The sequence below is a fragment of the Onychomys torridus genome, chromosome 15, assembly GCF_903995425.1.
Source record: "Onychomys torridus chromosome 15, mOncTor1.1, whole genome shotgun sequence".
Taxonomy (NCBI): domain Eukaryota; kingdom Metazoa; phylum Chordata; class Mammalia; order Rodentia; family Cricetidae; genus Onychomys; species Onychomys torridus.
The window spans coordinates 22,313,378-22,385,466 of record NC_050457.1 but is presented as its reverse complement, the minus strand read 5'-3'; the positions used below and the strand labels follow the sequence as shown (position 1 = coordinate 22,385,466).

At 45.5% G+C, this 72,089-nt stretch overlaps 1 protein-coding gene across 1 annotated transcript; it reads left to right on the top strand.

The window, feature by feature from the left end:
• The first annotated feature begins 32,143 nt into the window (after positions 1 to 32,143).
• On the top strand, positions 32,144 to 33,039 carry Tmem174 (transmembrane protein 174). The gene is made up of 2 exons (XM_036206862.1): positions 32,144 to 32,775; positions 32,934 to 33,039. Exons 1-2 carry the CDS (start codon positions 32,144 to 32,146, stop codon positions 33,037 to 33,039), a joined length of 738 nt encoding a protein of 245 aa, XP_036062755.1.
• Positions 33,040 to 72,089: the final 39,050 nt, after the last annotated feature.

Here is a 72,089-nt window from a genome sequence, read left to right as displayed (position 1 = left end):
GCATAGTGGTGCATGCCTTTGATCCCAGCAGTCGGGAGGCAGAGCCTGGCAGATCTCTGTGAGTTTGAGGCCAGCTTGTTCTACTTAGTGAGTTCTAGGACAGCTAAGGCTAGAGAGAGAGATCCAGTCTCAAAAAAACTGGAAAAAAAGAAGTTTGTTGTCCTTGTTGTAGGTAAAAGAACTTCAAGAGTCCCTTGCTTCCTTCTATGATATACTGAGTAATATCGGCTACATTATGCTGTACATAACTAGAACGCTAATATGTATTAGATAACTATTTTCAGACATGAGCTACTCAGCAGCACAGGGCCAAGGCTACAACTAAGGTGAGCCTTTCAATCATCTACATTTTCTACCAGAGGCACGAGCCTATCCCACCACAAGGAGGAGACACAATTGCCAGCTCTTGGAACCTTCTCCTCCTACTGGGTTGCCTCATCCAGCCTTTATATGAATGTTTGTGCCTAGTCTTATTGCATCTTGTTATACCATGTTTGGTTGATGTCTCTGGGAGGGCTGCTCTTTTCTCAAGGGAAATGCAGGAGGAGTGCATCTCTGTGTGTAGGAGGAAGTGGGGGGGACTTGGAGGAGTGGATGGAGGGAAGGCTGCAGTTGGGATGTATAGTATAAGAGAGAAATAAATATATAAAAACAAAAATATGTAAATGGGGGGAGAGAGAATGGGAGAAAGAGAGAGAGAGAGAGAGACTCTCATCTGTACCAGCTGTCATGATTCCCTGCCAAGATAGACTCTTATCCCTCTGGAACCATAAGCCCAAATAAATTCCCTCTTCTATAAGTTGCCTTGGGTCATGATGTTTTAGCACAGCAACAGACAAGTACTTAATACAGTCACATGCTCTTATCATCGGCCCATGCTTATTACTCCCACCACCAATCTCTACCAATCCCTTCCCATGATTCACAGCTCTTGGTTTTGTTTTGTGACCTGTTTAATCAGGGCTGTCTGTGTGACCACATGATTGGAACTATCCATTGGATCCAGGTGGAGTCACCAGTGGGCACATACCTGAAGGCACCCTTTACCCAGCATTTGTCAGCAGGAAATAGTTCACAGTGAGAGATGGGACCCCCCAAACCTTTAGCATTACACTCTTGAATGAGAGATTGAATGTTTCTGCCCCAGGTCAAGGCAGGGAAAGGACATCTTCTTTCATCCACCCAGTTCAATATTGTGCTAGGGTCTTAAGGGCCAATAAAAAGGAAGCAAAAATACTCACATTAGAAAGCTGTAGAACATGGATTCCAACATATAAAAATCCCAGGAATTCCATTAAAATCCTATTAAATCCAGGATATGAATGATTCAGTTTGGTCCTGTTACTCACTTAGTCTCCAGCTAATTAGCACTGTTTTGGAAGGCTGAGGAAACAGGGGAGTCGAGTCTTGCTTAAGGAAGTGAGATTCTGCACATAGCACAGGGTTTGTGGGTTGGCTTGGACTCCTACCCAGGTCACTAACTGCTTCTGGGTTGGCCCTCCAAGACGTGAGCAGACTGTTCTGTAAGCTCTTACCAACAGAACCACAGGCCACTTCCTAATGCCAGGGCACTCTTCCCTTCCCCTCACAGACTGTATCTCAACAAACTGTGAGCCACAATAGATCCTTCCCACCTGACATTGCTACTCAGGACAAGCATTTGGTCACAGCAAGAAACAAAGTGACAATGCTCCCCAAGGACTCTTGTGCTGGGGGCTTGGTCTTCAGTGTAACAGTAGTGGGTGAGTGGTAGGTGATTAGGTTATTGAGCTATCACTATTGGAAGAGATTAGGGACTATTTGCTGGAGTGGGTTCAGGAGCCTTTGGAACTGAACTGGTCACTGTCAGAGCAGACTGTTCTCAGGTTGCTTTTCATTATCATGTGACCTCCCGGTCTTTCTCATGTGCTCACACCGTGTGACTTCATCTACCACAAAACCCTAATCAGAAACCAGAGAAGTCCCTCCAGGATTAGGAGCTTTAAGGTGTATTTAACAGGCTGGAGAGATGGCTCAGAGGTTAAGAGCACTGGCTGCTCTTCCAGAGGTCCTGAATTCAATTCCCAGCAACCACACGGTGGCTCACAACCATCTGTAATGAGATCCGGTGTCCTCTTCTGGCCTGCAGGCATACTGTATACATAATAAATAAATCTTTTAAAAAAATTAAAAAAAAAAAAGAAAGTATTTAACTCAGGTGTTTTATTACAGTATTAGGGAAAAAAAGGTATAAGTGAACTTGAAGGAGATAAAGCTGACATACATATATCAAGTATCTATTGTCTATCTATGAGTATAGATGATTGTAAAATGAAATAAATAAAAATATTGTTTGTAATAATTAGGAGTGAGTACAGGTACTTAAGAGGCCAAGGCATCTTATGTTCCTGGAGCTGGAGTTACACACAGTTGTGAGCCACCCCACATGGGTGCTATGAACCAAATTTGGGTCATCTGCAAGAGCAGTACATGCTTTTAACTGCTGAGCCATCTCTCCAGCCCTCCCCTTTGAAAAATTAATTTTCAAATAGTGTATATAGTAATGGATTTCACTGTGACATTTATATACATGTATATCCTTATAGATAAATACATATTTCTTGAGCACAGGCTAGAACTTGCTACACAGATCAGGCTGATGTTGAACCCAGAGAGCTCCATCTGTTCCTGTCGGTCCTGAGATTAAAGACATGTACCACATCATGTTTTATCTTTCACACCTCTACCTTGCTCCTACTTTTGCTGGTCCCCTTTCCCAAATAGACTTTCCTCTTGCTTTCATGTGTGTGTGTGTGTGTGTGTGTGTGTGCACGCGCACGCGTGCATTTTAACAAACATACACTTATATATAATCCAGAAATCTTGCAAATTTTTACTCAAGAGAAATGGAAAGATAAGTTTACAGGAAGGATTGTAAAGAGTTTTCCTAGCAGCTTTAGTCATAGTAGCCTAAAGTAGAAAACAATCCCAATCTCCATTGCAGTGACAGAGAAGCAAATCATGGTATCTATGTACCACGGAATACTAAACTAACGCACACAGTAACATTGATGAGTCACCCAAGGATGCCGAGGGACAAAAGCAAGGCCCCAAAGAGAATAAATGTGGCCAGGGGTACAGCTTAGTTGGTAGAGCACTTGCCCAACATCTAGTAAACCACGGTAATCCCAGCGTCTGAAGGTGGAGGCAGGAGGACCAGAAATTCAAGGTCATCCTTGATGACTAGCAAATTGGAGACCAGCCTGGGTTACAATAGATCCTTTTCTTCTTATTTAGTAACACCTGTACTCTGGTACCAATGACAATTCGGAGCTGCAAAGCTACCTAAGGTGGGCAAAATCAGTCAGTGCTTGCCGAAGCTAGGAGTTGGGGAAAGAGAGGAGTGGTAGCTCATAAAAGGGAAATGAATGGCTCTTCCTATATTTTGGTGAAGGCGGTAGTAATAAAAGTGATTAAAAAGTTAATTACTACATGGCAATGAACATTGATTTTACTTAATTAGGAAAAAAGAAACACTAATAGACCAAGGGAAAATAACCAAATAACCCAATTACACGTTGATTTGGTACAAACAAATCTCTAATAGATATTTTTTAAGATTCATTTTATTATTTTTTTTAACTATGCATCTGAGAGTATTTGAACTCAGTACCATGCTTTCAGAGGGCAGAGGAGAGAGATGTTTTGAATCTGGAATCTGGAGTTATAGGTAGTTGTGAGCTGCCCAAAATGGGTGCTGAGAATGAGACTCAGGTCTCTCTGTAAGAGCAGTATGTGCTCTGTCTTAGTTACCTGTGAAGAGACACCATGACCAAGGAAACTTATAAAATAAAGCATTTAATATGGGGCTCAGGGTTCCCGAGGGTGAGTCCATGAGCATCATGTCAGGAACACAGCAAAAGACAGGCACGCAGGCAGGCAGGCATGGTGCCTGAGTAGTAGCTAAGAGCTTACATTCTATCCACAGGCCTGAGGTAAAGAGGGAGAGATACTAGCTTGCCATGGCATGAGCTTTTGAAACCTCAAACCCCACCTCCAGTGACACACCTCCTCCAACAAGGCCATACCTCCTAATCCTTCCCAAACAGTTCCAACAACTTCTGAACAAGCATTCAAACATATGAACCTAATGGGATCATTCTCATCCAAAGCACACATGCTTTCATCACATGCTCTTAACTACTGGGAATGTTTTAATATGACATAGTTACTAAATACTATTAGAGAATGATTATTAACCTTTGTGAATATGATAATGGTCCTGGGTCTGAAACACAAGTGCTGAGGCAGGGGTGGGCAGTGGATAGAGCTTCTTATTTCTGTCCTTCACGGAGGGAGGTTAACTAGTTACCCACCCCTTCAGCCCTCATCAACTCGTCTCTGCTCCCCTTGGCTGAATTCGGCCAGCCAACCTGAAAGGTTCACAGCAAAGACATGGGACCAGCAAGGCCCCGTGACTCCATTAGACAATGCAAACTAGGTTCAGGTAGGTGCTTTATAAAAGGCTGCATGAAGAAAAACGTGTTTCCTCAAACACTTCAGATGCACTGCTACTCAGATTCTGCCCAGGTCTGATCAGAGGATCAGAAGATCAGAGCCATTGATGGGAGCAAAGAGGCTAAAAATCGCTTCCTTAAGCAATTCACTTTCAGCAGAGGAGGGGAAAAGGATGTGGAAGCTCACACAGTAAGGGGAACAAATTTCCCTTTACAGACATTTATGGACCTCCTGTGTGCCGGGCAGAGCATTGTGGGTACCAAGATGGAGGAGTGTCTGCTCTTGGCAAAAGGGCACCCTGGAACACGGGCTGTGAAGGTTTCAGTGGTGGCTCCGCTTAAGGTACTGCGTCTAACGGGCTCAAACGCATCCTATGGTTTCGATTTAAACATCATCCAAAGGCCATGTGTTGAAGACATGGATGTAAGCCTGTGGCATGTAGCAGGAATCTTAAAGGGTCTTATTAATAAAAACAAACCTGAAGCCAGGTATTGGGGTGAATGCTGGAAGATCAGAGAAGCAGAACAAGCCACAGCCACCTCACCTCACTAATTCCTCAGCTGATTCTGTTTCCTCAGACTGGAAGCCTCTGAGTCCTCATCCGAATGGATCTCAGCTGAACTGCTGCTCAAAAGCCTAAAAGCTTAGCCAGACTCTAGTTCCTTGTCTTCACACCTTAAATACCTTTCTGCTTTCCGCCATCACTTCCTGGGATTAAAGGCTCACTTTCTGGGATTAAAGTCATGAGTCACCATGCCTGGCTGTTTCCAATGTGGCCTTGAAGTCACAGAGATCCAGATGGATCTCTGCCTCTGGAATCCTAGGATTAAAGGCGTGAGTGCCACCATTTTCTGGCCTCTATATCTAGTGGCTGTTCTGTTCTCTGACTCCAGATAAGTTTATTAGGGTGCACAATATTTTGGGGAACACAACATCACCACAGTGGCACTTTTGCGTGTGTGTGTGTGTGTGGGGTGTTGATGGAAACTTTAGAAGGTGAGAGTCGGTGGAAGGAAGCTATTGGGGGGTTTCTTGGAAGCTGTGGTTAGGTACCTGGTTCCTCTCTTTTTCTTTCCTTCTCGTCTACCTATGTGAGCACGTCAGTTCCTCCACGCTCTACAGTCACAAACTTCTGCCTCGCTGTCTCAGGACCAAAAGCAATACAAGCAAGCCACTGTGGGCTAAAACAGCACACAGCAACTCAATCTTTCACCGGAAGTGCCTTCTCTCATGTATGTTGTCATGGCGATGGGAAGCTGACAGCACCATCATACCCCTCCCTGGTGGCTGTGCTCTAGCCCTTATGACAGGATGCTCTAATACCCTGGACCCCGGCTTTTCTGTCAGGAGACAGTGCGGACTGAAGGCTGAAGGGACCCATTGTAACACAAATATTAAAATTGTCTTTTAATAATAATAAAAAAAAACCTGGAGCCAGATATTGGGGTAGAAGCTGAACGATCAGAGAGACAAAGGAACAAGCCGCTGCCACATCTTACCTTTAGGACTCCTGTAGATGTAATTCTGCACAAATAAAATATTAACCATAGACTCCTCAGCCTGAAAAACCTTCAGTTCCTGTCTCCTCACGCCTTATATATCTTTCTCTGCCCAGCCATCACTTCCACCCTAGTGCTGGGGTTAATGGTATGTGTGTTTCTCAAATACTGGGATTAAAGTCATGTGACTCCCAAGTACTGGGATTAAAGGTCTGTGCCACTACTACTTGGCTCTGTTTCTCTCCTAGACTAAGTCAATCTCATGTATTCCAGGGTGGCTTTGAACTCATGGAGATCCAGATGGATCTCTGCTTTTCGAGTGCTAGAATTAAAGGTGTATGCCACCACTGCCTGGCCTCTACGTTTAATCTAGTGGCTTGTTCTGTCCTCTGATCTTCAGTCAAATTTTATTAGGATACACAATATATCACCACAACCCATTATAACTTCAGCCATGAGCCAGTAGCATATTGGTGGCTGCTGTAATTGACACTTAATGGTTTTGTTAACAATATCTGGAGCTGTCACAATACTCTCTTCAAGAGCAAAACCTTGAAAAGATGCACACACATAATGGATGGACTAGAGTTGACCGTTTTACTATGATGTAACGGGGTCGTCACCAGGTGTGCCAGAGATATGTGCTTCTCTGTGGTACCCCCATGAGGGACAGACGGTCTTCCTCACAGCATGGCTTCCAGAAGGCAGTTACTTCACATGACCATCAAAGACTTACAGAGCGATACTCTGAGGTCACGTTCGGAGCTTCCAGTTTAAAATCCCCAAGGAAGCTGGACTTTGTTCCTTGCCTTTTAGCTTGGAAAATAAGAAGCATCAGAGAGCTCACTTGATTCCAGAAGAGAAGCGCCTTCTGCTGTGACCTTTCCCTTGGCAACGACAGCCAGATGGTGGCAATGAATGGGCGCATCTGGAAAGTGTCTGCGAGGATCCGAAATTGGCCACGGTGGTTTGAAAGGAAGAAGCTACCGAAAGTCAGCTTTCCTAAAATATAATCACACTGCTCAGCCTTGTTTGGGCCAAAAGAATAAAAAAAAATCAACGACAGCATCTCTGGGGATGCGCACGTTGTGAGAGGTGATGTGCAGGCCACAGAGGAGAGCCGCGGCCACAGGGTAGGGACAAAGACTGGAGAGACATAGCTGGAGAGGCGTAGCCTGTCAGCTGCATGCACATTCATGGAGGAACACTGATCATCGCTGAACGAAGATATGCTTGTGGTCATCAGTGTCCTCTCATTAAAGTGCCTGCCCTTGGATTTAAAAAAAATTTATTAGCACATATTAATTATATATATATATATATAATATATATATAATGGTTTTCGTTATGATACTTCACACATGTATATAATGTTTTAATCATATTACTTCTCATTACTCTTTCTTATCCCCTCCCATCAACTGACCCTTCCCTCTTCCCAAGTAGCGCTTGCGTTGTGTGTGTGTATGTGTGTGTGTGTGTGTGTGTGTGTGTGTGTGTGTGTGTGTGTGTGTGTGTGTGTGTGTGTGTGTGTGTGTGTGTGTGTGTGTGTTACCCAATGGGTTCAATTAGGGTTGTTTGCAGAAGCATGGGTGACCAGTTGTTTACAGAAGCGAGGGCCCATTACCCACGGCTACACCAGCTTCTGCTTTTGTAGATCTAGTGCAGCTACTCCCCAGCAGCCCTGGCTTCTTTTCACACCCTGGCACTTCAGCTGCAGCCAACAGCTTCCGTCTGCTGCTCTTGTTTCTGAACACGGAGCTGACTCCCAGTTCTGTAGTTTGGAGCCTGGGCACACAGGCTCTCAGCCTTCTTCACTAGGGTGCCTGACTCGTGTCTGCTGGGCCAGCATCCTGGCATCCCCTCTAGTCCTCAGGACCCCTGCCGATGGAAGGATAGCCCTTGTACTGGACACACACCTCAGGCCAGGCACCTGGGAGCACTGGAGGAGAAACTAGGACAAGGCCTTGCTGTCCATTCTTGTTTCCATCCTAGAACTTGGGGTCCAGAGAGCAGGATGCCTAATTTCTCCAAGCCATGTCTTCTATGAACATCATTGGCTTCTCCCTCTCTCCTTCTTTTCCTCCCTGACTCCCATCCTTCCTTCTCTACTCCTAACATCCCTTTTTCCCAATTATCACCACACACACACACACACACACACACACACACACACACACACACACACAGTGTTTTATAAAATATGAGCACTATTTTGTGTATTCATTTTAATTTACACACCTTATGTTACACTTTTGCCCTCTTGTCTGCTGTCTGTACATTCTCCCTCATCCTGACTACGTATTATATATACACAGTGCTGGCTGTTGGTCTTCAAGACTTCTTCTGCAGTGGCATTTGGAGAACGCTGTTTAGTATTGCAGAGCTCTTGGACATTCAGGGTTCTTGTTGATCTGAATCTAATTATTAGTGGGCTTTCTGGAACTCCCAAAGGGACAGAAGGGCACTACCCTTATAGTTGTCCAACTCTTGTCTGCTTAAAAGGAACCAACTGGATTTATATGTCAGGCACTACCGGGAACAGAGTATTGGGTTGCAGATCGCAGGGGCACATGTGAGTGCATCCTTGGGCCTTTGCCTCTGGACTAGGAAGGTTTCCAAAACTCCGAGCGTCACAGTCTTGTGTGCTCCATCCTTTCCAGGGGGACTTCACTTGCTTGACACTGGTAATATTCTCCGTGGAAGAAGAATTCCTTGGCTTGCCCTCATATTTCATCAGGCACAGAAATGTCTGGCAGCTGTTTAAGACCCAGCCGGAGACTGACCTCAAATCATGCACATGTCTGCAAGGCCTTGCTTGCTCTCCCCAGGGCGGCCAGGATATGTGCCTCAGAGCAGCCAAGAAGAGCAGCCGGCATCCGCCCCAAGAGTTCCTGCGGTTGTTAGCTGAGCAGCATTGTGGCGGCATGGAGGCTTACAGAACCATGTGGAGCCTGGGAACTGGTGCGGGTGGAGAGCAGCTGTGGGGCTCAGGCCCTCCGTCAATGCCAACAGCCAGGAGAGTGGATTCCATTTCAGGCAGCAGCAGCTCACACTGGGTGGCCTGAGTCTTGCCTCCCACATCAGTACCACAGGCCCAGCCTGGGAGGAGAGTCCAGCTCCCTTTGGGAGAGATGGCCCTTCTCAGGAAGGCCTTTCTCCTCTCCTCCAGGCTTCTGGATCCATCCAGGCCTAACAGAAGTTGTTGGCCACGTCTCTTCCAATTTGAGGTCAGGGTAGGAAGGGGACAGTTGGTGCCCCTCAAGTGGTGTGCTTCCTCATTCATACACCACAGAAGCACACCTTTGCTCTGTTCTAGGCCATAAGTAATTCTATTTTTTATTTTTAAAGATACAATCAGTCAAAGCAACAATCACAGGGCTGAAAGATGGCTCCGTGGTTAAGAGCACTTGCTGCTCTTGCAGGACCCTGAGCTGGTTTCTCAGCACCAATCTTGTCTGTCACTCATTTTCTCTGCTAAGTGTTCTCTCTGCCCTGTCACTTGAGCCTCATTTCCTTACGATGTAGGTACTGTTCTCTCTAAATGAGGGAACTGAGGTTCAGACACCCTAAGCGGCTGACACAGTCCCATATCTAGAAGATGATGGAGCTGGGGTTTCACTGTAGACGTTCTAGAGTCTGCACTCTTAACCATCCCACGTGTGGCATGTGTGTAAATTCACACACACACACACACACACACACACACACACACACATGCATACACATGCACACATACACACTGTTGTGTGTGTGTTCCCTCACTTAAACAGTACAATCTCTTGTGACACTCACAGAGTCTAAAGTTATTTTCCAGGTTGTTTATCTGGCTCCACCCCTACTTTAGACTTTCACACATAAGGGATGAAAGCCAGGATCTACTTTAGACATCATTCTCAACTTGGGAGAGCACCACCACCATCTCAGTCCTGGCTGAAGCACAGCTCTCCAAGCCCTGCTTGTTAATTCAGTGTGTCTCAGAGAGGCCTGAAAATGTGCATTTCTGCTTCTTTCCCTGATGAGGCTGGCACTACTGGTTCTGGGTCCCTACCTCAGAAATTGTCTTAGCCCATCTTTAGAAGCTATAACCATATACCCAAGGCTAGGTTCTTTTAGTAATAAAATGTTTATTTGGCTCAGAGGATTGGATCCTGGAAGTCCAAGATGAGGCAACCAGAACCTTCTTGGCTTCTGTGAGGGCAGAGAGCCCTACAGTGGTCAAACATACTCAGCAGAGAATCTGGTAGAGAGATAGGAAGCCAAAGGGGCTTGCTTTTGTGAGAATTAATTTACTCTAAGAAATCATTATTCATCTCTTCTGTAGGGATGCTGTCGATGACTTAAACACTTCCCATGGGCCCCACCTCTTCAGCATTCCACCACCTTTCAATGTTGCCTCCTGAGGGACAAGCCTGGCACATACATTTGGGGGGGTGCACATTGAAACTGTACCTAAGCCATAGCAGAGACCCACTGCAGGAGAGTCAGTTGGACAGGGCAGGACCCAGGAGACTTATTGCAGTGTTTTTCTTTAAATGGCCTAGTAGCATCGATGAAGCCTTGGCAGGCTTGCCTAGAGGCATCACCTTTAACAGAATCATTATTTTTTTTTGCAGTAACTCATTGGAACTCAGCAACAGAGCCAAAATGTGGTGGCTAGAATTTTTTTTTAAATGCCCTCCTCTAGGTGGGGGGGGGGATCATTCTTATGGCAGTGGTTTGAAAGAAAATGGCCTCCAAAGGAAGTGGCACTATTAGGAGGTGTGGCTTTCTTGGAGTAGGTGTGGTCTTGTTGAGGGAAGTGTGTCACTGTGGGGGCGGGCTTTGAGGTCTCATATATGCTTAAGCCACACCTAGTGAGACAGAACACTTCCTGTTGCCTGTGAGTCAAGATGTGAGAACTCTTAACTCCTTCTCTAGCACCATGTCTGCCTGCATGTGGCCTTGCTTCCTGCAATGATGATAACTCTGAACTGAAATCCAGCCCCAAGTAAATGTTTTCCTATTGCCATGGTCATGGTGTCTCTTCATAGCAATAGAAACCCTAACTAAGGTTACCCCATAACCCCCGTGTGTGTGTGTGTGTGTGTGTGTGTGTGTGTGTGTGTGTGTGTGTGAGAGAGAGAGAGAGAGAGAGAGAGAGAGAGAGAGAGAGAGAGAGAGAGATTTAATCACATAGAAGCCAGAGAACTTTCTATGGGCTTGAGGCAGAAGGATAGGCCGAAAGGGAAGGTAGGGAAGTGTGTACTGGTCACCAGCTGCGGAGGGTTGTGTGAGGAAGGCTGGGTGCTGCTAGAATTATAAAGGGGTCCCAGTCCAACATCTGTTGGGGAGTGAAGTCTGCCAACAGTCTGAAGATGCTCAGACAGATTCTTCCCTGACCCTCCAGAAAATTCAGCCAGGTCTGACTCAAGAGCTGAGAGCTAATGGCATAGCTGTGAGTCCTTCCATGTGTTATTGTCCTGCTGTGGACAGCTGCTGTACACGGAATCCTTGAGGACCAAAGAGAGCTGCTGCTCACTGCAGACCCATCCCTTCCAGAAGGTCCTCAGATCGAAAGCTGTGCCCATCCAGGTGTCTAGGGTCTATATTCCAGTTCTATAAAGCTATCTTGGAGGTCAATAAGGGGAAAAGACTAACGATTGTCAGAACATGCTGGAAATCACCTGACCATGCCCTGTGGACAAGCACATCCCCTTCATGGAAGAGTGGTTCAAAAACACGTGGTGGGGACAGATCACTGTCCTGTATCTGCTCTTCGGTCAAATGTTTCCCTTCCTGCTTTTGAGATTAATCACCTAGAACGTGGAGGTCCCCTCCCCTTGTCAGGATCCTGGAAAGCTTGAGTCAGAGGAAAGTCTAAATAGTCAGGATTCACCCAGAGGTGTCCCCACCTGGATGATTCACACCATTCTTGAAACAAGACAGTGTCTAAATGCGGTGGGAAGTTTTCATTTTCAATAACACTGGGATAGCCATGAGCCAACTGGCCTGTCTTTTTATCATGAGGCTAATATTAATCATCTTCTGCCATAGTCAGAGATACTAAATAAAACAGGTTACTTCATAATTCCTGCTATTGTGACTCCCCTCAAGTGCCCCCCAAATGCCTTGTACCAGGCATTCACAGAAGCAGAGACTCTTCTTAGGGTTCAGGCACCAGTGCAGTATTCCGAAGCACTTTTTAATGCGCTATTCCTTTTGTTGAAAGTCCTTGCGAAGATGTTGGTTAGTAGTGCACGTTGCTTCATCTCTTCTTAGGCTCTTTGAAGCCTTCATCCTGGGCCCCCTGAAAGCACAGGGCTAAGCATGCAGGGTTTTCAGACTCCACTCATGTCTCTCCTTGGCATCTGCTTGCTTCTGCCCTAGCCCTACCGACCAGGCATGTCATGATGCCTGGCTTGGGTGGGATATCAGCCTGTCTAGTCCCTGAATATCTGAGCTCTGAACTTGGACTCTATGTAGCTCTCTAATTTGAGGGCATAGCTGAGCCCACAGGTCAATTTGCTTGAGACCCTAGACAGGCCATCTACATCTTTTTGTTGTTTCCCACTTCTAGGGATGACGGCCATGGATTCGGTTCTGCCACACAGAGAAGTGGCCATAGATGCTGTTCTACCATACAGAGCAGTGGCCATGGATGTGGTTCTACCACACAGAGCAGTGGCCATGGATGTGGTTCTACCACACAGAGCAGTGGCCATGGATGTGGTTCTACCACACAGAGCAGTGGCCATGGATGTGGTTCTACCACACAGAGCAGTGGCCACAGATCTGGTTCTACCACAAAGAACAGGGGGCACAGATCTGGTTCTACCACACAGAGCAATGGCCATGGATGTGGTTCTACCACACAGAGCAGTGGCCACAGATCTGGCTCCACCACACAGAGCAGTGTCTACCTCTGCTGCTTTTCTGTCTCCCCTCTCCATATCACATGCTTCAGAGAAAGGAAGCCACTATTTTATGTTGGGGAAAGGTTCTTTGCAAGTTTGGGCATTTCTGTTTTTCCATGTCCTCAAAGCTCATGATTTTATTTTATTTTAATGAGCAATAAGTGATTTAAATATTGGACATTTAAAAATATTTTTTTTAGGGTTCAGGAAACTATTGCAGGAGAGGAAGCAGAAGGATTGTAAGAGTCAGTGGGGATGGAAGATACCAAAGAAACAGTGCCTTCCATCACCAACATGACTGCATATATATGAACCCACAGAGACCATGGCAACATTCACAGGTCCAAGCCATATGGGGTTCCAATACTGAGATGGGACATGGACATGAGCTCCCATCTTTGACCCAGAAGTGATCTCCAATTGACAACTGCTCACAAAGGAAAAAAAAAAATCAGTTTTCTCCAACGGAGTCTTACTGGTTCTATAAATTTCACTTAAGGGCAGGCTCCAAGCCCAACAGTAGATGGCCAATATAAAAGGAATTGAATAGATTTTTGGAGATGTTTTGTCTCATAATGTTTTGTTTGGGCATCTTTTTAACTTCCTTGTCTTTTGCTTGTATATTGTGGTTTTCAATTTTGTGTTTTTGTGGGTTGTGTGTATGTATGTGTATCTTTGTGTGAATGTGTTTCTTGTGGTTTTCCTTTTTTATTTGTCATGTTTTCTTTTCTCTTGTCTGTTTTGTTTTATTCTGGTTTACTTTTTTATTGGCTTGTTTGTTTTCTAAATAGAGAGAAAAAGAAGTCATGGGGTTGGATGGATGGGGAGTTGGGAAAGATCTGGGAGGAGACGGGGTGTGATCAGAATATACTGTATGGAAAAAAAATATTTTCACTAAATAAAAATGATCAGAAAGCTTGGTAGTTCTTCACTGGTAGTCAGACCAGAGTGAATATGACCCATGTTGCTGAGAAAACCCCACAAATCAAGCCCTAAGCATCTAAATTTTGAAACACAAATTTGTCACATTACTAAACTCTTTGTTGTTGTTGTTGTTGTTATTGTACTGCTATGTAACCTTGGCTAGCCTCTAATCCACTGTGTAGACCAGGCTAGCTTCGAACACATAGATTTCCACTTGCATCTGCCTCTGGAGTTCTGAGACTAAAGGTGTTTGCCAACACACCCCGCTAACCTCATTTTAAAAGCATTCAATAACACATATGCACACACACGCACACGCACACTCGCTTTCACCCCCACATGTCTCTGATAGCCTCTGAAAATCCTCTTTTTTATTCTAATGCCATGCCTCATTTATCTCATTGACCCAGCATCTCAGTGTTGCACTTTTTAGCCAGGTGCTGATGAACAGGAAATCTGATGTGTAAGTCTGCAAAGCAGTGAACATAAACGGAAATCTCCAGAGTGTGGCACTGTTGATGAGTGGGCCGCTTGCTCCTAGGGACACATTGGGAACTTGAGCCAGCGAAGGAAGAGGAGATTAGTAACAACCAGTGTACAACAGCCAGTCTGAATCTTGGTGTGTTCTCTGGTGTTTATGTGGCCAGAAGTCCGAGAAGAAATCCTCAGTGGAAGGCATTTTGCAAAAAGGACAGCCATATTAATCCCTTGTCCAACAGGTTTGTCGGCAATGTGACCTTCACATTCTTCTCATAGCCAAGAAGAATCACCTTCCATTCCCTTCAGTCAGAGTTGGCTTAGTCACTGAGCAATGGAATGACATGGAAATGTTTTTCCTGGGATTTGAAAAGCTAGGCAGCCTGCTCTAAGACACTGTACAAGGGGAACGTCTTCCTGGGTCTCTTTCCCAGTTGTGTATCCCAGTGTCCCCCTTGCAAACAACAGCACAGTAGGTTCACTTCAATTCTGCTCCCTCTGGAGATTATGCAGACCTGTTTACACAGAACTGATTTATTTTTCAATGCAGATCCCTGTGATGGCTAGTTTGGGCTGTAAACTTTGCTGGGTTGAGGTACGATTAAGTATGGATAAAGCATCCTCTGGGGACTGTCTGTGAGTGCTTCCAGAGCGGATTGTTGTGTGGGTCCCTGAACCGAGTGGGAAGGTGGGTGGCACCACCCAGTCGATGGGGGGGGGGATGACAGGGCAAGAAAGATAAAGAAAGGGAAGTCTGTACACCCACTTCCCATCTTGAATAGGTACATTTTTACTGCTGCTGTTGCCCACGGACATGATTGCAGGCACTTCAGCCTTTGAGAATGGACTTAGAGCGGGTTTCTCCTGGGGACCTTCAGGCCTTCAGCCTTGAATTGTCATTGGTCACCCTTGAGCTTCCAGCTTCCTGAAATGAGTCAATTTCTTTGGCTCTCCCATCTACAGATTACTGTTGTGAGACCACTCAGCATTTGACTGTGTAAGCCAATCTAATATTAATAAATATACTCTTACAAGTTATATATATATATATATAATAGGATACACACACACACACCCCACATAGTCTATTGAAGAATCCTAATATAGTACCCTATTATCACTATAACTCGACCAGTCCACTGTTGATGGGCATTTTTAGATTATTAAAAGACAGCTGTAGAGACAGAAGGCTTGGTTTGACCTTAGGCCAGGCCCTCTTTATTCACAGCGAGAGGTCACTTTTGTCACCCACATCTGTGGATGGCCAAAATGCCTACAAAGGATGGGATGGGCCCCTTATAGGGGAAGAAAGGATTTCGGAATTGCGCAAGGGAAGCTGGGAAGTGTAGTCTTTTAGCAGGAGACTATCATTCCTAATTCTGAGAGGATATAAAATAATAAATATGCAGGGCAGGGGTATTATACCTGTTTTCTGCTGAGGAAGGTCTTTGTTGGAGGGGATAGTTCTGAGTCCATTGAAGAGGAGGTCCTCTGGTCTTGTGGGGAGAGGGGTGGGGTGGAGTCCTAACTTGATCTGCTGTCCTGCATCAGGCGATTGCTGTCCGTTATTCCTGAGGATACCTGAGAAATAATTACTAGAGGGCCGTAAGCGGGTGATTTGGTTACAGCACAGAACTGACAGATTTCCTGGGAAGGCTGAGGGAGGGGAAGGAGCAGAGGCGGGAGACACAGAGTGGGCAGGTGAGGGGCAGTGAGCAGAGAGTTGATTCAGGGCGCCACTGACCGGTCCCATTGCACCTAATCAAGCTAGCCGAAGTAGCAGGGAGCCACGGAGCATCTACGAAAGGGAAGAGAAGAAAATAGAGGCAAATGTAGAGAGCTGTGTCTGCCTGGGGTGAGAGAGAGATGAAGGTTCCTTTGAGCTGGTTTCTTCACAATGTCTAAAAGGTCTGTGTGACTATGTATCAGGAACAAGCTGTTGTAGGGTGGGAGCTATTGGGAGACCTCTCATGGAAGATTTTGTTTGGGTATCGAGTAATGTTCAGTAAGGCAAAATATTTAAAAGACAGGGTGAAAACTATCGAGGACTATGGGGATCCAGCCCCTCGATAGTCCCCTTCCAGGGTCCGGGAAGAATCTTCAGCCAGCTGATAATTAATCTTTGATGAAAGGAAATGAATCTCTGTACACGGAACTCCTTAGTACAAACACTTTATTATTCTGTGTCAGTTACAAGCTTCTATTCTGCTCTCATGCCTAGCTCCTTTCTTGCCTGATTTCTCTCTACATTTATCTGCTGTCCCCTCTAGGTTCTATCTTCATTCCTTCATCTAGTTCTGCCCCTTCGAGGTTCTCATCCATCTAGTTCTTTCCCGTGTCAGCTCCTCTCCCATCTCCTTCTCTCTCATCTTGTTCTTCCCCATCTGGCTCTTCCTCATCTTCCATCTCGTTCCTCTAGTACTCTCTTCTAGCCCTTCAATCTAGTTCTTCCCCATCTTAGTTTGTTCCTCTCAAGTTCTTACCCATCTAGTTCTTCCATTCTCTTTTCTCTTCTCCGTCCCCTCATGCCCCAGGAGTCCTGGTATGTATACACTTACAGGCAGCAATCCATTGGCAATGCAAAACCATGCTTCCAAGGTCAAACGGAGGGGTGATAAGAATCACATAGAGGGGCAATAACCGTTAATTATCATTTGCAGCCGCAAAAGGAAGTGACCAATGGGGAAATGAATTAACTAAAGGCTAAATTTGGGTGATATCTAAGAAGAGGGGTCTTATGTGCTCAACTATAGTCTTAAACGTGATTGGGAAAAATGTTAAGAATCTATAAGTTGCTAGGTCAATGGGAGAAAATAAAACTGCCTTCTTTTTTCCCGTGGCTCCTGTCTGCCCAGGTTTATCTGCAGGGTGGGAGAAAGTGTGCTCGGTCGCTAGGCAACCTGTGTACGGTTAAATGCCTCTGGTGATAGATAGTTAAAGGGAGATCTGGAACTAGAGGTAAGGTTTGGGAAAGGAAGAAGTAAAGCTTAGTTGGTACATCTGCCAGGCCTTCTCAAACAGGTAGCCTGGATGGTTAAGTCTGTTCTTAGAGTACAGAAGTATCTCTGATAAGGTACTTTCCTCCATCTGGGGATGGACCTGGCCGGATGCTGCCAATGACGAATTACAGGGAGGCTTAAACTGGGGTTCTGGCTGAGCATAGCTGTCAGTGTAGAAGGTTATCTAAATATTCCTAGAAGTGGTTAGGTAAGGAGTTAGAGGTCTACAAAGTTAGTAAGGCTGTAAGAAAGGAGGGCCCGAGCTAAATTGTGTAAAGCTATTACTTAACGTCCACCTGACCTAGGCGGTATCTCCTTTCGGAATTTACCTTAAATCAGGAGACTTTCATGTGGACTGTTATTACTGCTAGTCCTTGAAAGTGGCCAAGGGAGATATCTGATTCCAGAGAAAGCCTTTCCTGAGGCTGTTCTCCGAATACCTTGAATGTGTATGTCCAGAGAGTGATCAGTCCACACTCTTAGCCCTTCCTAGGGAAAAGTCAATTGGGAAAACTATGAAGGCACACAGGATTTTCATAACAGAATATAGCTGATATATAACAAGCCAAGTAACACCAAAAGCTCCTTGGAATTTGGCTTCTTCTGAAGGAATTCCTTGATCCCTCCAGGTAGTGGCTTTGCCATAACCAGCTGAGTTCTTATGATGTATTCCTGTGGCCCGCAGCAGAAAACATAGGTATAACAGGGAGGAAAGAGTCATCAGGGGAGGAGCCAGAGTGGAAGGAACCGGAAGGAGTTTTTGTCTTGTCCTTGAGTCTTTAGGCCCCATCTGAAACCAGTTAGGATTTGCTGCCACAGAAGTGGTATCATTTTCAGAGCAGGGCACAGATCCTGTCCTCAGCAGCAGTCAGAGCTAATCCTTTTGAACTGTGGAGTACTGCAGCAGTCAAGAAATCGAGCTGGTCCTGCAGGGTAAGCTGATCAGAGCTGGTGAGGCAGATAGGTTCATATAAGCAAATAAGGCTTCAGTCCAGCTGTTTTGGTTCTGAGTGCCAGGATCAATGTCCAGAGTGGCAAGAAGAGAGATGAGGTGGATGGTCCCTGAACCAATAGCCTCCTTTCAGAGGTTTTGGGGTGTTGATCTCTCTAAGCACTTTAAAGGTTGACAGAGGGTGATGAGGTGAGCAGCAACAGAGTGCCTCAGATGAGGATTTATGGTAAAACTTAACAGTCAGCTAAGATCCAGAACATAAGTCAGGAGGTAATAACTTTGTGGGGAACTGGAATGGCTACCCACTACATCGCCAGGCAGGAAGTATTAGGTGGGACAAACAGAGAGGAGAAGTCTGGGAAGTGGAAGGCAGAGGTGGAGAGAGCTGCCAGCCGCCGCCATGACAAGCGAGATGTAAGATACAGGTAAGCCACGAGCCACGTGGCAAGTTATAGATTAATAGAAATGGGTTAATTTAAGTTAGAAGAAGTAGATAACAAGAAGCCTGCCATGGCCATACAGTTTATAAGTAATATAAGCATCTCAGTGATTATTTTATATGTGGGTTGTGGGACCGAGGGGGCTTGGTGGCACCTGGAGAGATCTCCAACTACAGGGAACATTAAGACAAAGTTACAGCTGGACACGACTTTAGTCCCATCACTTGGGAGGCAAAGGTAGGTGGATCTCTATAAGTTTGAGGCAAGCTGTACAACAGGCTGGACCATGACTAGAGTTCTGTAGAAGGCTGAGGTCATTTACATCAGACTCCTGTATAAGGAACAAGCACCTGCAAGCTTTGTAAAAGAAGTCAGTTAAAGTCAGCATCCAAGGAATGAATCTGAAGAGCAAGCGTCTAAGTGATAGTCCTTGTTTCCAAGTAGGATGGACTTTGTATATTGGTACTATTACCTTAAACGACCATGTCTAGTGTTTGAAAACATGACAATACATATTTTTGTTAACACCAAATTGTTACAGTAAGTATATTTTATATTGTCAGGCTATGTAAAGAGACAATTTCATTCTAAGTTGTATTCCCCCCGAAGAAATACTTTTCAATTTCCAATTTAAAAAATATATTCCCAATTTATAATATATGTAAGTAAGGAGTTAGAGGTCTATAAAGTTAGTAAGGCTGTAAGAAAGGAGGTTCTGAGCTAAATTGTGTCTTGTCAAAAAGTAAATGATTGATTTTGCAAAGCTTTTAAAAATTAACCCTATTAACAGAACCTTTAAAAATTTCTCAATAACATTTTCATTCTCTACACTCAGTCAACAGATTAAAGATGACAGACAGCATCCAGTTATGTCATATCTGTAAAAAAATAATTTGCAAGTAACAGATGGAATTAACAAAGGCTAAAGCCAACTCTTTACTCCTGTCAATGAATGGACAGATCTCTAGGTCACCACATACTGACAGCAGTTAGCGTATTTCTTAACATCATGAAATTTAAAAATAGACTGGTTGTCTAGAGGCATAATTTGTAAAAAAAATAAAAAAAAAGAAACAAGCCAGTTAAATGAGCTTTAATAAATACTGGCCTTTGGAATTTCTTGGAAAACATACATCAGTATCACCCAGCTCCTGGCGAACAACGATGTGTCTATGCCACTCAGGCACTTTACTCACTGCCAAAGCCCTTATACTCCTTGTAGGCTTCAAGGTGAGAGTGGACCAGTTGGCCCTGAAGATTTCTGTCTGGATAGAGACTGGATTATATTCCCAAAGCACCACAGGTGAGAGCAGGTTGGAGAGAATCTCTTTTATCTGTATCGTCTCCTCCCGACGAAGAATCTGAGGGCTTAGGACGTCACTCCATAGACTCAGACTCATTTGATGACTTTACAGATACAAAGCAAAGTGCCAAAGAGACTACATGGATATTCCCAGGTCTCCGGCAACATACGCTAGATGATGAAGAGGCGGCTGTGGAAAGACAGAAGCGTGGGGGAGAGAGAGATGTGGTTTGACCTTAGGCCTGACAGTGCTTATTCACATTGAGGGGCCACTTTTGTCTTCCACATCCATGTGTGAGGATGGTCAAAATGCCTACAGAAGATGGGATGTGGCCTCTCATAGGGGTGGGAATGACTTCCACAGTTCACAGGGAAGCTGGGAAGTGTAGTCTTTTAGCACGAAGATAACAGGCTTTTAGGATTCCTCTCTCCAACTCATACTTAGTGACTACAACGATTTGTTCTTTATTATGATAAAATATTTCTATGAAGCTGTCTAAAGAATACATGTTATAAGGGCTGGAGAGACAGCTCGTTGTGAAAAGCATCCCTGCTTTTCCAGAAGATGTAGGTTTGGCTGCCAACACCCAAACTGCAGGTCACAACTATCTGTAACTCCAGTTCCAAGGGGTTCCATGCCCTCTTCTGGCTTCCTCAGTCACCAAGCATGTAAGTGGTGCACACACATACATGCATGCAAAGTACCCATGCACATAAAAATAAAGTTTAAAAAAGAGTACATGTTATATACATAGTATATTTATATATACATTAAATTATGCTTTTAAAAAATCCAACAACAAAAACTCCAAATTGTGTGATGGCCACTGTGTGAAGGTCAAACTGTTATGGCCACTAAATGAAGGCTACAGTGTGATGATGTCTGTGTGATGGCCACAGTGTAATGGCCATGGTTTGGTGGTCACAGTTTGATGGTTAATATATGATGGCCGCCCTGAGATATTCATTCTGTGATTACCACGGTGTGATGATTACTGGGTGACATCCACTGTATGATGACCACCATGTGATGATCACTATGTGATGGTACTGTGTGAGGACCACCATACAATTACCACAGAATGAGGTCATTGTGTGATGGCCACTGTTGGTAACTGTTTGATGGCCATATTATGGTGGTCAAAGTGAGATGGTCACTGTGTGATAGCCAATGAATGATGCACACTGTATGGTGGTCACCATGTGATGGTCAGTGTGTGATGATCATAGTGTGAAATGGCCACTGTTGGTGGTCTCTGTGTGATGGTCCCTGTATGATGGTGTCTTAGTTAAGATTTGTGTTGCTGTGAAGAGACATCATGGCCACGGCAACTCTTATAAAGGAAAACATTTAATTGGGATGGTTTACAGTTCACAGGTTTTTCATTATCATCATGGCAGTACATGGTGGCATGCAGGCAGACACAGTGCTGGAGAAGGAGCTAAGAGTCCTACATCTTGATCCATAGGCAACAGGAAGTTAAGTGAGATAATGGGCATAGCTTGAGCATATATGAGACCTCAAAGCCTCCCACACCACCCCCACAGTGACACACTTCTTCCAACAAGGCCACACCTCCTCCAACAAAGCTACCCCTCCTAACAGTGCCATTCCCTATGAGCTTATGGGGGTCAATTATACTCAAACTACCAGATGGCAACCATGTGACAGTCACTGTGTGATGGTCACAGTGTAATGGCTACTCTTTGGTCATCACTGTATGATGGCCAGCATGTGGTGGTCACAGTGAGATGGCCACTGGGCGATGGTCACTGTGTGTTCTCCCCTGTGTGACCACTGAGTGATGTCCACTGTGTATGGTCACAGTGTGATGGCCACTGTTTTTTGGCCACCAAATGATGGTCATTGTGACATAGCTACTGTGTGATGGCCACAATATACTGGCCACTGAGTGGTGGTCAGTGTGATAGCAGTTGTGTGATGACAATGGCCAATATGTGATGACTACTGAGTGATGGCCACTGAGTAATGGCCACTATTTGAGGTCACTGTGTAATAGCCACATTGTGGTGGCCACTGCATGATGGCCACTGAGTGATGGCCACTTTTGTTTTTTTTAATGTGGAGCTGAGGATCGAACCCAGGGCCTTGCACTTGCTAGGCAAGCGCTCTACCACTGAGCTAAATCCCCAGCCCCGATGGTCACTTTTTGATAGTCCCAGTGTGATGACTACTGAGTGATGGCCACCATGTAATCGTCACTGTGTGATGGCCATTGTGTGATCATCACTCTGTGATGGCCACTATGTAATGGCCACAGTGTGGTGGCCACTGTTTTATGGCCATGGTGTAATGGCCACTGTTTGGTGATGCCTGTGTGATGGTCATTGTAAGATGCCCACCACGTGACAGGGCTTGGGATAATGTTCTGTGTCAGAGCACTTGTCTAGTACACAAGAAGCCTTAGGTTCAATCCCCAGCTCTGTTATATTCTCCCAGCCATATTAAAGGGTATCTGTTTTCCCTCTCTTGCCAAAATAGTCCATTACCACACTATAAATAACTGATTGCCCTGAATTCTCATTCAAATTATATGTTTTATTACTGTGAAATGAAGGTACTAAGTCTTCGGTAGCCTGTTGCTATCTTCTTAGCTTTTATCTGAGAAACTCCCAGATGTAATTGCATCATTTATTCTTATCAAAATATTGAGTTAAATTGTATGAATTTGAGAAGGATGACATGAAGAAAAAAGAAAGTTGGAGAACAATAAGTTAATGTGATCTATTAATGTGAAAAAGCAGAAGGTAGGTCCATCCTAATGGTAAACCATAGTCAACCCAACAAATAGAACACCATCTGGCAGGTGCCACCATGCCTGCCTTGAATCCCAGCCCTTGGGAGGCAGAGGCAGGTGGATCTTTGTGAGTTTGAGGCCAACCTGCTCTACAGAGTAAGTTCCAAGACTGCCAGGGCTGTTATACAGAGAAACCCTGTCTCTTAAAACCAACCAACCAAACAAACAAACAAACAAATAAGCAAAACAAAGCCGCCATCTGGAACTACTTCTGTGGGAAGAGCCTCTGTTCTCTACATGTGTCTGAAGAAAGATTTAGGTTAAAGGCAGACAAAATAAAAAGGTAGTTCTCATCAACATGTGCGTTTTTGTTTGTTTGAGACAGGGTCTTCTTTAGTCCAGGCTGGCCTCAAAATCTTCATGTAGCCAAGGATGACTTTGAACTACTAACCTTTCTGCCTCTACCTCATCAGTGCTGAGATTAAGGGCATGTGCCAACCTTGCTCATTGTCTCAAAAGGTGCATTTTAATGTGCGTGATCAGTCATTTTTGAAAATTTGCAAAAGACTATGGAAACTTTTTATGTTTCCAGAAATGCACAGACGTCAATAATGTAGCCATTCTACAGGTTTCCTTTTTAAGTTTATGTGAAACAGATCCAGGTCATCTTGCCAAAGGATTAACTTGCTAAGTAGCCTCCATCAACCTCTTAAGTATTCCTTTTTAGTTCACTGGTTTTCATTTGTCATTGCAACTGAAGACGGAGGGGGACCACGTCCCCTTAAGAGGGCAGTTTCCACACATGTTTTCTCTGTAGATGGGGGGGAGGGATACATGCTTGGTCAGACAATCATGGGCGTAGACATTTTCACTATGATAGGGTTCTTAAATATCTTTAGTAGCTACCGTATTCATGGAGAACAGCACCCCAAAGTTTGCCTCTGTGTTTTACTTTTTCCTCTTCTCCTCATCTCTCATTCCTTTCTCCTCCCTTACTTCCTTTTTGGTCTTCCTGGGTCCTTTTGAAATAGATCTCACTGTGCAGCCCGGTCTGGCCTCAAACTTGCCATCTTCTCCTTCCTCCCCCACATGCACAGCACCGTACAGACGTGGCTTTTCCTATTTAAGGGAGTTCAAGAGTAGTGAATTTTATTTGAAAGGAAATAGTGTATCAGATGTAGATGCTTTCCACCTATATGAAATAGAAAACGAGTGACTTGGGAAACATAGGCAGCCTTTGTACACCCATGATGAATTACTGTCTCTGTGTTGACGCTCTATCCCTCCAGACACAGGGTCAAGTTGTAGATAAAGTGAGTAGAATTACTCTTCTTAATTACAATGGATGCTCATGAAACAGGGTTAGCTAAAAAATGATTTTCAGGTTTTAACACTTAATAGTCTCAAATAATAACTGTAAGGGAAAGTTCTATTAAAATTATATGTGATTTATATGTAATTATGTATCATATTATCTATACAATAGAAATGAGGTTTGGAAATTGAAACAGGAGACTGACTTGGCCACCACTGTCAGTCACTTGAGACAGTGACATAAAAATCCCAGCATTAGTGGTATGTTGGTGTTCCTATGCTCAAAATACAGGAGAGAGAGTTCTGGAGCAGCAGACTTCTTTTGGCTCCTGGTTTCAGAGGGTCCAGTCCATGATTGCTTGGTGTCCTGCACTTGGCCAGGACATCATGATGGTGGCAGTGGGTGGCAGGTTGGAGCTGCTCTCTGCTTGGCTAAACAAGAAACCGGGAGAGACAGGAAGAGGCCAGAATGCCACACTCCAAGGACCTGCTCCCAGTGTCCTACCTTCTTTAGTGAAGCTCCAATTTCCAGAGTTTCTAGACCCTTCAAAAGAGCTCTACCTGGGGATTAGACAAGGAGGTGGGGGGGAGAGATGTGTTTGTACATGTTTATATATTTCTGATGTGTGTTACGTGTTTGGGTGTGTGAATGTGGGCACACATGTGGTACTGAACATGTGTGGAGATCAGAGGACAACCTTAATGTTGGTCTTTGCCCTCTGCTTTTTTCCAGACAGGGTCTCTTGTTTGCTTCTTTGTATGCCAGGCTCCCTGGGCCTACAGGCTCCTAGTGACTCTGTCTTCAGTTTTCCTGTATGTTACAGACATACACTATCATGGCTGGTCTTACCCACTTAGCCATCTCCCTATTCCTTTAAACAAACAAACAACAACAACAACAACAACACAAACTTTTTATGAGCAGTCAGTCTTTCACAACACAATTTAAGTTGTGGGCTGTGACTGTGTCTGAGGCCACGTAACTGCATGTGGGGCTGTGAAAAACCTGGCCAAGTTTTCTGAATGCACATTGCCCAAACATCAATTCAAAATTAAATGCAAAATGGATCTGATGTGTGTCCTACAGCACTCACCCAAGTTGGTTTTATCACTCAACTTCACTGAAGCTTGGGTTCTGAGAGTCACAGAATAGTCACCTCCCAAGGTCACCTGTGCCATGGCCTCCTGCACTGCAGGCTCTAGACTGTCATGTGGTATCAACTGCCATAGTTGGACTGTGCATGCACAAAGTTGTCTGCTGTTGTAGAAACATCACAGTTTGGTTGTGGAACATAACGACTTTCAGTGCTTTGCTTCCATTACTTCTGAGTGTATCTTTAGATTGGACTGTGTTAGAATCACTGACTTGAGCTTGTTTAAAAAAAAAATTTGGATCAGTTTTGGCTTGGAATTAGGACAGAATTTTCAAAAAATTTTGAAATTGTCCTAAACATACTTATTGGCATTTTGTCCTACATATTTAAGTGAATCATTGTAAATGTAAGAGATGATTGTAAAATCATTGTTCTCAGCATTAATGCTTCTAAAATCAAAGTGTCAATCAATGTAGACAAACACCGAACATACTGTCATACTGCAGAATCAAATATTCAGTCAAAATTTAATTCTTTATATAAAAATAAACACATCCATTTCACGTGTATGCGAAATTGCTTTTACCTTTAGCAAATGGTAAAATTATACAAAAGAATTGTTTTAAAATAAGGTTATTTATGATTTATTATCAGTAACTGTCTGACACCTAACCAAAAGTCAAAGCTGGGAATGTCTATGAGAGTGTTTTCAGAGAAGTTTAACTGAGGCAGCAAGGTGGACATGATTCCCTGCCCTAAGGTCTTGGATTGGATCAAGAGGTGGGGTTGGGGAGTGAGGGAGCACTCCATCTGAGGACCTGCATCTCTGCTTTCTGCTTCGTCCAGATGTGAGGTGCTGAGGAATCATAGAGGAAAGTGCTACTTGTCCCATAATGGACTGTATCTTCAAACAGTGAGGCAAAGAACTCCCCCCCCTTCTGGTTTATGATTGCTGGGGATTTGGGCATCACTGGGATGAGTAACTCATGACAGCACTCTGTAAATCTACAATGTCTATGATCACTGAAGACAAGGGGCAAACATAAATGCTTTGGAAGAACAGTTTCAGAGCCTGGTTGTTTCTCAGTGTCAGAGACTGTGTCAACTCAAGACTTAAGAGCCTGGAAAGCATGTCAGGCTAGCCAAGCAGAGACGTTTTGACCAAAGAGAGAAGGTAGTTGGTGTTAGGAACCTTCATCTGTCCATGTTTGTGGATGCTGGGAAGGACGTTCTCTCCTACAGCATGATGGCCCAACCTTAGCTGTTTGGAGGCCCCTTGAGAGACTCTGAGGTCACCATACTGCTTTTCCATGAGCTTGACAGTGACACAAGAGGTTCTAGGTCATGTATTTTAGCAAAGAGAGGCATTTGGATGGGGAGAAATAAGTCTGTAGGCCTTGAGAAGCATTTGGCTTCCATTTTTTTAAGATTCCCAATTGTGATGCCCATGAGACACTGTATTGGTTATTTTTCTCATTGCTATAACAAACACCTGATGAAAACAACCAAAAGGAAGGAAGGGTTTTGTTTTGGTTTTTTTGGCTTACAGTTTGAGGGTACAGTCATCAAAGCAGGGACAGATGTTGTGAGGGGACCCTGAGCCATCCAGTCATATTGCATTCACAGTCAGAGAGCAGAGAAATGAATACTGGTGTTCGGTTCACTTTCTTCTATTAAAAAAAAAAAAAAGCCAAAACTGTACAATGGAAAAAAGAAAGCATCTTCAACAAATGGTGCTGGCATAACTTGATGTCAACACGTAGAAGATTGCAAATAGATCCGTATCTGTCACCATGCACAAAACTTAAGTCCAAGTGGATCAAAGACCTCAACATAAGTCCAGTTACTCTGAACCTGATAGAAAAGAAAGTAGGAAGTACTTGAATGCATTGACACAGGAGACCACTTCCTAAATATAACACCAGTAGTACAGACATTGAGAGCAACAATTAATAAATGGGACCTCTTAAAACTGAGAAGCTTTTGTAGGGCAAAGAACATGGTCAATAAGACAAATGACAGCCTACAGAATGGGAAAAAATCTTCACCAATCCCACATCTGACAGAGGACTGATCTCCAAAGTAGATAAAGAACTTAAGAAACTAGACATCAAAATACTAAATAATCCAATTTAAAAAATGGGCTAGGAGCTAAACAGAGAATTCTCAACAGAAGAAGCTCAAATGGCTGAAAGACATTTAAGGAATTGCTCAACATCCTTAGTCATCAGGGAAATGCAAATCAAAATGACTCTGAGATACCATCTTACACCTGTCAGAATGGCTAAGATAAAAAACACTGAAGACAGCTTATGTTGTAGAGAATGTAGAGCAAGGGGAATACTTCTACACTGTTGGTGGGAATGCAAACTTGTACAGCCACTTTGGAAATCAGTATGGCAGTTTCTCTTGGGCATATACCCAAGGAATACTCAATCATACCACAAGGACACATGCTCAACTATGTTTATAGCAGCATTATTTGTAATAGCCAGAACCTGGAAACAACCTAGATGCCCTTCAACTGAAGAATGGATTAAGAAAATGTGGTACATATACACAATGGAGTACTAATCAGCAGAGAAAAACAGTGACATCATGATGCTTGCAAGCAAATGGATGGAACTAGAAAAAATCATCCTGAGTGAGGTAACCCAGACTCAGAAAGACAAACATGGTATGTACTCACTCATAAGTGGATACTAGATGTAAAGCAAAGGATAACCAGACTGCAACTCACAGCTCCAGGGAGGCTAGCTAGTAAAGAGGACCCTAGGAAAGACACAGGAATTGCCCAGCAATGGAGAAATGGATGATATCTACATGAGCAACCTGGGAGTGGGTGGGGGGTAATGGAGGGCAAGGGTCAGGGGAAAGAGAGCTTAGGGGAGCAGGAGGTCCTAGCTGGATCAGGAACAGAGTGGGAGTACAAGGAAAGAGATACCATGATAAATGAAGGCACCATGGGAATAGGAAGAAGCAGAGTGCTAGAGAGGTCTCCAGGAATCCACAAAGATGACTCCACTGTAGACTACTGGCAATGGTCGAGAGATGCCTGAGCTGACCTATTCTGGTGATCGGATGGCCGAACACCCTAACTGTCATGATAGAACCCTCATCCAGTGACTGATTGAAGCAGATGCAGAGATCTACAGCCAAGTCTTGGGTGGACCTCCAGGAGTCCAACGAGGAGAGAGTGAGGAGGGATTGTATGAGCAAGAGATATCAAGACCATGATTGGAAAAAGTACAGAGACAACTAGTCAAACTAGTAGAAACACATGAACTGTGAGCCAATAGCTGAGGAGTCCCCATGGTACTGGACCAGGCCCTCTGGATAAGTGAGACAGTTGTTTAGCTTGAACTGTCTAGGGGGCCCCCAGGCAGTGAGACTGGGACCTGTCTTTAGTGCATGAGCTGGCTTTTTGGAACCTAGAGCCTATGCTGAGACACTTTGCTCCGCCTTGGTGCAGGGAGGAGGGGACTGAACCTGCCTCAACTGAATCTACCAGGCTCTGCTGACTCCTCAGGGGAGACCTTGCCTTGGAAGAGGTGGGAATAGGGGGTGGGTTGGGGCAGGAAGGCTGGGGGTGGGAGGAGGGAGGACAGGGGAATCCGTGGTTGACATGTAAAATGAATAGAAAATCTCTTAACTAAAAAAAAAAGATCTATTTTATTGTTATTTTTTTAAGCATGTGAGTGTTTTGCTTTCATAATGTATGTATACAACATGTATGCCTGGTGCCCCTAAAAAAGGAAGTTACAGATAGTTGTGAATCACCTTGTAGGTACAGGGAACCAAACTTCCATCCTCTGCAAGAGCAACACTTGCCCTTAACTGCTGAGACATTCCTCCAGCCCTTTTTCTTTCTTTTCTGTTAAGCTCTTGAGACTATGCCACCCACATTCTGGGTGGATTTCCCCTCCTTAGTTAAATCTTTCTGGACACACCCAGAGGTGTGTCTCCATGGTGACTTCTAAGTCTGGTTAAGTTGAGGGTGAAGATTAACTATTGTAGGCACTTCGTGACCTCCTCCTTTGGATATTTTGGGTGTGTTGGTTTAAGAGCTGGGGACATCGCTCAGCAGCGAAGCCCTTACCTAACCATGTGGCAGCCTGGCCTCCATGCCCAGAACCTGTGGAAAAGAAAATAGTGGTCTGCGTGACTTTTATCATCAGAGGAAGTTTAGGAAGGCTGCCTTGAACAAAAGAGCAGCTCTCTCACTTCTGTGAAAGGAAGCTGATGTAATATTTAACCATTGGAAAGAGGCAGCTGCTTGGACAAAGTCTGTCTAGGAAAAAAGAACAAGACCAGAGTTACCGTTCAGTGGAGGAAGATGTCCATGGGTCTCTTTGGAAACTCTATAGTCAGTCAAAAAAGACAGATAATGTCACTGAAGATCAGGCTGTCTTCTTTACATCAGCTTGGGTTTTGGTTGCAAAACAAGGGCAGGTTCAAAAAGGCAGCTGTGGGTCTCACCTTGGAGACCTGGAACTGTGCAGTCACCAGAACACAGGGCCTGAAGCCTGGGTCCAGGCAACATCTCACCATGTTTGATGCTCACACAAAACCTCTGCCAGCCATGCGGCACACAGAAAGGGCTCCTGAGTTGTCTTTCCTCTCCCACCGCTAGAGTGATCCCCAAATGCCAAGAGTTAGAAAAGCGTGAACCCAGGACACAAGGGTCTCAGAGCCTTGTTGAGAGCTGGCATTGAGGACCAAGTATTGTTGTGGTTTGACTGTGATTCCAAGGCTTATATGTAACTCATCTCTTGAACTCATGTATTGATGGTATTTGGGTGTCAAGCCTTTGGGACATAATCAGGGATAGACAAGGTAGTCAGGGTGGGGCCCCGTGATGGTATTATTAGCTTTCTGAGAGGAAGAGAGACATGGGCTTATGTACTATAATGTTCTCATCAAGTAGGAGTATTGGTGGAATTATTAAGGCCACTCCACGTAGTTAAAAGGGAGGTTTATTTTGTGGCGTAACTTACAAATGAAGGGATAGGTAGGTTGTAGGGTCTGGTAAAGGTATGGCACAGTCCGGCGGTGTTCTCTAGAGAACTCTGCTGGGTCTACCTCCAGCATTCAGGGTCTGGGCACCAAGAGAGAGACCTCTCATTTGGATCCTCTCTCAGCCCTGCCTTGTATGCCTGACCATTACCGAAGCCTCAATGGGGGTTGGAGCTTCCAGGCCAAGGCTGAGATGGCTACCCACTACATTTCCCCATTTTGTCTAAATAAGAAGGTTCTAACCTAATACAAGACTATATACAAAGAAATGGTTATCAAATATTGTCCAGGAGTAATGAGGGATAATGACCTAGATAAGATGGAATTATAATAAATGCAAACAGTATCAAGCAAAAAACACATACTGAAATCCAGGGAAGTCTAGAGCGTGGGTAGGTGGCATGTTACAAAGATCATTCCAAAAGGTGCCTATCCTAAGGAACCTGAGTCTAATACTTAATATGTTTTATCTAAGATATTATATATATATATATATACTAAGTAGTAACTATAACTGCTAGTCTTCAACCTCATCAAAGACCTGAGAAGGAATATAATAATACCTGAGAAATGGGAGAAGGACGCAAGCAACTTTCGGGAGTCTTGCAAGAGTAGACAGAGACAGCTGGCAGCCTGGACAGTCACCTAATGTTTCTTCTCAGCATCGTTGGTGCATTCAAATTGGCTACAGGCCTAGAGTATCTGACAGACCATTTTCAGAAGCAGGAATTCTGAAAGACCACCTTACCCTGTCTTGGCAGAGTACAGTGGTTGCTTTCCTTGTGTCCCGCTTGTCCAGAAAGGACAGCATTTGTACTGTCAGCAGTTGAGGCAAGGGCAGTTCTTTGCCCAGTAGGCCATTTTGTGCCAAGAAGACAAACTTCCAAATGGAAATGTCATAGAAGCCCAACATTCTCTCGATACCCACTACATAGGGGAGGAGGCAGAAAGAAGACTTTCCATAGATGCCAGCATGTTGACATTGCCCCAGAAAGGTAGAACTGTGAAAAATAACTGTCTTTTCTGTATAAACGACTCAGCCTGGGCTTGTCTATTAAAAAATGGCCTAAGAGGGGCTGGAGAGATGGCTCAGAGGTGAAGAGCACTGGCTGCTCTTCCAGAGGTCCTTAGTTCAATTCCCAGCAACCACATAGTGGCTCACAACCATCTGCAATGAGGTCTGGTGCCCTCTTCTGGTCATACATGCTGTATACATAATAAAATAAAATAGATCTTAAAAAAAAAAAGAAAAAGAAATATAAATGAAAAGAAAATGGCCTAAGAGAATCATCTTCAGAAGTGGAGACTCCTTACAGGGGTAAAGGCTAGAAATACTGTGTATAGCCGGGCGGCTGTGGCGCACACCTTTAATCCCAGCACTCAGGAGGCAGAGGCAGGTGGATCTCAGTGAGTTTGAGGCCAGCCTGGGCTACAGAGCTACTTCGAGGACAGCCAAGGCTATACAGAGAAACTCTCTCAAAAAATCAAAAACCAAAACCAAAAAAAAAAAAAAAAAGTTCAGTTAGGCTTCAAGCAGGTGGCAGATGGTACACCAAGGACACCCTCCAGGGTGGTGCTGCCGTTTGCCCAAACCTGGCTTTGGGAGGACAGAAACAGAAGCATAGGGCAGTGCCACGTGTGACTCCAGAGCAGCATCTCCCGACACAACAGCGGCTTAAGGAGTGATGATGATTATTGTTATTGTTGTTATTATTTTAAATGAGTAGATAACTGCATGAATGGGTGTAAAGTAGAAAGACAGCTTGGCATTCCTTTATAAAACAGAAACCTCCGCTTTCTGGAACCCACAACAAAACGTAGGGCTTCACTTCTTGGACCTTTACTCTTCTAAACAAAGTTCAGCCTGTGTATGTTATACTCTGTTAACCACGGACACCCAGAGGTCCTTCTCTAACTAACCCGCCGCTGCGCTCCCTGCTCTCACAATCTCTGTCTCCTCTCACGTTGGAGCTATGGAGCACGGCAGCGATCGCCCAGAGGACTTCCCGCTGAACGTGTTTTCGGTCACTCCTTACACACCCAGCACTGCGGACATCCAGGTGTCTGACGACGACAAGGCGGGGGCCACTTTGCTTTTCTCGGGGATCTTTCTAGGGCTGGTGGGGATCACGTTCACTGTCATGGGCTGGATCAAGTACCAGGGCGTCTCCCACTTTGAATGGACCCAGCTCCTCGGGCCCATCCTCCTCTCAGTCGGCGTGACCTTCATCCTGATCGCTGTGTGCAAGTTCAAAATGCTTTCCTGCCAGTGGTGCACAGAAGGCGAGGAGAGGGTCCTGGACTCGAACCAGACTTCGGGAGCACAGTCGTTCTTTTTCAACGGCATCAGCCAGCCCATCACCTTCCACGGGGCCACCGTGGTGCAGTACATCCCTCCTCCTTACGGTTCTCAGGAGCCTCTGGGCATGAATGCCGCCTACCTGCAGCCCATGATGAGCCCTTGCGGTCTCGGCCTCGTACCTTCCAGCGGAGCCGTGGCTGCCACCCCAAACCCCCCTCAGTACTACACCATCTACCCTCAAGACAACGCTGCGTTTGTGGAGAACGAGGGCTACTCTCCTTTCGTGGGTGTTGGAAATGACAGGTATGCTGGGGTCCTGGGATCATTCCTCTCCCGTTCTGCATCACTGTTAGTATCTATGGCTATGTCTGGACCTCCAGGCAGGTGGTGGGGACTGTCAGTGTAGCCTGCCACCCAGGGTGGTTGCAAGGGAGCTCTGTAAGTGTTTTGTGCTGTTTCAGGCCCAGCTCTGATGCTGACCAGCCAGAAGGGATGCAGACGGAAGAAGAGGCCTCGGTCCGCGTCTCGCCTCCCCCCTATGAGGAGATTTACGCCCTCCCTCGCTAGAGACTGTAACGTTTAGGGAATGGGCATTTAAGTCATTGTGATGTGATACTTGGAGAGACGGATGTCGTGACCTTCAGAAGTTAGATTCCAAACCAGCTCAGGTGGCCTTACAGATGTCATTCAAGGTGGGAAAGAAGTGGAGGGGAAGGGTGTGAAATGTACCCCTTAAATTAAGCTGCCCTGGGTAAATTCTCAGGTGCTACAGGTTTGAATTCTCTCAGCTAAGAAATTCTCTGCAGCTGGAGGCACCACTTAGTGGAAGAATGAAATGTAGCATGCTCAGTGCCCAGGGTTTGATCTCTAGTGCCAAGAAAACGAAAACAAAACCAAGTAAGATCCCTCTACTTAAGGTCCAGGAGGAAAACAGCACCTGTTTCTCCATCCCCTACCCTGTCTCTATTTCAAGGCATTAGTGCCTTGGGAGTTTTAACTCCAGTGACCATGGCAGCTTTTGGAGTGATAAAGTGGGACTGGAGAGGAAGTTAGGCCCCACAGGGATTTACCCACAACCATGCTGGACCTCCCCAAGTGGACTTACTTACCCCAAACAACCTGGTTGCTATGTGATCTCCCTTGAAGCCTTTGGATCTTGAAAAGTCTGTAAAAGAAGTAAAGAGGGAAAACCCACTAACAAATAAATAAATAAATAAATAGAATGGAATCAAATAATGCCTCGTGTTAGAATAGTACTGGATGGCGGATGAGACTAGAAGAGGTCAGTAGGCTAATGAATCAATCCATCAACTGTCACTAAGTCACAGTGATACCTGCTGCTGCTGCTGCTGCTGCTGCTGCTGCTGCTGCTGCAAGGTTGAAGTTCAAGGTGTAATGCACCGGAGTGAGTTCCTTGTCCCCCCTCACCCCCAGGGTATCATCTGCTGGCTTGAACTGGCTCAGCCAGGTGGCTTACAGAACACAGGTACTTCTCTGTTACAGTTCCACAGAGTCTGAGCTGCCCCGTCACTGGACAGTGGTGAGTCACGGAGCCCATCTCCCCAGGGGAGAAGAGTTCACATTCCTCCAAACAAAGGCAGCTGATCTCCTTCATCTTTCTAAATCCGAGTTGTGTCAGCAACCAGAACAAAGTGGCAGACTTTAGGAGGTATCTCAAGGTTTTTCAAAGAGAAAGGGCTATTCAAGGTGAAGGTGTTTTTTCCCAGGAAAGACACAAAAATTAGCAGGTCTTTAAGGTTTCAGTACTGTGCTTATACATGGAGTTATTTTTACTTTCTATCAGATCTAGTTTTTCAATGATAGTAAAATAACCTGGCTTATTATTGTGATTCATATTACGCCTGAGGGATAAAAGCTTTTATAACAAGTAGTAGAAAACTAGACGTCTCTGTACTCTGCATAGTGATTCTCCATCCAACATGCTCATGAAATCCCAGACACCCACTATTTAGACTGTCTTCAAATTCACTGTGTAACTATGTAGATCAGGCTGGTCTCAAACTCACAGAGATCCACCTGCCTCTGCCTCCCATGTGCTGGGATTAAAGGCATACATCAGCATGACCAGCAAAATCCCCAATTATTAGCTAAGGGCCACTGACTTTAGGGATGAGACTAGGAGACTGCCACTTGACACAGCCCTGCCTCCCTCAGCCCTTTTCTTCCCATCCTCATCTCCTTTTTATAATCATGGTTTGAGTCATAATGAGCATCGAAAGGGACATGTCAGGAAAGGGGATCTGTACAGAGCTGGGTTGGACAAGACAGACAGTCTTCTTGGGATTGCTGGGAGAGCCAGCTGTTCAGGAATGGGACCTCTGGGGATTTTAGCTCTGGGCAACATAGTCATTCAATACCACTGTTCCAGTCCCTAAGCCAACATAGTTGTCATTTATGTCTCTAACAATGCTACTTCAGGACTAGTGTCTTCAGGAGCTCAAGGTATGTGTGAGGTTTGCAATAGCAGGAGATCAGGAAATTGGAGTTTGGGAGCCAGGAATGGAGCTCAGTTGATATAAAGCTTGTGTGGCATGCACAGAACCCTGGTTTGATCCCCATCGCTACATAGACTGGGCACAGTGGTCCACGCCTGTGATCTGAGCACACTGGGGCAGGAGAAGGAGGGTCAGAAATTCAAGGTTATTATTTGCTACGGACCACATCTGAGGCCAGCTTGACGTACACACAACTGTTGCAAAAAAAAAAAAAAGAAAATGGTGAGAATTTTTTTTTTTTTTTTTTTTTTTTTTGTGTGTGTGTGTGTGTGTGTGTGTGTTTTCAAGCCATGTTTATTTGTTGACATCTGATTTGTAGCGGCCACAAAGCCAGAAGATACTTGTGAAAAACCAAACCAAGAAAAGAGCAGCTACAGCTCTGCCCTCAGAGCATCTCCAGTCTAGTGGTGGACTGAACACTGGTTCCTTTTCTCTGTGGTCTATTGATTATTCTCAGGTTCCTATGAGGGACCCTGGAGAAGTAAAGTCAGAGTCATTGCCTTGTATGACCCCAGGGAGTCCTGTTCACAGGTTCTGTCTGTCTGGCTACCCATGGTGTTGGTCAGGGAGTGAGGACTATGCAGGACTGAAAGGAACATTTATAATCGCTAGAAGGAGAAGGGAGCACAGCACACAAGGGAGGGAGGAGCCTGCAGATCCATGTGGGAGGCAGCAGAAGAAGCTCTAGGTGGGTTGGGGAAGCTGTCTTACCTGCTACACCAGCCCTGCAAGGGAGCGTCTTTAGTATACAAGGGAGTGAGCTCCACTCGCTAATTTTCTTGCTGTGAGACAATCCCACCACACTCTATTCTCGTATCTGGGAGCGGCTGAAGCTGAAGTATGGGAAACCCACCGAGGGATACCTGGCCTTCACCACCAGGTCCTGGCTTGGGCTCCTGGTCAACCAGTATGTATGTGTTCTCCACAGTTTCTGGCTGCTGCCTACACGGTCTCCTTTGAACTTTCTCTCCGTATCTTATCAAGGGTGAATGTGAGACTGATCTGAGGTCAGGGGACTGGAGTCAGTCCCCTGGTTTTCTGTCTCCTCCTGTGGGGGAGACAGCCTGGCTCCGGGCAGACACTGAAGGAGTCCAGTGTCCAGCTTGCCAAGCATGTAGGCTTTTCGTGAGAGCACTTGGGAAGCAGAGGATATTTCATTTTTATCTCTTTGGAAGAAAGTCACTTTATTTGCATTGACTCACAAATAGTAACTTTAAACGGTTTAAGGAGAGACACAATTGTCTGCCCAGCACCCCCCCCCCCAATTCTACACCATCTCAGGGAACGTCAATGCAGTCCAAACAGTCTGAGGTAGTGACCTGTGGAAAATGAGAGGATTAACTTGACGCCTTGCACCCTATACTTTCATCATCGGTTACATTTTTTGAAATGTGAAAAAAAACTTTGTGATCAGAGCCAATTTTCCGTTTTTTCAACATGAACTTAAAAACAACAACAACTAATGATCCTCTGTTATCACCTTCCTTCTGTCCCATTGAAACCCTCCTTCCCAACAAGTGCTTTCCTACTTTGTGTGAGTGAGTGTGTGTGTGTGTGTGTGTGTGTGTGTGTGTGTGTGTGTGTGTGTTGTGTGTGTGTGTTTGGCCCATTGAGTTTCACTAAGGTCATTTGCATGAACATGGGGATGAACTCAATTAGACTAATTCATTTGCAAGCTGACCTGAACAGCACTCAAAAAATTATCTTAGCTCCTAAGGACAAGGACTATGATGCAGCTGCCGCCGCTCCCTGAGACTCCTGGGAAGGGAACCAGCATTTCTCCCTCCACCTCAGCGATTATATTAGCCAGTGGGTGGCCCACTAGCCACACTAACTGTAACGGCTGTGATCTGGGCCATGGGACCCAGCTGCTGGGTGCGGCATCAGTGAGCCAATGGGGATGGGGCTGCTCTTGGTGGCAGAGCAGCAGGGGCTGGCCGGAGGAGGACATCTCTCACCTGAGGGCCTCTGATAGCAGAGGGGCCCTGTGGCACATCTTTGGTGACTCCAGCACGTGGTGACTCAGCAGCTAGAAATGGTGGATTCTGTGGGAGTGTTTCAAAGAAGAGGAACTGTGACCTGTTAGGCCAAGACCCAGAAGGCTTATTGGGGTGTAATGTCTCCGCCTCCTCCCTTCACACTCAGCCTCCAGTGGGGTCATGTGGTGCACCACCTACAGCAAATTTAAAATGTTGCTGAAAAGGCTTTTAATTATAGCAAACAAGTGGGTTTTTTTTTTTTTTAAAATACTTCATTAGTTGTTGTAATCAAACCCACACAGATCAGACTTTTCAATTTAATAGTGTGTGTTACCTTTATACAAATAAAAAAAAAATTAAGGTCAACATTTTTAATAAAGCTGTTAATTCCTATACAACGGCAACTCAATGTGGCAGACTTTTTTTTTTTTCCAAAGTTGACAACACAGCTAGTTTCCAAAAATCCAGTATATATGTATATGTCTAACTTTGCTTGCATTAAAGACCAATAATAGTATAGAAACATCCAGAACACTTCATTGAAAAAATAAAAATAAAAAGCAAAATCCTAGAAAAGAACACAGTTCTGTTGATGCCATGGGACCTGCATCGTTCCTCATTTTATTAGCCTCTCGTTCATCATCTGGACAGAGAACATTCTGGTAACACCACTGAGAACAGCTGTGATAAGGCAAGGTCACTACTGCGCATGTGGGGCAGGTACAAGCTGTCTTACAGCCGTAGAGGTTGGGCACCGGCCTGTAACTACAGTGCATTAACTATATAACCTACAACTACTGTGCTGGCAGATAGATACACTGCATGGGAACTGTTCAAGACTTGAGCCCACTTTTCCAGCAGAGGGCCCCAAAGATGGCATGGAGAAAAGGCTTCTGAATGAAGGAAACACGTTCCTTAAGAACCTCCTAGATGGCCATGGCAGTTCTTTCTCATAACCTCAGCACTCAGGGATGAGCGTGGGGGTCTGAGGCAGGCAGATCCTCACAAGTTCAAAGCTAGCCTGGGGTACACAATGGAGTTTTAGGCCAGCGTAGGCTGAGTCTCCAAACAATGCCAACAAAAGAACGACAAAGTGGACATTAGCCGGGAGCATCAGGGAACAGATGAGTGCTGAGTCTCCTGGCTGGCAAAGCGGAGAGCTGTGGACATCTTTGGTGGGGCAGGCGTGAGCTCATGAAGGCTTGAGACGCAAGATGGAACCCCTAGGCAGGATGCTTCCACGGAGCCCTTAGTGCACATCCTTTCTCTCCTGAGCCTGGGCGGGCAGATTCCTCCTGCAATACTGGGTCAGCACTTCTGCAGGTGTGGGTTCCGCAGGGATTGTTCTCACTTGCCCTATGCTCCACTGAGCCCATGCGCAGCAACTTTCCAAATTCCAAAATCCCTGTGGCTTTTGGCTGCACAAACATCCCTTTGAGCTCTCCCCTTGCTTTTCTTCTTCTTGATACAGTAGAAAACTAAAGCCCCTTGTTTGTGGAGCGCTGACCTTGGGTGTCTGTTTTCAGCTTCAGTCCTGTGGGACTCCCCTTGACCTTGTTTACTGTTAGATCCGTGGAGTAAGATTTCACTGGACCTCAACACTCTGGGGGTGAATGTTTCCCAGACAGACGCCCCTCTCCAGAGCCACGGCATGGAAACCTTCTGTCAACCATGAGTTGAGAGGCTCCGGCATCCACCAGACATGTTCTAGAACCCCTCATTGTCTCCACCTGTCACACACAACCTGTAGGCTGTCTTAATGGCTATGGCACCATCAGCATCCACAGGGGCCTCCCTGGCCCTGCACATAGCCAACACTCTGTCCATGTTGAGTAGCAAATGCAAGGTGACTGTATGAGAACTTACAAAAAGATGAGAGATAACCTAGCCTGTTAGCTGTTGGCAGGGTTTTGCAGGAATCTTGCTCAGCTGCCCCAACTGGTCTTGAATTGGTGGACTCAAGTGACCCCTTCCCTCAACATTGTATTAGTGTGACCACAGGTACACACCTTCATGTCTGGCTTTTGGAGCTCTGCCTTGTGTGTGTATACATACAGAGGTCAGAGGTCAGTCTCTGATATTGTTCCTCAGTTGGCATCCACCATATTTTTTTAAGCAGGGTCTCTTACGGTCCTGGAACTCACTAAGTAGGCTGGCTAGCCAATGAAACGTAGGTGTACACCTGTCTTTCCCTCTCTGGAATTACATACACGGATATAGCCAACCCTGCCTTTTAAAAGTTGGTTCTGGGGCTCAAGGCTCAAACCCAGATCCTCATGCCTGCACTTTCTCAACTGAGCTATCTCCCCTTTCCTTTCCTTCCTCCCCCCCCCCCCTGCCCCCAGGACACTTCTCTGTGTAGCCCTGGCTGTTTTAGAACTCACTATGTAGACCAGACTGGCCTCGAACTCAGAGATCCACCCGCCTCCGTCTTCCGAGATTTTTCTTCTTTTTTTGAGACATGTTTTCGTTATGTGGCCATACTCCCCTCAAATTCATGATCCTTCTGTCTCACCCTCCAGAGTGCTAGGATTATAGGTATGCACCACCATGTGGCCTATTTGTTGTTTGCATGATTAGTATCTTTGAACAATTAGAAGAGAGGCGATAACAGTCCATGAAATCTGTGTAGCCATCTTCCAACCTCAATGATTATCAACTTACAGCACCATGCACAGTCACCTGGACATTAAAAAAAAAATCTATCAAATTACTTAATCTAAAATATTTTATTAGGCCAGGCAGTGGTGGCTCACGCCTTTAATCCCAGCACTCGGGAGGCAGAGGCAGGCCGATCTCTGAGTTCAAGCCTGGTCTACAGAATGAGGCCCAGGACAGCCAGGGCTACACAGAAGAATCCCTGTCTCAAAACAAACAAACAAACAAACAAACAACCCATGAAAGACAATTTTTTAAAAGATTTATTTATTTATTATGTATACAGCACGTATGACCAGAAGAGGGCACCAGATCTCATTACAGATGGTTGTGAGCCACCATGTGGGTGCTGGGAATTGAACTCAGAACCTCTGGAAGAGCAGTCAGTGCTCTTAACCTCTGAGCCATCTCTCCAGCCTGGAAAATAATTTTTATTGTGTATCTTTAAAAAACAAAGACTAGGGCCGGAGAGATGGCTCAGGGCTTAAGAACACTGGCTGTTCTTCTAGAGGTCCTGAGTTCAATTCCCAGCACCTATATGGTGGCTCACAACCATCTGTAATGAGATCTGGCGCCCTCTTCTGGCCTGCAGGGACACATGCAAACAAAACACTGTATACCTAATAAATAAATCTTTAAAAAAAAGGGGGGGGGGGGCTGGGGATTTAGCTCAGTGGTAGAGTGCTTGCCTAGCAAGCACAAGGCTCTGGGTTCGATCCTCGGCTCCAAAAATAAAATAAAATAAAATAAAATAAAATAAAATAAAATAAAATAAAATAAAATAAAATAAAATAAAATAAAAACAAAGACTCATAAACAATAGCAACAGCCATTGTCACACTTGAAAATGTCCAGTTGCCTCATGCCATCAAATAGCTGTTCAGTGTGCAGCTGTGCCCCTTTTCTTTCTAGTTCCCACGCTTTCCTTGGTTTGCATCCAGAGCCCAACAAAATGAGATGCTTTTACTCAGCACCCAGTACCTAACATCTCTTGCTGTTGTATACTCTATCTTGGGCAGCAGATAGCTGGCAAAGCATTCATAGCAGGGAGCAGATTCTACTTTCCAAACAAAAATGTTTTCCGAGGTTTTCCCACTTCACATCTCTTTGTTAGCAGCCCCCAACTGTAGGATTCCCATGGAATTTGTAGATTTGGCCCCTACTTTAGACCTATTATTGGACCACCCACCTCCCAGAGGCCTAGAAGAGAAAAAAAAAAGCATGCCAGGAGAAGGATTTGGGGTGTTTGAGAATCATCCTCCACAGAATAGCTTTGGGAGCATTGGGAACCCCTGACAAACTTCAACACTTTGACCTGGTCCATACATTTTTTTTTTCTTTAAAAACCTCTGCCTTTTCTTTAAAAACCATAAAAACTCCTTTGATCACCTCAAAACTGAGAGGGAAGCCTCTCTCTTGCTCTTTATTAAAATATTGCCTTGCACGATTTTACTCTCAGAGGTGTGCACACACACACTCACTCACCTGCATTCTTTTATTATGCAGCCTGATTTATGGATTTCTTCCCCACTTATTACTTGTAAATCATCAAGGTTTTTATGCCCCCAAGCAGTCAGCAGTTGGCTATAAAATCAACAGAAAGCTGTAATAAATAAAGCTTCGCTGGGTCGCTGTGGAAGAATCGATGGCAAACCAGAGAGCAGAGGCCATGCCTCGGGAACCGTTCTCACCAGCCTTGGGAAGCCACAGAGGTCTCAGACAGGGAATTTTGTTTGTCGTGAACTTTTAAGAAGATAAATGACCAGATGAATGGGTAAGGAAAACCATTCCCTGGGTTTCAGAAGTTTTCCTTTAACAAAGATTCTGCTCTGTGTTGCAAAACCTACACGGGTGTAAATCATAGACTCAAACAAGAATGTTCATGCATGAGGTAGAAGGAGAGGACTGTTTTCTCAGTCCAACCTTCTCCTGTCTTAGTTCAAGGGAATAACATTTTCGAAGTGGACCTAAGAGTGGTGCATGCTGGTCATCCCAACACTAAGGAGGCAGAGGCAAGTTCTAGGCCAGGCAAGCCAGGGCTGTGCAGAGATACCCTGCCTCAAAGCTACAGAAATAGTTGGTTGTAGTGGCACACTCTGGTAGATGTTGGAGAGGCAGAGGTGGAGGATTATGAGTTCATGGCCAGCCTGGGCTACACATTTTCTTATCCACACTTGTGAGTTAAAAAAAAAATAGTGCATAAATAATTAAGTGAACACATAAATAAGTGTGTGAAAATATTCTTGTATATGCTTAATATTTTAATGCAAGGAAAGTCCCTTAAACTATACACAAGAACTGGTAATGATTATTTCTGGGATGGAGAATGGAAGACTCATTTTCCACTTTACTCCAGTGTAATTAATGACTTTTAAAATCACATTGTATCTTACATGTTTATAAGGTTTTCACACGAATTCACACACATTCTTGTCCAGTTAGGTTTCTATTGCTGTGATAAACACAACAACCAAAAGCTACTTGGAGAGGGAAGGGTTTATTAGGCTTACACGTCCATCACTGAGGGAAGTCAGGGCAGGCACTCAAGCAGAGCAGAGGCAGGAGCATGGAGCAAAGCTGCTTACTGGCTTGTTCTCATGGCTTGCTCAGTTTGCTTTCTTTCTTACTTTATATTTAGTGTCATTCTTAATTATGTGTAAGTGTGTGTGTGTGTGTGTGTGTGTGTGTGTAAATGAACCTGAGTGTGTCAGATCCCTCTGGAACTAGAGTTACAGGCGGTTGTACGCCTCTGTGTGGGTACTGGAGATTGAACTTGGGTCTTGCCCCCACCCAGGGGCGACACCACCCATAGTGGACAGAGCCCTCCCACTTCAGTTGCTAACCAAGCAAACGCTTCCACAGACTTGCTCACAGGCTAACCTGATTAGAGGCATTTTTTCTCAGTTGAGATTTCCCCCTTCTCAGATCGCTAACTCCAGCTTGTGTCGAGTTGGTGAAAAAACTAACCAGAGCAAACACTAAATAAAATGTAAAAGTTAAATAAAGGTAGAAGAGAAAGAATGGCATCTCTCTGTGGACGTCTACTGTTGACCCTGTCTTCTTGAGTTCTGCTATGAATCGTTTTCATGGATGCTGCTGCAATCTATGGAGCAGAAACACAGACGACATAGACACAGTGTGGCGTATCCGCATCAGTGTATCCGCATCAGTGTACACGCGCGCCGCTGTACCCATGACGCGCAGAGCACTCTCACATTGATCAGAGGCCCCAAGTCTCTGGAGCAGCTCTTATTTGGTGTTCCCCACGTGCATATACTGCTTAAGGTCCCAGAGGACATGTCCAGGGCAGCGGCAGCATGCACTTTTCCAATCCCGACCTGCTGTTGCACCCTAGAAAACTGTGCGGTGCCAGCAGCAGTCCTGGGTCCTCGGGAGGCACCACCTTCTACCTAGTGAGGAGAAAAAGGGAGGAACGGAAGCAACTGGTTTTCCTGGCAGGCTGGGAGCTGCCGGGGTAATAAACTCCACGCCTGGGAGAGGAAGTGTGTTCCGAGGGAACCTGGGAGGCAGCCTGGCTCTTTGAACCAACTGGGACACTACCCAGAGGCTTGGTGTGACCCTGGCTTCTCTGTAAGGAACACCCTGATCCCTTGACACCCTGGGCCGGATGTACAGAAACAGGACCACTGTGACTTCGGTGAATCCTGCCCTGGGCCACTGTTGTGTCCTTTGCTGGTCCCCAGCTCTGTTCTCTCTGGTTCTGTTAATCCAGTTTTTTCTCTTCACTCCAGAAGCTCTTTCTTTCTCAGGGGATCCTGATTGTTTCAAGCATCTGGTCCCTACACTCCTACCTACCTCATGCCCACCAGGGCTCTGTGGAACTCAGGCACACCTATTGTCCACACCCTTCAGGGCTCTGTGGAGCTCAGCTCAGGCACAGAATTCTCAAGGAAACCTTTCCTTCCAGGGGAGGATGTGTCCTGTGGGAGTTCACATTCCCCCCCCCCCCCACACACACACACAAGACCAACTTCCCTTCCTGGGAAGCTGTAGCAGAAAATTCTGTCTGCATAACCCGCTCTGTTCACATGTATCAGCTTTGATCAGAGGATGCACAAAGGTCCCCAGGCTCCCTGGGATGCCCCCTGCCTCAACACACACACTTCTTTTGAAGGGAGGCAGGGTCAAAACTAATGAAATATCATTCTAAAACATCCAACCTCCTTTTAGTCGTGTGGACATTTCACTGATGCCGAAAAACCCAGAGTGTGCGCATCAGCCCGCCAGTGGCTTGGCACCAGCCAAAGCAGCCACTGTGCTAGACTAAAAAATGTGTTCTTCACAGAGACATCAGGCCTTAGTCCCCGAAGCCTGCCACCTTTAACTTGCTTGGAAAAACAGTTTTAGCAGAGACCTAAGGCCCTCAAGGTGGGGATGTTATTTACCCCGGGTTGCCTAAATGGGTCCTACCACTAACTACAGGTAACCTTAAACAAAAGAGACAGAGTAAGATTTTACAGGTCAGAGAAAAGGCCAACTCCTAACGCTGGCAGAGATTGGAAAGACGTGGCCACCAGCCAAGGAATGCCACCAGCCACCATGAGTTGAAAGAGGCAAGAACAGGCTGTCCCCTGGAATTTCCAGATGGAGCGCCGCCCTGTCACCATCTTGATTCCAGACTGTGGGAGAATAAATTTCCGTTGTTTTCAGTCACTCTGTTAGGGGTAGTTTGTAACAGCAGGTATGGGGAAGTAAGAGAGCAGCACATTGCCTAGCAGTAGTTATATTCTTAGCCAAGCATGGCGCTACACATCTGTAACTCCAGAGGCGAAGGCAGGACCGTTAGTTAAGGCTAGACTGGGCTACACAGTTAGACCATGTCTTAAAAGCCAAATAAATGAATCAACTAAATTACAGCTTAAAAATAGATATATTCTTCCCCAGAACTTACAGTAAAAACTAAACCTGGCCTGGACCCAGGAAGCTGAGGCAGAAGGGTTCAAAGTTCAAGGCCTGCCTGAGTATCCTGTTTCATAATATAAGGTTTGAGAAAGGCATTGAGAGGGTAATCGTGCAGTATATGGCTTAGGTTCAATCCTCAGGGCAGAGGGATCCAAATGGCAGCTTCACTACAAGATGCTTTGCAGAAAGGGTTAAACATCAAGCCTTGAGATCGTATCTTTTTAGTCGTCTGGGGGAAGGTAAGCACACACAATACACTTCCGTTGCAAGTCGCTCAGAAAAAAGCAGGTCTGTGAGTGAATGGCCGCTGAACCAACAGTGTCTCTCAAGGACCATTTGAACCTAAGGAGTGTTGACCGGGGTGTGGCAGTTCATGCTTGTCATTCCAGTACTCGGAAGGAAGAGGCACAAGGATGAAGGGTTCAAGTCCAGTTTGGGCTGTGTGGTAAAGTCTAGTTTCAAAATATAAAAAATAAAAATACAAAAGACTGATAGGCAGCTCCGAGTGACTCAGACTCATGTGTTTGGGAGACACTGTGAACAATGAATCTGCTACCTCAAGTGAAGCACTGAATAGTGTTGAGTCATAGCCCTCAACCTTTCTCATGAAAACCAGAACTTTGGGAAGTAATGAGCGCCATCAGCTTGACACCATCCCCAAAGTAGACGTTTCCCTTAAGATCAGGAGTGATTTTTTTAAAAATGTGATTTAAGAATGTATATCTTAGTATAAATAGTATACAATGAAACGTGTCAACATTCAAAAGATCTGCACAACTCCAAGTATGAATATTTTCCACATGACTGTGACATGATGTTGTACAACAGACATTCAATGTATAAACAGACCAGTCCACATGACTGTGACATGACACTGTACAACAGCACGTGTGGGAGAAAACCCATTCAATGTGTAAACAGACTGGTGTATTTCAGTGTAAAGACTGCCAGACATTCACCCATATGCTTCAGACTATATATTGCAAGTGACCTTCTCAGATAACTATCACATGAAATCAAAGGAAAAAAATCCATATTTCCTGAAAAGTCTTTTAAAAAACTACTTCCCTGTTTTCCAACTATACATCTACCAGAGGTCTGAGTTTATTAATATAATATAACCAAAACAAAATCATAGCAGATTAAAGGCAGAAGCTTTTGGGGCTTTTGCTTTGGAAAACACATTACTTACCACATAAAGGGCTTTTAATTTTTATTTTAAAATTAAAGAAAATAATTTTTTTTTTGGTTTTAGCTCTGATATGGTAAATAATAAAGTATATTACTCACATAAATAAAACCTCTTGCCATTCCTCAATACTTCTTAAAGGCCTGAAATGTTTCTAATACCAAAAGACATGGAAAGCACATAGAAATGTTTCAGTTAAAAGTCTACATTTCCCAGCTATCTTTGCAGCTATACTTGACCATGTGATTGGTTCTGGCTATTCAGATACAAGGGGAAAATTGGGGAAATGGCCACCTGAATGCCTACCTACAGGGCCGGGGAAATTTTGCTTTTGCAGACTAACACGGGCTTGGATGTAATTGGGACCCCAGCAGCCACCTGTGGTGGACTGTCAAGGGACAAAAAGATGAAGGAAAAAATCAAAGACATTTGATTAGGTTTCTGATAAATTAAAGAAAAACCAACTTATTTATTCAATAAATCTTCTTTAAGCCACTATCATTTTATTTTCTCAGCTACATGCAGCAGAACCCAATTGTACTGTTTCCCTTAAATGTGAAAATATGCCTAGACCAACCACAGAGGATCTAGCTGTTTTAAAAACAGATCCTTCCTTCTCCCTTCTCCTTCTCCTGCTCTTCTACCTGTGAGTGCTGCATGTATGAGTGTGCACCACATGTGTGATTGGTCCTGCAGAGGTCAGAAGAGGGCATCAGATCCCTTGGAACTGAAGATATGGAAGATTGTAAACCACCTTATAGGTGTTGGGAATTGAACCCAGGTCCTCTGTAAGAGCAATAAGTGCTCTTAACAACTGAGCCATCTCTCCAGCCCCAGGCCCGAGCCTTATATGGGCTGTGTAGCTACTTCTTATGCATTTTTAAGATTTATTCCCATGTCCTAACATGATGTTAAAATAACATTCAATATTTATATTAGAGGGGCTGGAGAGATGACTCAGAGGTTAAGAGCACTGGCTGCTCTTCCTAGAAGCCCTGAGTTCAATTTCCAGCAACCACATGGCAGCTCATTTGAGTAACCACATGGTGGCTCATAACCATCTATAATAAGATATGGTGCCCTCTTCTGGCATGCAGGCATATGTGCAGGTAGAACGTGGTATACATAATAATTTATTTTTTTAAAAAAGATGAATATTGGAGGCATTTAGAAATTTGTCCCACTGTCTGAGCATTTAGGGAGTCTGGGTCACTGGCAGGCTGTGAGCCAGGCTCTGAGCCATGAGCCCTAACTACCCCACTGTCTATGGGTACACTCACTTCCCTTCCAGGGCCCAGCATGTTCCAGGCCCAACAGCAGGACAGCATACTGTTATCGGTGGGAAGAGGAGCTTCTTGATGTAACTGCTGTTCTAGGGACATGACTTTAACTTTTCTTAGCTGGAGACAGAACTCAGTGTTCGTATGCATGCTTAGCTGCGGGTCAGTTGCCAGAATTTCGCAATACCAACTCTCTGGAGTGTATTCCATCATCACTAGCACTCCAGGAATGAGCTCTCTCCTGAGAGCTGGTGGGTTGCCACAGCCAACCTCTCTGGTAGTCTTGGTTGTTTATTGCTCTCTTACATCTCACAAGCCATTATCAGCACAGTAACTGGCTGACTTTGAACGTGTAGTCTTAGAAAGTCAACCTTGTCCGTAGAGCCACCCAGGCACCCAAATTCTCTAAGCAAGGGTGATAGTGTGTGGAAGCACAGGTGGTCTTATCTCTGGTTCACAGGAGCTGTTACTGACAACTGAAGGCACCATCTCAGGGTCATTACTTCTACGATGAAACACGATGACCAAAAAAAAGCAAGTTGGAGAGGAAAAGGTTTACTTGGCTTATAATTCTATATCATAGTCCATTGTTGAAGGAAGTCAGGACAGGAACCCAAATAGGGGCAGGAACCTTAAGACAGGAGCTGGTGCAGAGGCCATGGAGGAGGCTTGATCCTCATGGCTTGATCAGCCTGTTTTCTTATAGAACTCAGTGAAAGGACTGGATGGTCAAGCCAAGGCCATAACAGGCTCCCCTAGCAGCCCTGACATGGACCAGACCTTAGTTTTGGTTCACTAGAATGGGCTGGAGCTGAGCAAGCAATTGGAGTAACCAATTAATAGGTGCCCCCCAGACTCCTGCCGGCTCAGCAGGCCCCCAAGCCCCTTCTGCTGGCTCAGTGGATGTCCCCCAGACTTCTGCTAGCTAAAGACAGCTTTTCCTACCATCTTGTCAACAAGCCCCTAGACACTAGACCCCACCACCACCTATGGGCCCCTAACCACTACAGCCTCTCACCAATCAACTCCCAGACTAATCTTTCCTCCACCAATCAGCACCAGATTAATCCGTCTTCTGTGGAATTCCCCTAACTCTGCTTAAAAGGAGCTTGTGACGACCCTCTCCACCCCCGCTTTGGGGGTCGCCATTTGCCACCCCATCATACTGGAAATAAATGCTTTTGCTAAATTGATATGTGACTGTTGATCTTTCTTGGGGGCTTCTCTCGGACCCTAACACCCAGGACTACTAGCCCTGGGATGGCACCATCCACAATGGTCTGGGCCCTCCTGCATTGATTAAGAAAATACCTTGCTGGGTGATGGTGGCACAGGCCAGGCGGATCTCTGTGAGTTCCAGACCAGCCTGGTTTACAGAGCAAGATCCAGGTCAGGCACCAAAACTACATGGAGAAAGCTTGTCTCGAAAAACAAACAAACAAACAAAAAATAAAATAAAGAACAGAAAATGCCTTACAGGTTTACCTACAACCAGAGTTTCTGGAACAGTAGTTCTCAACCTGTGGGTCTCTACCCCTTTGATAGCCTATCAGATATTTACATTACGATTCATAACAGTAGCAAAACTATAGTTATGAAGTAGCAATGAAATAATTTTATGGTCAGGGGTCACCACAATATGAAGAACTGTATTAAAGGTCTCAACGTCAGGAAGGTTTAGAACCACTGTTCTGGCAGTGACCTTTCTCTCTTCTCAGATGACTCAAGTTGACATAAAGACCAGCCAGCACAGGCGTCATTGATGGAGAGCTAAAAGAAAAAGAGACACCCAGGAACCTGGCTCACAAAAGCCTAGTAGAATCTAGAAGGGAGATTGTTGGAAAACCTACATGTCTCCTAGATGTCTCAGGTTTAGTATGGGTTAGGGTGGATCTAACTGTTACACACAGCCTCATAAGGATTAAGCATGATAGCATGTGTTCCTTAAAAACTCAGACTCTACAAGGCTCTCTGAAGGTCAACTACAGTTATTCACACTTTTAAGTAACACACAGGCACACATACACGTATGTACGCACACATATATAAATACTCCCTGCTGAGTCTGCTTTTGTTGTTTGTGTGTTGAAGGTCTTAGGGCTGACCACTTTATGTTGGACAACCCACCTCATCCCTGGGAGAGGCTAATTCTCCTTCTTCCACAGTCATTAGTTGCCTAGAGTTCTCTGGGTAGGTGGAGAACCCCGCCAAGCCTTCTCCCCTCTTCCGGGGTGGCATGCCCATTGATAACCCATTGTTCCGGTCCTGTTAATGTAACCATTTCTGGTTTCTAGGAGAAGCTGTTTCCGGGCAGACTGCCTGGTATTTTCCCTCTTACAATCTTTCTGTGTCCTCTTCCTTGTGTCCCCTAAGCCACAGATACAGGAGCTGTGATGTAGATGTATCCTTTGGGGCTGGGCTCCCCACGCTCCGTTGATCTCAGCACTGTATGCAATTGTGGTTTTCTGTGATAGTCTCCATTTGCTGTAAAGAGAAGTTCTTTGATGGGGGGTGGGTGGTAGCTACACTTACCTGTGGGTAGAAGATTTATAATGTAGTAAGGAATTATGCTGGTCAAGCAAAGTAGCAGCCATAGATTCTCTTCTAAGATTTGTGATTTCACTAGCCGAGGGGGGGTGGGGGGGTAGGGGGGGGGGTGGGTGGTGGTGGCTAGGTTTCTAGTACCAGGTTTCCTTCCTGTGAAGAGGTCAGTAAGTCCAACTCTGATAGCGGCTGCTTACCACCACCATGTGAGTGCTGCTTACTGAACTTTTACGGCTATCTTGCCACAGTGGTCATTGTTGGGGTCCACAGGTGTCACAGCTGGGTGGGACTATTAATGGCTTCCCTCCGTTGGCAGCCTGCATAGTATTCTCCGGTGCCATGGAGACTAGACTGCATGAAGGAGACCTTCAAGCCAGATCTAGCTGGAGTCCTGTGCCTGAAATATTCCGTGTTTTCAGCAATAGGGACCTATATTTAACCCCTGAGGGACCACGAAGGCTATAGCAATAGCCTATATTGTTTTGGGAGTCACTTGGACTACTATACAAAAGGAGGTTTCTTATGCTCCACACTGTGGTTTTTGTTTGTCTGTGGTTAGTGTATAATCTGTCTGTGTGTCAGTTTATCTATCTATCTATCTATCTATCTATCTATCTATCTATCTATCTATCATCTCTCTGTTTATCTATCTATCTGTCTGTTTGCCTGTCTACCTACCTACCTATCTATGATTATATGTACTGTGTATAATTTTAGGTAAATATAAAATAATAAGACCTAAGTTTACCCTAATGTATCATTTGAAATTCAGTGTCTGCTCTGTTGGTTTCTAGTGCTAGGGAGTAAACTCATACCCTTGTGCATGCCAGGCAAGCACTCTCCTTCAGAGTTACACACCAGCGCCTCAGTCTTGTCGTGCAACTAAAAGCCTCAGATGATTTTAGGCGGGATAAGTTCATCTTTCTGTCATATGTAAGAAATCTGAGTAACACATCATAGGGCTGTCACCCGTGGCTCAGGCTCCTGTCTATTACATCCTTATTCAGTATGTGGCCTTCTTCAAAGTAACTTCATGGTCTGAAATGGATGCTGAAGCTCCATTTTACATACTTGATGTGGGAAAAGGTGGACCTCATAGCTGATTCGACTCTTACAGAAGGCACTTCTGAAAGTTCCGCACCACAGATTTGGCTTTCTGTGTCCCACATCCTTCAACTAACCACAGGTTAAAAATATTTTTAATTGCATTCCTGGTGAACATGGTTGTTGCTTTTGTCTTGTTGCTATACTCTAAATAAATCATCCAACAACTACTTATATAGAGTGTATGTCCTAGGCATCCATATGTAATTTAAAGTATGAAGGTTCTGCTAGTAGTTACAGGTAAATGCTGGGCTGTGGTAAATGGAGGCCTGAGCATCTGTGGGTTTTGATAACCATGTGGTGGCCTAGAACTGGTCCCCTATGATACTAAAGAATAATGGGACTGGGTTTGGAGAAACATCTCAGTGGTGAAGAGTCCCTGCAGAGGACTGGGTTTCAGGTCCCAGCATCCACGTGATACCTCACAAACATCTTTAACTACAGTTTCAGGATCCAGCACTTTCTCCTGGCCTCCTTGGGCACCAGAGAGTACACAGTGCACACAACATACATGTAAGTAAAACACTCATAGACATAAAATAAAAAGAAACAACTTTCTTTCTTTCTTTCTTTCTTTCTTTCTTTCTTTCTTTCTTTTTTCCTTCCTTCCTTTCTTTCTTTCTTTTTTCCTTCCTTCCTTCCTCCTTTCCTCCCTTCCTCCCTTCTTTCCCTCCTCCATTCTTCTTTCTTTCTTTCTTGAATGATGATTGTACTTCCATTTCTTCCTCACTGATAGAACTGGGTCACTCCAAGCTGCAAGGGAGTCTGGAAAACCAGTGTTTTGTTGGTGCTGTTCTGCTACAAAGAGCTGACTGGATTGAGTAGGCATCCAACATTCTCTTCCTTTCTTAGCATTCTCTCTTTTTCCCCCTCTCTGTGTCTCTTCAACTTCAGTCTGGATTCACATTACCTGCTCCAGAATCTAGAACTTAAAAAAGGAAATGTTTGTTTTTTAATCTCACTGCTGAACCCAAAACAGCAGTTTTAAGAGGCCAAGGATAAATAAACACACCAGATGCAAGACTTCAGCGTGTGTACTCACCTTAGACTTTCTGAATGGCAGCTGCACTCACTGAGTTACAGAGGTCTGAGCTGGAACAGAGGCCAGCTTTCGACTCAGCACAACACCGAGGTCTTGTTTGTGTCACATATTTGTCTCATTTTGCTGAGTTCTTGTGGGATTTGGGTCTCCTCCATCTCCCCATTTGAAGGCCATCAGTTGTTACAAAACTGTTGACATTGAATCCCTGTGGTAGGATCTGAGGCGATAGACGCATGCGGAATACAGACTATCCCAACGATTGGGATCTAATGGGCTCTGATTTTCTGGAGTTTAACTGGCTCCTCAGTTTGTGAAGGTGACAGGAAGAAAGAACAGGAAGCCAGACACCGTGGGGAGCTGCCAGAACTTCACTGGGGCCTTAGGGTTGTGTTTGGTGCAATTAAATTACTAATTCATAAAAAAAAAAAAAGACAGTTCCCTTGTGGCTTGACAGGAAAACGCATCCACTAAGGTGGCTGATTTACAATTGGAGAATGACTGGGGGTACCAGGGGAAATGAGCCGGATTCTTCCTAGAGCTTAAATCATGCTCTCGGGCAAGCCATCAAAGCAGCATGCTCGCCCTGGGCAGAGCACTGGAGCTAGGCAGCCTCCAAAACGGGGCTTGAAAAGATTCCTGAGTTTTCGGCAGCCTCCAACCCTCATCTGCCCCTCCTTTCTTTCTTTTTTTTCTTTCTTTCTTTCTTTCTTTCTTTCTTTCTTCCTTCCTTCCTTCCTTCCTTCCTTCCTTTCTTTTTTTTTTTGAGACAGAGTTTCTCTGTGTAACAGACCTGGAATTTGGTTTGTAGACCAGGCTGGCCTCGATCTCACAGAGATCTACCTGCTTCTGCCTCCCGAGTGTGTAGTGGACAGCCATCCCAGCATTGGCCTGGAAGTTCCAACCTCCATTGAGGCTTCGTTAATGGTCACGCCCACAAGGCGGGGCGGAGGAGGAAGCAGAAGACCCAGGATCGAGAGGAGGTCTCTCTCTTGGTTCTGGAACTCTGGACGCAGGAGGTAGACCGAGCAGAGTTCTCCAGAGAACACCGCCGGACTGCACCATACCTTTGCCAGACCCTGCAACCTATCCCTTCATTTGTAAGTTACCCCACAAAATAAACCTCCTGGTGTTTTAACTACATGGAGTGGCCTTAATAGTTTCACCAATACGAGTGTTGTGATGAAAGGCAGGTGCCACCATCGCCCAGCTGCCTGCTCCTCCTTTGTCAAAAGGGAGCAGGAATCAGAAGAAATCCTTCAAGAATGAGGCTTCGGGTCTACACTGTCTCCAACCCTAGCTCCAACTGAAGGGGAAAAAGAATGAGGTCAGACCATGCATTTAGCCTGTAATCTCTTGAGTCATTGAAATCGTGCAGGATCAAGAGGGGTGGACAGGGACAACTTGAAGGGTCACACAGGTCATGTACCACATGTCTCAAGGGTGCATCACTCACAGTATGGATGGTTGTGCACCACATGTCCCCCATGGGTGCCGTTCACAGCATTGTTTGACTCTCAACTGTGGCTGAATGTTAGAATAATCTGGTCAGCTTTAAAAATCTCCAACCAGAGTGCAGTTTAGATCTATAAAATTTGACTATCTGGAGAAGATGCCAAAACATCAGTAATGTTTAAGGTCCCCCTTAGTATTCCTACCTTCAGCTGTAAGAGCCAATCTTTGGAGTCACAAGGACTTCGATGTATGTGTTTGGTGCACAGCTATGCAATCCTGACTGGGGGCGGAGAAGTGAAGAGTTGGCTGAGGACGTTAGGAAAAAGGGATGCCTTCTGGAAAGAAAAGAAATTGAAAAGAAACCTAGCAGTTAGTCCTCAAGCAATATTCTGTGATGAGGGCTGTCCATAGACCCACTGACAGATTTAGACACTGTACACATGATTTGAGTTCTGAGTTCTGAGGTGTGCATGATTTCCAACTTCCTCACTTTGAAACTTCTCCCAGTCCTTAGCTACACGGTGTGTGTGTGTGTGTGTGTGTGTGTGTGTGTGTGTGTGTGTGTGTATCTATGTGTGTGTCTCTGTGGGTGTGTACATCTGTATGTGCATGTCTGTGTATGTGTTTGTATTTATGTGTCTGTGTTTGTATTTCTGTGTCTGTGTGTATTTCTGTGTGTGTGTGTGTGTGTGTGAGTCTTTGTGTGTGTCTGTATGTATCTGTCCATCTGTGTATCTGTGTGTATGCCTCTGTGTGTGTGTGTGTGTGTATCTATGTGTGTCTCTCTGTGTGTGTACATCTGTATGTGCATGTCTGTGTATGTGTTTCTATTTATGTGTCTGTGTTTGTATTTCTGTGTCTGTGTGTGTGTGTGTGAGTCTTTGTGTGTGTCTGTATGTATCTGTCCATCTGTGTATCTGTGTGAGTCTCTGTGTGTATGCCTCTCTCTTCTCTCTCTCTCTCTCTCTCTCTCTCTCTCTCTCTCACACTCTCTCTCTCTCTCTGTGTGTGTGTGTGTGTGTGTGTGTGTGTGTGCAAGCGCGCGCACGCGTATGCATGTGTGTTTAAAGATAGGGACTTTGTATAATTGATGGGCTGGGGGGAAGGCTCACTCTGTAAAGTGCTTTGCTGTGCTGTGCACATGGATCTGAGTTCAAATCCCTGGCATCCATGTGAAGAACCAGGTGCAGAAGCACTGGTCTGTAATCCTGGCTCTAGGAAGGCAGAGATGGGCCGCTGATAGATCTCTGGAACCCCGCTTAGCCTAAATGGATGTGTGAGCTCCAGGTTCTGAGAGAGACACTCTCTCAAAAACAAAGACACAAGACAAAAAACAAAATAAAACAAAAAACCAACCAAACAAACAAAAAAACCTAGGATGAAAAGCAATGGAGGAAGACACATGACGTCAAACAATGCCCCCCCCACACACACAGGAACACCCTCACTCCCAATGGTGTACTTCATGTAATTGAAGCAATAGCCAGGGCTCAAGCCTCACTCCAGGATCTTAGAAGCACTTTCCCATGTCCATTGTCTTTAGAGGGTTTGCCCAAGTGGTCAAGCCCTGGTCCCCAGCTGTGGAGCCGGACACCACTAAAACTGAAGGTTTCCAAGAGTGTCTACACAGACATCATATCTGATGAGATTTTTTTTCCCCGCCTTCTTTGGATTTTCAGTTCCTAAGGGAAGACTTGGAGGGTGAGAGCGTTCATGAGGTGGCTTCCCCCTGTCGAGTTTCACACTCAAGGGACCCAGGTCGGGTGTGCCCGCTCATCCCAGCAAAGGCTCTCTGAGTTGTCACAATGGGATGCTCAACAATGCTCTGTGAGGCAAGATCAGCGGTGAATGATGCTCTGGGAAAACACACTGGGAGTCTGTGGCCAGAAAGAAGATTCTAGATACTGAGAGAGACTGTGGTCATAAGAAGAGCTGAACTGAGATGCTTATGTACTTTATTATCTTTTCCCCCCCTTTCCTATGCTGGGGATGAAACCCAGTGGTTTGTGCATGCTGGGCAAGTTCTACCTGTAAGCTCTACTGCCAGTCCTGTGTGTTTCTATAGTTGATTTGGTAGGTTCTACTGGTCTCAGCCTGCCTTGTGGAGTGTGAGTGTGGCCTCACACTCACCTGTAGTCACTGTATCTCCCCCTACATGCAGTGGAGCAGGGCAGACAAGACCTGGCTTCTAGGAGCAATCTGGCCCTGGAGATTGGCACACGTTTGCTTCTTTGGTCCATCTGCCAAGGGGGAGTCAATAGTTCCAGCCTCTTGCTGTAACTGTGAGCTCAGCTGAGGGCTTAAACAGGCCGGGAGCCCAGTAGGAGACCAGAAAGATGTAGTGGTGTTATTACCCACTGTGGCCTCGAATTTTATTGCATCCATCAGTGAAAACTGGCCGCAGAGTCTAGTCACTCCCTGGTTGCCTGGGTACCTGATCGATGGGTCCTCTGACACCAAGGCCACATTATGAGTGTCAAAGATCTAATAAAAACAATCACTTTTAGCCCAATAGATTGAAGTTATATGTTTCCAGGTCACTCATTACCTTTACAGGTATAGAATGGTAGTTAGTCAATTCTGAGTCAAATGTGATAATGATCAAGCTCTCGCCCTGTCATTTTGCAGTTGTCTTGAGCAAGGTCTCTCTGTCTCCAAAGTCTATTCCTAGATCTGTAACAGGTTTAACACCCTTGCTCATGGCACTGGCCTTTGTGTGTTTGTTTTGAAACAGAATTCTTTGTGTAGCTCTGACTGTCCTGGAACTCACTCTGTGGACTAGCTGGCCTCGAACTCACAGAGATCTGCCTGCCTATTCCTCCCTGAATGCTGAGATTAAAGGCATGTGCCACCATCACCCTGCAGCCCTGGCTTTTTTGAGAGAGTGAAAGGTCAAAATGCTTAGCATCAAATAAAAACCAACATCTAATAAAGATAGATGTATTGCTGGGCAATTAATCCGATTTCATCTCCCCTGTCTGAAAGCCAGACTCAAGTACTCTCTTGCATTTGGTTTCTTTACTTTTTGGGGGCCTGCTACCCAGCTCCCAAATAAATATATGGAGACTTATTTTTACTTATGAATGCCTGGCCTTAGCTTGGCTTGTTTCTAAACAACTTTTCCCATCTACCTTTTGCCTCTGGGCTTTTTTTTTTTTTTTTTTTTAAAAACCTTTCTCTATTCTATATATCTTTCTTTCCTTCTTATTCTGTGGCTGGCTGTGTTGCTGGGTGGCTGGCCCCTGGCGTCCTCTTCTTCTTCTTCTCTTTTCTTGCTCCTTCTCTTCTTGCTCTTCCTCTATCTATTCTCTCTGCCTGCCAGCCCCATCTATCCTTTCTCCTGCCTAGCTATTGGCCATTGAGCTCTTCATTAGACCAATCAGGTGTCCTAGGCAGGCAAAGCAACACAACTTTACAGAACTAAACAAATACAACATAAAAGAATATAACATATCTTTGCATCATTAAACAAATGTTCCATGCATAAAAGAAAGTAACTAATAGTCCATAACACTCTCTCCTAGCTCCGTTGGCTTCCCATGGTAGCTATGGCTGACTTCAGCCCTAATCAACTACAAGGATTCTAGAGCACCCCACCACCACCATTTTCCAGGAGTGAGCATTTGGAAGGATGTCCCACTGGTAAAAGTGGTGCTCTTTTCCTAGGCACTAGCCCTTCATAAAATGGTTGTAACATTTTCTCACCCCACACAGTAAGTGATCAGCTGTTAGAGTCAGGGCTGTGGAAATGGTCCAGAGGGCAGAGCATGTGCTGTGTGAGGGTGAGGACTAGCGTTCAGATCTCTAGAACCACAAGCCAGGTGGGCATGGTGGCCTGCCTGTAATCCTACCTTGTGAGACGGGGAGACAGGAATCCCAGAGCAAGCTGACTAACCAGAGTAGTCTAAAAAAGCAAGCTTCAAGTTCCACAAGATAGGAAACGATGGAGGAAGACAGCCAATGTGTGTACTTCCACACACACATGCACACAAGTGTGCTTGCACATATACCCCCACACATATGAACACACATATACATATGCACACATACTTCACATTTACAGATGCAAAAAGCAAACTAACACAAGGTTTTTTGTTTTTGTTTATGTTTATGTTTTTTTTTCTGGAATAATTTCAAGTTACCCCTCTGCTTTGTTTCAACTCTTACCACAGGTTAAGTGACCTATTTGGGACAATACATTTATCCTAAGATGCTCCTGCTACTTATACATATATTTTCTTTTAAGTGAGCCACCCTGCAGCCTGCCAGACTGTGCCATCCAAAACATGGAACTTGTGAGGGGTGACCCACACAGCTGGCACCTCCTAGACCCAATAATAACTTGCACCCCATGGGATGAACTCGTTTGTGTTTATTCATGGCCTGAGCCCCACCCACATCCATTTGACATCAGTGTTTCCATAGCAAATAATAATCTTCAGATGGAATAGAGGGGCCTGCAATCCCACAAAATGCAGCCAGATGAGACAAACATGTTGCTCAAACAATGGGTACAATGGTACAGCGCAGGCAGCAGTCTGTGTGTTCGTGTTCCAGATGGGTCCACATCACAGCCTAGGGGTTGCTCCGCTAATGAGGAATGAGGAAAACTTGTAGCTATGAGCACTTGACGATACACCACGACATCCCGTCCTGTGGGAGTGTGTATTTATATGGAGAGACATGACTGTCGCATTAAGACATAGGAGTTCTGCCCCGCATGTGGAGCATGTGTTCACCCTCAACATTTCAGAGTCAGCATTTGGGGCTCAGTCCTGTACTGACGCTGGAGTCTTGTTCTCTGGTGTCTGGAGCTCTCTTTTAACACCCGGTCTGGCTTTGTGTAGGCATCTGTACTTGAATGTTAACATGTTAAATATAAACTCCATAAGGCCAGAGACCCCATGCTATGACAAATGACTTGCTTTCAGAGGAGCAGCAGGGAGCCTTACACACTGAAGTAAGGGATTGTGTTTCCTGAGAGACAGGGCAACAGTGTGCTGCCTACGAGGGAAGAGAGTCCAGAAGAAAAGTTACTACGTTTGAACACACTCAAGGCATTTTGCTAAATGCTAAAAGGACGTCAAGTTGCTGTGGGACTCATGTCCCCAAGTGTGTCCCACTGGCGTGCAGCAGGCATCACCACTTACGGAAGTGCGGGATCTCAGCCTCCACCCCAGACCTTCTGAGTCAGCGTCGGAATCTTAACAAGGTCCTTGGGTCATGTGTATACACACTGGAGTCTGAGAAGTACTGGCTTGTCCCCAGTATCGTGGTGCAGAGTAGACAGTTGGAAACAGTGAACAGGAGAGAAGGGGAGAGAGGAGGAGGATCAGAGGGAGAGGGGGAGAGAAGGGGGAGGAGGAGAGGGGAGAGGAGGGGATGGAGGGAGGAGGGAGGAGGAGAGGAGGGGAGGGGAGAGGAGGGAGGAGGAGAGGAGGGGAGGGGAGAGGAGGGGAGGGGAGAGGAGGGGATGGAGGGAGGAGGAGAGGAGGGGATGGAGGGAGGAGGGAGTAGGAGAGGAGGGGAGGGGAGGGGAGAGGAGGGGATGGAGGGAGGAGGAGAGGAGGGGGTGGAGGGAGGAGGGAGTAGGAGAGGAGGGGAGGGGAGGGGAGAGGAGGGGATGGAGGGAGGAGGAGAGGAGGGGATGGAGGGAGGAGGAGAGGAGGGGATGGAGGGAGGAGGGAGTAGGAGAGGAGGGGAGGAGAGGGGAGAGGAGGGGATGGAGGGAGGAGGAGGGGATGGAGGGAGGAGGGAGGACGAGAGGAGGGAGGAGGAGAGGAGAGGATGGAGGGAGGAGGGAGGAGGAGAGGAGGGGAGGGGAGAGGAGGGAGGAGGAGAGGAGAGGATGGAGGGAGGAGGGAGGAGGAGAGGAGGGGAGGGGAGAGGAGGGAGGAGGAGAGGAGGGAGGTGGCGAGGAGGGAGGAGGAGAGGAGGGAGGAGGAGAGGAGGGGATGGAGGGAGGAGGAGAGGAGGGGAGAGGAGAGGAGGGAGGAGGAGAGGAGGGGAGGGGAGAGGAGGAGAGGAGGGAAAAGAGTGAAGGGAGAGCGTACCATATGACTGACACTTGATAAGTGCTCACTGTGGCAGGTAATTTCTGACTCTTGACTTCAAGACAAAGCCTGTGAGGTATGAGCTACCATATTTCCATTTGACTAGCCAGCAAGCAATGGGGAGATACCCTGAAACTACAGGGCACATGCTTGTCCTATGTGCTAGGAGCTACTGCAATCTCATGTGGATCGCTATTTCTTTAATGACTGTAGACATCTGAACTCACTGTCAACTAGCTTTCCTACATGGAGCATCATTCACATTGGAGAGGCTCTGGGAAGGAAACCTTTATTCTTTAATCCTTTAAAGTGGTGGGTCTCAGCCTGTAGGTCATAGCCCCTTTGTGGTTGGATGACCCTTTCACATGGGGTCACATGTCAGATATCCTGCATATTAGACATTTACATTATGGTTTATAACAGTAGCAAAATTACAGTTATGAAGTAGCAGCAAAAATAATTTGATGGTTGGAGGTCACCACAGCATGAGGAACTGAATTAAAGTGTCTCAGCATTAGGAAGGATGAGAACCACTGCCCTAAAGGAAGTGTTGTAGGAGTGTACACTCACTGTAGCAGAGCACAGGGAAAGCTTTTAATAACTCCAGCTGCTGACTGTTGGTGAGGTTCCTGAAGACAGCCAAGGTAGCAGCTTGAGTGTGATTTGGTGAATGATGGGTGGTACCTCTATGTTTACCATAGAGAAAAGGACTAGAGTCAGGTGTGGTGGGGGGGATGATGAGTATTGGGGGGACACAGCAGTGACAGTGTGGAATGCCCTGGCCTCTTGCTTCCTGATATCACCTCTACCTAATAACATTCCATGCCTGGTGTCCTCACAGCCAGCCCTCCGGTGTACCCAGGAGCCTGCCTAGTACCTCCAGAGACCTCACACTGCACCAGTGCAGGCATCAGAATATGGGAAGAAGTGTTCCTGCTCTGTTTAAGAGCCTGGGAAACAAATTGCAGAGACATTATAAACATCTGGACCTTCAAAAGGTCCCAAATATGTGCAAAGACTTTAGACTGACTCGTGACTTTTACAGATCGGGGCAAATGAAGGACCAAAGAACAAGATCGCCTGCCCTGCAGGGGAAGCACCCAGCACCACCCATGCTGGATAAGGACTGTCTTGGAAGGAAGTCAGGCATGATGTGACACCCACTAACCTCTCAGAACTCCCTGGCATTTTCAGAGTTCTTGTTTACTGAATTATATGGGAAAGGGACCCCAGGAGGAGCTTTGTTTCCATCTGGGCCACCCTCACTATGAGACTTTGTATTGGGCACTGTTGCTGTGAGAAAACACCATGACCAAAAGTGACTTATGGAAAAAAAGAGTTTATTTGGGTTTCTCATTCCAGAGTGATGAGAATCCATCTTGTTGGGATGGCACAGCAGGAAGGGGCAGACATGGCGGCAGGGGCAGGAAGCTGAGAGATCACATCTCAGCCATAAACACTAAGGAGAGAAAGGAAAAAGAAGTGGGAAGAGGCTGTTAACTCACAAAGCTCCCAGCCTTACCCCAGTGACATAACTCCATCAGATCGCTTCCCTGACACAACATCACAACTGGGAACCAGGTGTTCAACCGCCTGAGTGTGGGGACAATGGTCATGCAAACGACCACGTTCTTCAAGCTTAATTCCATAACACATATTGTTTATATTTGGCTGTATGTTTTTGTAGAAAAGATACGTGTGTGTGTGTGTGTGTGTGTGTGTGTGTGTGTGTGTGTGTGTGTGTGTGTGTATGTATGTATCCCTTCTCTGGGTGATTAAGCTTTTTGAAAATATCACAGTGCTTTGGTTACATTTTTTTGTTGCTGTAACAAAATACTTGACCAAATCAACTTTAGGAGTGAAGGGTTCGTTTTGTTCCATGATGGAAGAGGGGAGAGAAGGAACAGCAAGCTGGCTCATATTTTCTCATCAGTAAAGATACTTGCAGCCAAGCCTAAGGACCTGAGTTGAATCCTTAGGATCCACATGGTGGGAGGACAGAACTGATTCCTACAAGTTGTTCTCTGACCTCGAGTCATACACCATGGCTTATGCTCTCCCTACACACAAATAAAACAGAAAGAAAGGTCGTAGTGTATCATGACGGGGATGGTTTGGCGGCAGGTGTGTAAGGCGGCTGGTCATACTGTCTGCAGTCAGGAATTGGTGAAGGATGGTGGCGCTCAGTTCACTTTCTCGTTTTTGTCAGGTCCTGGATGCCAGCCTGTGGGATGATGCTGTCCACATACACAGGGGGTCTTTCCTCCTTAGTGAAGTCCTTTGAAAATGACCACACACACACACACACACACACACACACACACACACACACTACCCAGAAATGGCTGAAGAAGATTAGAGATTTGTTTATGAGGAGTGCTGCAGACTTAGTGGGTAGTTAGCACCTCCACACAAGTGCAAAATGAAAACACAGAGTGCCTGTTCAGAAACAACAAAGAGCTTCCGTGGAGCCGAGCATGAAGCACTTCTGAGTGGGATGACATGGACCTTCTGGCCATGTAGTCAGCTCCACATTCTGAACCACACCATCAAGTTCAAGAAATGCCAAGCTGCTTTGTATCTACAGAATGAAATTCAGCCCAGGGCTGGTGAGATGGCTCAGCGCGGTGGTGTGTGCACACCGTTCTCCCAATAAATAAATAATAAATATTTTTTTTTAATATTGTAAGCAGGACAGTGGTGGCACATGTCTTTAATCACAGTACTTGGGAGGCAGAGACAGGCAGACCTTTGAGTTCAAGACCAGCCCAGTCTACATAGTGAATTCTAGGACAGCCAAGGCTACACAGAGAAAACTTGTCTCAAAAACAAAAACAAACAAAACAAAACAAAAAACCAATCTTCCCTCCCAAAATCATTGTATAATGTAATGAGTGGGGCTGGAGAGATGGCTCAGAGGTTAAGAGCACTGACTGCTCTTCCTGAGTTCAATTCCTAGCAACCACATGGTGGCTCACAACCATCTGTAATGAGATCTGGTGCCCTCTTCTGTATACATAATAAATAAATAAATAAATAAATCTTTAAAAAAAGAATGTAATGGGTGTGGTCACAACATGTACAGTAAATTATAAATAAGTAAAATATAATAAAATACTTTTGAAAGGTCAGCCTAGAGCTGGATAGATGGTTAAGCATAGAGGACCCAGATTTGGTTCCCAGCAGCCATAAGGCATCTCACAACCATCTATAACTCCAATTCTGGGGATCCAACACCCTCTTCTGGCCTCCTGTGACTATGAATGCAGATGGTGCACATGCATACATGTAATCAAAACACTCATACATATAAAAGACAATTTAGCCTGAAAAAACATTAGGGCACTCCCTCCTCTCTCTACTGGAAGCCTGATGTATATGGTGCTTTATGTCCCTGGCTTGGTGACTATTATGGCTTGGATGTGGTTTGTTCCTCAAAGATTTATGTGCTAGAGCTTTGTCCCCATGTGGTCCTAGAACCGTGATGAGGTGGAACCTGGTGGGATGGAATGAGGTCACTGGGGAATGGCCCTCAAGAAGGGTTAATGCTGATATTGTGGAGTGAGTGAATTGTTGCAATAGAGAGAGAGTTTGGCTCTTGAATTCAGAGTTTCAGTTCTCCATACTATGAAACAAAGAATCCTCTTGATACAGTGCCTAGCTCCAGGTAGCATAAAATGGACTGGCACGTTGTGCTGGATAATTCGTTAGCTTGACATAGGTGAGAGTCATTTGAGAGATGGAAACCACAACTGAGAAAATACCTTCATAAGATCAGGCTGTGGACAGCCTATAGGGCATTTTCTTAATGATTGATGTGGGAGGACTCAGCCCATGATGAGTGGTGCCATCCCTTGGCTGGTGGTCCTGAGTTCTATAAGAAAGCAAGCTGAGCAAATCATGAGAGCAAGCTGGTAAGCAGCACCCTTCCATGGCCTCTGCGTCAGCTCCTGCCTCCAGATTTCTGCCCTGTTTGAGTTCCTGTCCTGATTTCCTTTGATGATGAACTGTGAGGCGGAAATGTAAAGGCCACATGAACTTTTGTTTTTCCTCCAAGATGCTTTGGCCATGGTGTTTTATCACAACAGTGGTAACCCTAACTAGGACATACATGCTCCTTTGGCTAAGGGACGTTTCAGGGGACCCTGGTCCCTATTATATCTATCTTAGGTACTCCCAGCAGGCTCAGACGGACTCTCATGGCTCTTGTCCTACACTGACTGTAGGCTTAGCACCCAATGCTGGTTTCTCAGCTTTGCCTTTCTATGTCCCCTGACTCTCTCTATTCTCTTCAAATGTGGGAGAACTCAGACCTCCCCTCGGGATCTGGCAGCTCCTTTCTGATACAGGAACTGATGAAGCAGAGGGCGCAAAGAAAACTGCTTCTTGGCTTGCCTCTCTTGGCTGCCTCAGCTAGCTTTTTTGTACTACCAAGCACCTGCCTGAGGGTGGTGCTGTGGATATGTTCGGTATGCTGTGAATGTGTGGCTCTGATTGGTTGATAAATAAAATGCTGATTGACCAAGCCAGGCAAGAAGTATAGTATAGGTGGGATAAAGAGAGAGGATAATTCTGGGAAGTGGAAGGCTGAGTCAGGAGATGCTGCCAGCTGCCACCGCCACCATGAGAAACAAGATGTAAGGTACCAGTAAGTCACAAGCCATGTGGTAACTTATAGAAGAATAAAAATGGGTTAATTTAAGATATAAGAACTGGATAACAAAAAGCCTGAGCCATTAGGCCAAACAGTTTAAATAATACAAGCATCTGTGTGTTTATTTGGGTCTGAATGGCTGCAGGTCTGAATGGGACTGGAGGAAACTCCAGCTACAGGGTGGCACTTAATCAAGGCATGCCCCTTCACCTTCACTTTCCTGCTGTTATCTCCAAGGTGGACTCCCTCCCTGCCCCATCCCAAACAGGGCCTTCAGGAAGACTCTGCTGCTGAGTTTCTTGAGACAGGCAATAGGAAGGCAGATGTCTACCTCAGAAGAGCAGATAGTTTCCATTCTTGCCTCTGGTGGATTCACCAAAGTTTTGGTGTGGACAAGGTCCCATGCCTCCTGTATCTTCAACCCTTCTGTGGTCTTTGGATTCCACAAAAGATGAGGGCAGGGAGAACATCTCAGTGGCAGATAGGCAGTGTGAAAAGGAAATAAGTTGTGTAGAAGAACCAGAGACTCTTTTGACTTCCCACTCTATGGCTCTCTGTGGCTATGACCTTATGCAAAGCGTGGCTGCCCTGTGTCCCTGGAGGAGATTAGGTACAGCATGAAGCATACCTTTCTATCAATCCCCTCTTCTCGCTCCCCGACCTCAGCTCTGAACATAGAGAAACTCCAATCCAAATCAGATGGAGCCATTACAGTCTTAGAGAACTGTCACATGTCCCTAACGTATACAGGTGGACAAAATAACGAAGACTGGACAGTGGCATAGCCCAGCTCCGTGTATGAAGCTTACACTCACAGCCGCCCCCATCAGGAATGTTTGGAAGGTGTTTATGTTTGGATTAAGTGACTCCCAGGTCTTTGATTCTTTGAGAATTGTTTTATGATGAATATGTCTTTTGAAAGAAAAACAAAACAAAAAACGTAGTGCTTAAAGGCATAAACCACAATCATCCGGGACAAGTGTGGTTAGCTGGGAAGCTTTCCATGGGTGAAATACACTAACGTGGTCTGTAACAGGCCACAGGCTGAAGACATGAGTATGAAACATGGCTTGGCAAACACTAATCTGTCTCCTCAAGAACTGTATGACAGAGGGGGAGGGTTTGGAGGGAGGAAAGGGAAGAGAGAAATATAAAAGAACTGTGTGACAACATCAGGGCTAAACCAAAAAATCCATAATCCTTATGCCCCCAACCCCCCAGCTCTGTTTCTCCATCTGTCTCCAGAGAACAGCTCTTTGAACAGGTGCATGGAAGCGTCACCTGTAGCACAGAGCCCAGGGATGAGACATGGAGGTAATGGTACCCTCTACAGGGAAAGAGATGGTAAATGTGGCATGTTCATAGAATGGTCTAATCACAGCGAAACTGAAATATGTGTGTGTACACACATATCACCGCAGCAAACTTTGACATTTAATACTGAGCCAAAAATAATTAAGCCCAAGAATTCCTTACATATAAACATGAGCCTTAGCATGTGTGTCTGTGTAGATAAGAGCACAAAGAGGACTCGATGGGAGTGCCCATATCCCCATCCCATTACCCCTGAGCACACGGGCACAGTCACTTACATGATACTAACTGTACTGGACAGGTTGGGAGCATATGGGGAATACTCCAATTGAGACCATAACACTATTTAATTTTTAAAAAGGATGCTCTGGAAGCTGGGTGAGGTGGCTCATGCTGTAAACCCAGTGCTGAGGAGGCAAGGGCAGGGGTGTCACAGCAAGTTCAAGGCTAACCATGTCTACATAGTGAGTTCCAGCCAGCACTGTCTCAAACCAAACCAAACCAAAACAAAACAAAAAGATGAATAAACAAAACAAACAAAAGGTGGTCTTAAGCAAGCAAGGGGTGACATCTTAACAACAGTTGTGACTCCTGGGTACTGGGAGCTGGAGTGTTTAGGTTTGGGGGTGGTGGTCTTGTTCTGCAGTTTTTTAAAGGAAAGGGAGGAAGAGGCAAGAGCAGAGTAGCTGTGTTAAATGATACACACCCACCCACATGGTGTCATACAGCCACAGACCCTCTTGGCTCCAGAAGAAAAAAAGTCACCTGTATTAACAAACTGTTAGGGGATGGTATATTACCTGAACAAGCAAAAGAAACCTAGAAAACTGAGACAGGTATTTTCCTATTAGTCAGCATGGTTTGGCTTCTGCTGCAATAACAACCACCATTGCTTCAATCTCAGTGTTTTAACACAACGTATGTCTTATTTATTGTTTTCATTCGCACGAAATCCCTCTCACACTCAGGTGACTCTCCAGCAGCTGTCCTTCACATAATGCTTCAAAGCATGCTCATCCAGGGACCCCCCCCCCCATCCTCAACCTGAGACTTCTATGTGAGTTGCACCCGAAGAGGAAAGTAGGGTCTTCACTACTTTGGCTCATTAGTAATGTACACCATCTAACATTCTGTTGAACAGAACCATCACATGTTTGTGTCTACCTAGGAGGATTCTGGAAAGCAGAGGGTATGTCATGCCCAGAAAGAAGAGGTGATGAAGATATTGGTTAGCATACCTGCTACAGGAAGGAACCTAAGGTGACTCAATAAAAACATCATTCTTGCCAACCTAGGCCCTGGGCTTCTGGAGGCTTTTGTCACCTTCAGTTCTGGAAGCCCCACCTTGATTTCCTTGTTCTGGACTGGCTGTTCTTGTTCCTCTGATGAACTATTCCTGTGCTGAACACAGACTAGAACATCAGAGGGAAAGATAGTTAAAACGTCATTGACTGCTTTCTGAGATGGAGATCCAGCGGAGATGTTACCTGCACCTCAATGAGATTGCCACCTGTATACCTTTTTTCAAAAGCTCCCATAAACCAGAAAGAAAAGCTGCTAACATTTGGGTCTGTCTTGGATCTAAGAGGCTGTAATTCTGATGGCACAGTGTCCCTAAGTGCCACCAAGCTGAGAGCATCTCTTGGTTTTGGAGTGATGGACACCGTTTGAAATGCTGAGTGTTGCAATTGTGGTAGTGACAGCAGATCCTACCTCCTCTCTCATTTACAGGTGAGGTTTCAAGAGAAGAGAAATAACAACATCCTTGTCATTCTGAGCTGGTCTTGGGGCAACAGGACAGAGTCTGGTTCTTCTTCACCTGTCTACAAGAATGACAACCAGAGTGGCCAACAGGCAGGCTCTGGACACTGTCTTTGTCTGCCACTTACTGACTCAATGACTTTGTGCATCTGCCTTCTTCATCTCGAAATAGTTTAATATTGTCACCGAAAAGTTGTTTTTTGTTTGTTTGTTTGTTTTTTGAGACAGGTTTTCTCTGTGTAATTGTCCTAGCTGCCCTGGAACTTGCTCTGTAGACCAGGCTAGCTCAAACTCACAGAGATCTGCCTGCTTCTGCCGTCTGAGTGCTGAGGTTAAAGGTGTGCACCCTCACACCAGACTCAAAGTTTTTATATAAATTAGTGTATTTAATCATTGGTGATCATTCATAAATTTCTACACACACATATATAATTTTGATCATTTTCCCACCTTTATTTTTTTCTTTCTTAGATTGTTTCTGCCACCTCAGAGTTTTGTTTGAGGATGAAATAAGTTAACACACAGTCACTCTTGGAATGTCAATGTCTGGGTAGAAAGTACGCCACACACACTGTGGTGGTCTCAGAAGACTATAGGAGATTGGGAAATTCCTGTCCCCTGGTGGTGATATGGCCATTGTGACATAGAGAAGCAGCTACTCATTCCTCACATTTTCCCAGTGCTGTGGTGAAGATTGTGCTGCTGGGTGTAGAGAAGTCTAGCACATGTAATTACACACAGTTCATAATACTTCATGACAGTGAACATCCGTGTTGCTGATTTATGTATTTACTATACTTCATTTTGTTTTTCCTTGCTTTGTTTGTTTTTGAGATGTGGTCTGAATATGTAGCCTTGGCTGTCCTGGAACTTGAAATGTGCATCAGGCTGGCCTCATACTCAAAGAGATATACCTGCCTCTGCCTCCTGGGTTACCATGCCCATTCCTGGCCACTCGGCTATAGACTGTTTGTTACAGAGATTGATGCAGCCCTTCCAACTTGCCATGTATCAGAGGATGACCTTAAACTCCTCCTTGCCATTGCCCACCCCCACCACGCTAGGCTTAGGGGTGTGTGCCACCACACTCGGCCACTGCACTATACCTTTAGTTGTTATTCTAGAGCGCAGTCCTGCTTATATTTTAAAGTGTGGACTGTAAAGCAGTATGCCTTGTTATCCTGACAGCAGCTTTGTGCATCTCGTGATCACCACATCTCTTGATTGTGTCTGGAGCCCATGTCTCATGACTGACCTGTGCCTTCTAGGTTGTATAAATGCACCACATGATGTTTGTAGAACGATGGAATCACCTAATGACACATCTCAGAATGATCCCAATCCCTGTCATTAGGTGACTCGTGACTGTATGTCATTTAGGATGGTGCCTCACAGCCCAGAGAAGGCTCAGAGTTGAGATTTCAATGATTCCAGTGCATTCTAGCACATTTCTCATTTCCAAGCAGAACTGACAAGGAAAGACAGTGGAAGACCATCTGTGTTCTAATTGATTTAGAGGAGACAGGATGGAATTGGGTTCTTTTCACTAGTGAATATGAAAGCATATAATTAAAAACTCCTCATTCCTTTGGAAACTAAGGGATGTCCATGTAAAGTGGAGAATGAAATCCAGGAATAGAATTTCATGAATGAAAACAATAGTGTCCCTTTGAATGGGAGCAGAGCTAAGTGAACTTATTATTGCTCTTGAGACACGGGCATATGTGGTTTCATCTAAACAGGAAATCATGCTTGTGGTATGTTTTCCGTTGTTTTAAAAAGGCTCTAGGATCTTATAATAATTTCTGGGTCTGTTTAGTAAGTTCACTAGTTATGCAAAGAAATTGCATTCTGAACTAGGAAACTACTTTTTGCCCTTAGTCATTTCTTAAAATGACTTTTTTCTCTCCCAGGCAGGGCTGATACACACAGTTCCAGCACACCTACTGGCCTGTATGAGACCCTTACATCTGATTCCACACTTCTTCATCACTGTCTTCCTGTGGACGTTTTTTTGTGAGTTTCAGAAAGCCCAGGACCATTCTAGGCATCTCTTGTCCCTTTTCCTGTCAACCTCTCCCATCACAAGTGCACATTTCTTTATTTCTAAGTTAACATTCATGTGGTACACATTATTAAAACACTGCACGTATCTGCAAGGAGCCTTGCCTCGAGTCACTGAAACTCCTTGCCTATTTCAATAACGTAAGTCATTAACATTACAGTGCCAGGTCCTGGTCATAGCAAAGGAGCAGATGCCTCTCAATCTGAACACCTCTTAGAGAGTGACGGTGCCAGCTGGACAGTGGGCCCTCCTCATGGCATTTGTCCTCAATACCATGCAGATGCCCTGTGCCTTCCTTTGGAGCTTATACGCCATAAGACCTTCTAAATTATATTGACTCAGCCATTCTCCAACAAAGCTATGGTCCTGCACAGCCCTGCTCTCTCTGACTCCTGGGTCTGAATAGACCTTCACCAGGATCTGCTCTCTCCTGACCTTTGGCAAGCCCCTCCCTGCAACTGCTCCCCTGCAGTTCTTTCCTGGTTAGTCTCCCTGCAGAGACTTTATTCCCTGCCCTCCACCCTGGAAAGGCCCAAAGACAGACCTCAAAACTGCAGCAGCTCCCCCTACAGGATCGAGGGGGAAATTCTTAGGGTCCCAGAGTCCTCTCAAGAAGGACTCAGACCCACAAATTCCTGTGCAGACTTCCAGCCACTCTGTGGTGGGTATATATTGGGGTGAAGGAACAGAAGGCTGCACAAGAGGTGTTCGCCCCAAATCCCACCTTCATATATCACTGTGAATTTAGACTTTTTGTCAGCCAGCAAGAGAATTGACTAGTGTGTCTCATGCAACTTTGTTAAATCCTGTCAGAACTGGAAATTGGTATGGTGTGTGTGTGTGTGTGTGTGTGTGTGTGTGTGTGTGTGTGTGTGTGTGTGTGTTGGGGGCAGGGGCAAAAGTCTGCATTGGATGTCTCCTCCAACAGTTCTCCACATTATATTTTGAGACAGGATTTCATTGAACCGGGAGCTTCAGGCTGGAGCCCAAGCCCCCCAAATTCTCCTGCCTCTGGTGCCCTCAGAGCTGGGTAAACAGGCCCACACTACCACACCTAGCTTTTATGTGCACACTAGAGATCACACTGAGGTCTTCAGGCCTGTGCAATAAGGACTCAGGTCTTGCATGATAGGCACTTTGGCAACCAAGTCATCTTCCCAGTCCTGTAACCTTTGTCACAGTTAAGAGTCTATTGCTGTGATGAAGACCACGGCCCAAAGCAACCTGGGAAGGGAAGGTTTTGTTTAACTCATACTTCAGAGTCATAGTGCATTATCTGAGGAAGTCAGGGCAGGAGCCTGGAGGCAGGAGCTGATGCAGAGGCCGTGGAGGAGTGCTGCTTACTGGCTTGCTTTTCAGGGCTTCCTCGTCCTGCTTTCTTATAGAACCCAGGACCAGCAGACCAGAGATGACCCCACCCACATAGAGCTGGGCCCTTTCACATCAATCATTAATCAAGAAAATGCTTTATAAACTTGCCTACAGCCAATCTTGGGGGACCATTTTCTCAATTAAGATAACCTCTTCCCAGGTATGTCTAGATTTGTGTCAAAGAGACAGAAACCAAGTAAAACACATTTCTCCCTTCTATTTCTTCATGTCTTAGTATAGTTTTTTGTTTGTTTGTTTTTTAATAGTGACTTACTTTCCTGGTCTCAGCTTGAAGTGTGCCTTTCTCCTTCTCCACCAAGTACCTCCCTCAGTCTTGAAGAGGTTGCTTATTGAGCTCTTTGCCCATAATCCTCTCTGTTGTGCTGAATTCAGCCTGACTCCAGGGCTGCAGTCCAATGGCACCGGAGCACATGGCCAACCTTTGTTCTTCAGGTCTTGACGTAAACGCCCTAGAACTCCACCTTGTCTTTCTGATACGTCGGTTCTCTTCAGCAGTCCCACCTCGTCTTCCCCTCTCATGTCTGCAGCAGGTTTCACTCCCCAAAGCTCCAATGCTGGCTGTTGTGCATGGACACCCCAAGGGACTGTCCTCCAGGATGGCTATTCTCCCTCTGAAGTCATTAAGATGGCTCATGGGAGCTCGACAAACCCTCTGAAGATTGTGCGGAATCTCTGGCACGTGCAATTTTGTGGTAAGAGGGTTTAAAGATTTCTTTCATCTCCAATGAGCCTCTGACCTCAAAAACACAGAGGACTCCTGTCCTGAGGTCCTCCAGGGTGTGACAGATAAATGAAGGAAAGAGCCCAATTGTTGCATCTGTGGAGTGGCTAATGACGGGCACTTGCTTGCAGTGCTCAGTAAATGGTAATTACGTGCCCCTGCCCTAGCCTCAGAAACACTCCCATATTGGTGAAATTATTAAGGCCACTCCACGTAGTTAAAAGGGAGGTTTATTTTGTGGGGTAACTTACAAATGAAGGGATAGGTTGCAGGGTCTGGCAAAGGTATAGCGCAGTCCGGCGGTGTTCTCTGGAGAACTCTGCTCGGTCTACCTCCTGCGTCCAGCGTCCCCGAACCAAGAAAGCCACCTTCTCTTGATCCTCGGTCTTCCGCTCCCTCCTCTGCCCCGCCTTGTGGGCGTGATCATTACTGAAGCCTCAGTGGGGGTTGGAACTTCCAGGCCAAGGCTGGGATGGCTACCCACTACACTCCCAGTTCTGCCCTCAGGTCCTCGGTCAGGGGGTTCCGAACTGGAATCATCGTTAGGACTCTCCCAGGGAACTTCTTCTAACTATTTACGTGTGTGTGTGTGTGTGTGTGTGTGTGTGTGTGTGTGTTGGGGGTGTGGGGGTATGCTAGAGTGTGTTTGGAGGCCAAAGGACAACTTGTTTTTAGTAGTCAGTTTTCTTATTCCCTCCACGTGGGTCCCCGGGATCTAACTCAGGTTGTCAGGCTTGGCGGCAGACCTCTCTACTCTCTCAGCCATCTTGATGGCCCAAGAGAACTTTTTTTTTTTTTAAACACAGATCCCCAGGCCCAGTTTCCAGTACAAAAGATGACAGCTGCCAGGAAAGGTGCCAGCAACCAGCAAGGCCTGGGTGTCATCATTCTGGTGTCCTTGTGAGCTCACAGGTCTGCAGGCTGCATTTCAACCATCCCGCTCACCCCTGTCTTTCTTGCTCTGGGAGGT

What these genes read in the sequence shown, in the direction of transcription:
- Tmem174 (XM_036206862.1), top strand. Translation starts at nt 32,144, where the DNA reads ATGGAGCACGGCAGCGATCGCCCAGAGGACTTCCCGCTGAACGTGTTT. An exon ending in GTGGGTGTTGGAAATGACAG is followed by an intron (nt 32,776 to 32,933) that starts GTATGCTGGGGT and finishes GTGCTGTTTCAG; the next exon opens with GCCCAGCTCTGATGCTGACC.